Raw genomic sequence first — 63,872 nt, forward strand, 5'->3', positions numbered from 1 at the left:
CTACCCCTCCTCCCCCCCCCCCCCGCGAGCTACCAAGGAGCACCAGGAGGATGCAGCCAACCCCTTGCCGCTCTCCATCGACTAGGAGCTCGATGGCAGCCCGCCTGCGCCGGGAGCCAAGCCGCTACACCGCCGACGTGTCGACATATCGCCAGCCGCCGCAATGCACATCACCGTTTCCGATCTTGGTGAGCTTCCCTTCCCCTCGCGCAACCCTCCTAGGTAGCATACCATCGCCCCTGTGCTTCTCTCCCCGCGTAGCCACGTGCAGCCCCATGTTCTGCTTCGTCGCTATGCGATTACTTGTCGCCGGTGTGCTTATGCTTGTGTGCGGTCCGGCCATCATGCCGTGTAGTCCTGGGAGCCTTAGGCTCCTATTCTTGTAGGGAGATCATGCGTAGGCTAGGGGAGATGCCTCCGACTGCCGTCTGGCGCCGCTCTAGCCCCAGCCCGCCGCTGATAAGCCCCCAGACAAACTCATCGTCGTGTGTAGAAGCCCAACGACCATCCATTGTCATGAAAACCCGGTAGGTGAGTGATTCTTGTGAGCCCTCCGGTGTAGCTCCGCCGTAATGCTCGCCGTCAACCCCCCTTCCCCGCTCCGGTCGGCCCGGCGCGCCAACGCACACGTGCTTGACTAGGCTATTCTTGCGGCTGCGCAGCCCAGCTGAGCCGACTAGCCCAGCCACCCATAGGCTGCGCCCTAGTGGGCTGGCCCAACTTCATAGCTCGCTAAGCTGGCCAGCTCGATCCGAGTGGGCCAACTACTCGAATCGACTAGCCCGATCCGAGTGAGCCCAGTACTGTACGGCCCAAGCTCAAGCCCAGCCTAGTCTAAACCCATTTCTGGCACAATCCTGGTTGTTGTTCATGTGGGCCCAGGTTACTGCTCATGTCGGTCTCACCCATGAATAGTATCATTTCGTATTTTCTTGATTTATGTTAGATTAAATCTTCTGGGAGTCATAACTTCTCTGTTCTGGCTCTGATTCCGGAATTCATCTAAATTCAAGATCTACCTATCTATCACAATGTGATATTCATTATGGCTCATTTGGATTTCTGTTTGCTATTGTTTGATTCTTCTCTAGTATAGCTCGTTAATGATTATAGTCACAATTGCAGAACCGTCGTAATTCTGTGAGTGCTGCACGGGAAGCGTCAGGAGCGAGGAAGATCCTGACTACAACCAAAACTTTGAAGAAAACCTCGGAGAAGGCAAGTCCTATCTCCTTGATCATATTGAACCTATGTTTTCAACTAATCTACATGATCAACTAAAACTGGACTTATATCGCATGTGCTATGTATTGCACTTTTACAAACTGTTGTAGTAGTTAATCCTATTAAACATGTGCCATGCCATAAAGGCTATCATGGAAATACATATCACTATAGAATTAACTTTTGTTATCTATATTAATGATAGATGACACCTTGATATCTAGCATTCTTAGAATTGAATACGTCTTCTCGGAGACGTTGCGTTTAAAACACCTCTCCTCAGTGATAAGAATTACTTTACTATTGTAAATGTAAAACTCATATACCATGGATCCTTGGTTATGAATTCCGTGATAGTTGTGAAATTCTTGATGTCATGTGGGATATGATGGAGGTGTGTAAAAATAGGTGAAAATTGTTTGGTAGGGGCAGGCAAAGTAGTACTCTGGATGAGGATTCTCATAGGGGCTTGAGTCACCTATGTAGTGCTCATGGCCAGAAGATACCTACCTTGGCAGCTTAAGGATCGAATCTTGCACCGTCATGCTTAGCCATCCTCGTGCAACCATGCGTCCTGAATGGGCAAGACTTGACTTTTCTTCACCAGACTGAGTTGGACATCATACTAGGAGGCGGAGAGCACCGAGCAGTCAAGTGACTATGTGGCCCCCTGTTTGAACGTGCAGAGACCAGCAAATGCTTAAAAAGGGAACCTAGCATACAGTACAAGACCACTAGTACTTAAGGGTAAATCTCTTAGAAAAGCCCGACAGGAAAGGTGAATGAAGTGTCTCAGTATGATTTGCTCCTCCACTTGCAACGGATGGAGGCTGAGCATATGGAAGGGGAAAGCTGTATAACCTCTGCAGAGTGTAAACCTATTCAAATGGCCATGTCCACGGTCATGGACATGCGAAGACATGGTCACGCTTGAATAGACTCCGGGTGTGTGTGTGTGTGTGTCTTGATGAGTGAGTGTGTGGACTAGATGTCCGTGTGATGAGGTCCTAGCTCAATCCGTTAGAAGCGTGTGGTATTAGAGGTACACCAGATGTGATAATAGGGATTGCGGAGTGAGGTGTAGCCCCTCCTAGGACCAAAAACCCTAGATATACCTTGTTACCTGGTTTTGAACTACTTAAACTGTTTTAAAGCCAATCATAAATTATATAATTGAATACCTGCATAAACTACTTTATGCTTAAAACTAAACCGTAAAGCATCATCCTTGAATTACCTCTTTATGTATCTATCAACACCTTGAAGTAGTATATGGCTTGTTGAGTATCTTCCGTACTCACTCTTGCTGTCATTCAGATGAGGAAGCCGATGCCGATTTCGCCGGAGGTGGAAGTGGGGATGAAGAGTACCATCTGGTTGAGCTCGGTCTTGGTGACAACGGATTCCCCTAGCACAATGGTCTGCCGAGGATGCTTCCGGCTGGCACAGTGGTGATCCACGCTCGATGGCGGGATAGGCAACGACGGAGGAATTGACACCTTCTGAATGAATACCGTCCCATGCACATCAATGGCCATACCAGACGACGACATGTTAGCCCTGCCTTGAGCACTAGAACTAGCCATGAGGGTCCTTGTGAGGTGACAAGAAGCGCTTGACAGTGGTGGAAGATGGGAGTGCTATGGCTGGCACAGCAGGCAGACTGAAGTAAATGCAGATGGGAGCAGAGGTGCAGAGCAAAGCTGTCGCTTGGCCGAGATCCTCCCCTCATAAAGCTAAGGGAGAGGTTATTTCCTCCTGGGGAAACATGCACATGCCCGGTCCTATCACCTATGAGGCCATGATCATAGGGGAGTGAAACCGCTTCCCACAACCCTCCAACAACGAGATGCTACATGCTCCACTACCGCTTCACAAGGTGTAACCATGTCACTAACTGTAGGTCGCATTTAATGCCCCCTTTCACAGGAGTCATCGGACGGTCAGCTCAAACCAATTGGACTGGACTATCCAGAACAATTCAAGCAATACAAAAGACCATAGGCCATTGGCTACAGAGGCAGGAACCGTCGAAGGCCCTGCTCCCACATGTCCTAGGAGGCCTTGCGGATCTCCGAGCTCCGGAACTCTCCGGATCCCCAGTCCTCTGAAGCCTGGGTAGGCTCTCTAAAGCATGGGGGACGAGTAATCAGGTCTTGGGAAAAGAATAGCTAGAGGGGAGGCCTCCAGCCGTCCTCCACCTACAAGGAAGTGACTAAAATTTAATACCAATGCAAGTGGAGGCCGTTCTGACATCTCATCTCAAGTAGGAGTTGAACTGACACCTTGGACAGTGAAGCGCTGCAATAAGTGACCGGTTGAGTACCATGCCCTTAGGGCCGCTTGCACCACTGTATTACCATAGTAGATAATACCTTCTGATTAAGGGTAAATGTATCCTACCTAAACCCATGTTGTGAGATTCGATCGGCCCTAGGTCTCTGTGGTATAGTGATAGTTTGTATTGCTATCTCTATAAAGGCATGCTTGCATATTTACACCCTAAACAACACTATAAATATAGACCCATCGCCATCAGGTCCGAGGACGAATATTTCTTTACTTTCAACATATTATTGGTTCTCCTCCTCTCCACTTCTTCTCGAAGCTTGAGTCCCCTCTCTAGAAGAAAACCTCACCACACTTTGTTTGTGGAAGACATCTTCTCTTCCCCCGACATAGCCCTAGCCACCGTAGACCGCACATCGTAGTACCACATGCGCCATCCATAGCTGACCTGCTGACCGCCGTCCTCAGGCGCCAGCCCCAGTCGGCTACTGCTCCCAGCCGAGCGTCGTCTTTGGGCACCACCCCAGCCGACCATCGCCCCAGCCAACCACTATCCATAGCCGACCCACCGACCCCAGCCGGTAGCAGCTCCTTGTTGGGTGCCAATACCTACTAGTGCTGTTGTTTAGAAGTCACGTTCGCACCCTAAATTGCTTATGGCTTGGACTTTTGCTTTCCGCTGTGTTATGTTGACCTCTCGACTAGGTTTGTAATATATAGTATGGATTGTAACCTTTTGTACTCTGAACTTTAGTAACTACGTACGAAGTTTATCTATGATACTACAATTGTTGTACTGTGCGTATCAGCTATTTGAACTAGAGACTGATACGGGTGGCACAGGAGATCCCGGGTTGGGGTCTTACAAACTAGATCCATGGAGGTGGGAGGAATCTAGGCCAATGGCACCTTCGGCTGAGCCCGCGCCGTCGTCATTAGTAGTGCCGGAGGCGAGGCTCAAGGCGACAACAGTGGGGCGCAGCTACGGCGGAGGTGAGGGGCATGGCGATGGAGAGGCGAGGGGTGCAACTACGCCCGAGCCTAGGCGTAGCAGACCATTCATGGTGAGGAGCGGGTGCAACAGCGCCTGGGCGTAGTGGCGCCGTGGGTCATCTTTTTTTTTGCGAATATACCATCATTGTCGATTGAGTCCACGAACTGGCAGTGATAGGAACTTTCAGTACCGGTTTCAGAACCGACACTTATAGGTACTGACTATCATTCCAAACTCACATTTATAAATTTCTATAAGGATTGGCATCAGAGCTTGGATAACAACACACTAAAAGTGAAGATGATTCTCTCGTCTAAAATTAGGTACAAAAGTAACCAAATGTTATAATGTCACTCAATAGTTTGTGCACGCAATTTCAGGATGAACAAATGATATATAACTATCCAATATCATCATTTTTAAAGAAAAACTCATCTAGGCCGTATAAAAAAAAACCAAACAAAAAAAAGCACATCTAGGTTCTATAGCCATTGACCCTTTAGGAACCGCATGCAGAAGTATCAACCGAATGTAATACACTCAGTAGCTGCATGTAATTTCCGGGAGGGCCAATAGCTTCTAGCTATCCAGCATCATCATCTGCCAACATTTCAAAATTATCATCTATCTATCCAATAAGGATCTGACAGTTACTGTACATATGGCTTGGAAGCTCAGAAAACAAAATCCCAGAAAGCAAAGAAATGACCACAATAAGTTATTTGGCATGTATTTTGGGTGCTATATGATGGAACCTGTAAGATACGGTACTTGTTGTGAGGTCCATGGTACTTGTTTGTGGGGTCCAGGTTGTTATGTGGTGCCAATTAATTCTGTGTGCGGTTTATTATGCAACAAAATTGTATATAATCATTTAGGTGATATCTAATTAATCGTTTTGTGATGGACATATTTTTTGTCAAAAGTTTGCACTACTAGTTATAGCAGTGACGCCAATTTTTTGTCCAATGAAGTTGCAACTAAGGTTCTTGCCTAGGTCATTCATGACGAAATATAGCTAATCTATGACAGTGCTGGTCTATATTTCGTGACAAAGTTCAGCGTCATAAAACATAACTATAATATGACGACACAAGCGACGGTATGGGCAAAATTCATCACAATGGAGGTTAAATAGAGAAATAGACAGTATACGTCACCATATCTACTAAAAGGATAACATATTAGTATATTTATAAATCTAGCACTTGTATTCGATACTTAAATTCTGATAAAACCTTGGAAAGTTGGATCCGGACCATATTTAGCACCTCAGGTATCGAATATGGACAACAGTACCATATTCAGTTACCAAAAATTACCTATATACCGAATACAGTGTACAATACCGTATTCAATACTCAGCGCCAAATAGAACCTGACCTGCTGCACCGTCACATCCTTTCTCTGTTTCTGGCACGTGGTGTCATGATGTTTTGGCTTTGTCACAGTATGTCAGATTTGTTGTAATAGGCGCCGTTGGATGTTGCATTGAACTTCTGATGGCCAGTTCGAAAAAAAATGGCCCTAGGTAGTAGGCGTCGCTACCTCGCTTGTCACACCCCTTTCATCACTGTCGCCGCCGCCCAATAATAATTGATCCTTGGGTGCTCCAAGATCATGCATTGATACGCTAATCAAACGCTAGGTAGCAACGGTTGACACATTGCCTGTCAGGATATCAGCCTTCCTTCTCCATCGCTAGCTGCTGCCCTATAACTAATCCTGGGTTACTCAAATAAATTCTAGTGCTACAGTACTTTGCAAAGTACTGTATCACTAAAATTCGTCTACAACAGAGTTTGTATCCAGTGATACAGTACTGCTACAGTGTTAAAGGTAGGGGATGCTGTAACAGTAATAGGGGATACTATAATAGTATTTTGAGGATAAAAATTTGAGATAGCTATTGGAATTGGTCTAAGTATTCTAATTAATCCTATATAGCTGCAGAAGCCGCTGCCCCTGATTAGTTACGAAAAATATTCGGTGCAAAGGACCCCACCTTGCATTAGCAATAGTTACCTGGAGAAGCACGTAAACACTCTAAATCTGGAGCATGGACACACATCAATTTGTAATTTGTGGATGTAGCATCTTATGACTGCTTCATCTGTTCTTTTTCAGTAAACTGACTTATTATGAATTAAGATGCTTTATATAATCGATCGGCAAGATTGCCACAGATTTTGAATTGCTTGGTATCGCTTTCATAAACCACAACTGTAAATTACATGCACATATATATGATGTCGGTCTTCTCTCCTACATCAACAGGGACAACATGAGTCTCCCTTGAAAGCGTCGTCGTCACTACCATCAGCTGACAAGGATGGAGCACCTAAGGAGTTCGATACGAACGGTGTTATTTCTTACCAGCTTCCTTCCTAACTATATTTCCAAATATGAAACCTTTGGCTATGCATCTTACTCTATCGATCCGACATTATATAGGTGGCACCCAGTTCGGAAAGAATAGATCGAAGCACACACAATCACACAGTTAACATAACAGAGAAGTTAATATGTCAGCATGGCAATGGCATAACAATATATACGTACAATCACACAGTCCGATACGTTAGCAACCCAGTATGCAATGCCCTGTACCCATTTTTGCAGAAAACAGAACTTTCAACGAGAAGTTATTTCTTATTGGAATAGAGCGCAATCGGACTGACAGATCTTTCTGTATATAATTTTTAGTGATGCTATAGCATTGTCTCAAATTGAATATGAGAATAATTGATTTTTTTTATTATGGTGAATTAAAATTTTAATTTGGCTTCCACGATCATTCACCTCTCTGATTGCATATTTTTCACATAATCAATCCTACAATCCGTAGCGCATTCACAGCATCACCGACCAAGAAATTCCTTTGGTTCCACTATCACTTTATGACTGCTGGAACCTATACATTGTTAGCATGATTAAATAGTGTATATTGAACCACCATCTATCCTAACGGAGATGCCACCAGTTTTTTTTCTTTTTTGTAGAATCGAGCAAGTGGCCAATTATCTTTAGTTTAGTGATCATACAAGTGCTTATCTGAACAAATGGTGTCCATTCAGATTCTTATCTGACCAAGTGATCGTACAAGTGCTCAAATCATCTGTAGATTGAACTCGAAATCGAAACTCCGTGTTTAGGCAATTAGGTTCAGTTGCCCCTTGATCTTTTTGACAAGGCTACCGATGATGCAGCTTGTGAGGTTGTAACAAGACTTTGAACTGCCGGTAGAAAATTGTGAATTTGGAACAATGTTGCCATTTAGTATGTCTCCAACGAACCCAGTGGTGTATCCCTGAATTCTTTTTATCATTAAGCTGCATCTTCTCCTTGTACGTTGTTCTTTTTATCATTATCAACTATCAACTCTTTTTATCATCTTCTCCTTGGAACCCTGTTGCTCACTGATGTTAGCCTCTTTATATATGGGACGCTGCTAGCGCCCGGAGTACTTGCAATTTGCTGCCGTCCGATCCGAACAGAAAAACTCCCACCGCAACATTAGGCTTAGTGTAATACCGAATAATTGAGAGAGAGAAAAAAAAGATTTGAGAAAATAGTTGACTTTTTGATCTGTTGCTCGTATGGACGATCGGAGGTCGTGGTTGCGTTCATCTCGTCAAGACGAACACATTTTGCTATTCATATGTCCATTCCGAGCACTTTTGTGACCCGTTGTAAGTCCAATAAATTTAAACCATTGATTATTTTTAAAAAAATAAAAATAAATAAATATCGGATGGATCGGCCCTCAACCCGATCCATCCAGACACCACACGCGTTCGTCTTTCTCTGTCTCTCCTCGTCGCTGTGCGTGTCGCCCGTGTGCCGCTGACACGTCGCCGAGCCGCCCGGCCGCTGCTGCTCCCCGTCGCGCCGCCGCGCGCCTGTCCGCTGCACCGTGTGCTGCCGTGCGCCTACGAGCCGTCACCGCCGGTGCACCTCCATCCTCCCTCTCTATACTAACCGAAGCAAGCACAGAGAAAGAAAGAAGCAAGCACGCAGGAGAAAGCCAGGAAGAAAGAAAAGGAAGGAAAAAGAAAAAGAAAAGAAAAGAAAAGGAAAGGAAAGGAGAGGAAAGAAAAGGAAAAAGGAAAAAGAGAAAAAGAGAAGGATTGGGAAGATTTCTGATTTCGCTGGATTTGTTGTCAATCCTTCGAAGGTGACTCCTACATAATCCCTAGGCAATTGAGATTCAATTGAATCAGTCGATTTCCATCGGATGCGTGATCGATAATCCGAATTGCTTTCGATAGCCGTCGCCAAAGCGAAGATGTGATATCCAAATTTAGATATCCATTCCTTTTGATCAAATAAGGTTTAACCAGTAAAAGAATTCTAATTCAACTCTGGAGTAGAGATATCACATCAATTTATGTTTAGGAGTTTCCGTTCGGCATGTCCTGAAGTGTTGACGTGTATGCGATGTTTTCAAGCGTAGGAATGACGCTCCACATTATATGTGTTTCAAATGTACTTTAGTACTAAAATGTGTTTGTGCAGGTGGTAGTGCTTCTGGGAGTATCTAATCGAATTCCTTTGTCGCTTCGGTAAAAGGCAAGTAACGTTAGGGTGTAATTCAATGCTATGTGTATATTCATACCTTCCTTCTTTCACAGATAAAATTGAAATATCTGATATTTTCTAATTTATTCATACGATGAATGATGTCGCATTTGACGAATTAAATCAATGTCATTTTATTGATTTTGATTATATCGTTGATGTCATGAACTAGTAATGGTGATACTCATGAAAAAGAATCATCAAAAGAAAAATAAGAATTGACGTCAATTCACATACATACATTTGCATTTATGCATTTCATATGGTGATAAAGGTCGATCACTGCTATCGTGCGTGATTTCGTACCAGTATATGGAGTTGCATGAGAGGTTGGCATCGTCCAGCGCAAAACTCTAAAATGGAGTTGTATCATGACATTCATACATTTATTATAATATTTGAAGAATACATAATCCAAAAGGGGTTAGTGCCATGATATATGGGAGACCGTATTGAAGTCTGTTGTTGTGTTTCCGTTGACAGCTGAATCAAGATTGTTATGACTTAAAACTCATATGTTTTGGCTTTTCGTGGTGAGAAAAATAATTATATCTGAAATACTCTTTAATCTAGTGAGATATGTTTATATTCATAGCCGTTACTTGTTGAGCTTGTCTTACCCCGTTAACTCACTTTTTTTTCAGGTACGCTTAGTTTGTTGACGTGTATTTTTTGGATGAACTTGGTAGTTGCACGTACTACCTTATCACAATACTGATAATCTAAACTTCTGTTTGATAACCATATTTTTGGTAGTATGTCGTTCGTACTGTAATAAGCTTTGTATTTGAAGAAGTAATCCTGTATATGGTGTAGATAGATATATGTTGTGGTTACGTTGTTTATATTATATATTTTCTGTCTGTGAATTGTGTGATCAGTTATACCGTCTCTGTAGAGGAAATATTGTTAAAAATTTTCATATTCGAATAAAATATATTTAGTTGTAAAATAGGGTGTTACATTTTGTTTCAAAGCAACATCCAGGTCGATATCCCCTTCGTCCTTGGGGTCGAAATCCCACACCATCTCGACTGCAAAATCGCACGAATCAGCTGTCTCGTACGCGCTCGCCGCTAGCGCCCGCGCCTGATGGTGGTGGAGCCATATGATCTCTGTAACAGCTACCACATATCAACTCAAGATGTCGGCGTAACAATCTAACAACAAAAACTCAAGTGTGCAGGGTGCAATTTGGACGAGGGTTAAGACGTGAAAACTGCTCTGCCTCTGCTCTTGGGCGTTGCCCCTGGCGTGCAGGATTCCGGCCTAACTGGTCGATGGGATCGACCTCTGTCTCTCTGAAGCTCATTGGTTCTCGTCTTGCTCCTTTGATCCTTTCGCTGTAATGGCCAGGCCAGGACAGAAACGAAAGCCAAAATTTGTCAGGATGGACGGCAGGGATACATTTTAAAAAGGACTGCTGTACTGGGGAGCAGAGCCCAATCATTTCAGCCTTGCGAAAACTGCTCTGATTGATATACAGCAATTCTGAATTGTGCAACTTGGAAAATTTTACGGTGACTAGCTGAAGTCTCGGGGTTTAGTGCAGCTATACATTCTGGCACTCTCTGTCACTGCCTAGCTGAAATCTGCACTCGAACTGCACGGCCTCGATCTCTGAAACTCCAAAGACAGCGTGTGCTGTGTGCATTCCAGTTTGAGGTGCGCAGCACCTGATAGCAGCATAGAGCCAAATGCATGGCGACGCAGGGCATCAATGGAGCTTGCATCAGTATCGGCGCAAAGCTGCAGCTTTGTTAGCACGGGCAGCAAAACTACATTACGGATAAGGGTGTTCCTGGCTCCTGAGAGAATCTGCGATGCATGCATGCCAGCGCCTGCCCTGAATTTGGGCTCGCTCACGAGAGAACGTCCTACTCGTCAAGTGCTCACCCTTTCGCCAAAGGAAATCTTTCAAAATTTTGGCAAAATCTGGTAGAAGTTTTATGGCAAATTTAGGTACCCGTCCTTTGTTCAAAGGTCACGTAGGTATTTTTTTTTCGTATAGCCGTCTAAAGGAAACTATTTTCTTCACACGGGATTTTATGTTCCTTTGGAATTTCTTCAAAGTTCCTGTATTTTGTTATGATGATCCTGATTTCCAAATAGTGAATCTGAAAATTTCTGAGTGCTATTTTTCAAAATTAATAAATTGTGCGTGTTCCATCTTAATTACCATCCTGTGCTCTACTGGGAGCATCAGCCATCAGGAACGGCTTGGTTGGATTCCTGACACGGGATCGTACGCTGTCTGTGAAGCAATCAATTTGATCAGGCTGTTGAAGAGTGGTGAACATTGATAGGCCTAAACATTGAACAAGGAGATACGCTGGTCGAGAGGGATTCCCGCCTTTTCCGCGTCTCACATACATTGTTGCCTCAAAAGCCGCGCCTGTCTTTCAGTTTTGGTTGCAAATGATTAGATTTGGTAAATTATGTTAGTAAATCTGAAATTTGACGATTAATGCGGGTGTGTCTCCATTTCTTATAAGATTGCATTCTATCTTTTATGATTTTTTTTTCACTATATATATGGTAGAATTCTTTATTATAGGATATAGATAAATAAAAAAGATAAAGTATGTTCCCTACATTGTATCTCTTTGTAATTGCTCTCTCGCGGGATCTTTAAACTACACCTGATGGCAAAGATTTCTCAAGACGTTATTAGTACAAAGTTCTACCGGAGATCAAACTAGCGAAACAATCTGTCTATGATCGATCTGCATTGTATCGACATCATCATCAAGCGGGCAGGCCATTACTTAGCCTATATGCCCTATAAGACACGAATCTATTCACAAGAATTGAAATGTGCGATCGGATCAGTATATATTTTTTCATCTACTTTCTTTTACATTAGATCTGTACATCACAATAAACAGTAGCATAAATAGTGTAGCAATGAACAATGGATGAATTGGTGGGACTCGCTACATGTTGGGATATGCAGTCTGACATGTGGCAGCTCTTAATTATAGACCATCCTCCTATAACATCCTCATAGTGCAAGGAGTAATTCTGAAAAATTACTATTTACACAAATTTGGATATATGATTTATGTGACAATGTCGCCGCCACAACAAACCGTTATGGGACCTTGCATACGGTCCGCTTCGCTGACTGCATATTTGATGAAAATAATTTTCCGTCATTAGGGAAGAAAATATACCCTTGGATGAAGAATGTCGGAAAATTATTTGGTAGGCGGAAAGAATTGTGTCACATGATCCTCACACTAGTGAAGTAAATGATGAAGTATAGAAAATTATCGTTTTGCGTAAATTAGTAAATTATCTGTCTGATCATTTTTGTGATTTGAAGAGTATGACTAAGTTGCATGTGCCTACACGTAATGTACCGGAGAGGGTGGAAATACCAAAGGAAGGTATCCCTCATCTTGTTCTAGGTACTTAAAAAATAATAAAAGGATAAGAAATTTGGTTCCTCAAGTTCCAAATAGCCGAAGACGTCTGCAAAACAGGGAATAAGAGGTTACCAAAACCGATCATAAAATGCTCCAAAAGAAAAGGAAGGGGAGCCAGTTAAGACCTGACGATGATATAGAACTTAAGGAAGTAGGTATACTAAATTTGAATCGTCCCACATAGGAAGAAACCGGTGGAAATACGTATGCTAAAATCAACGCTGGTAAACCAAAAGACTTTACTCATATAGTAAGAAATAATAAAAAAGCACTTGAAAGTGCAATTAAAAGAAATAATAAAATGCAAAGAAGAATCACCTAAAACTACAACCTATAATGAAATAGCAATGAATTATGTGAATTTAGGGGAATCCTAAAATAGAGCATCCACAATAACTGATATATTTCGTAAATAAAATTATCACAGTTATAGATCATGACCTTTAGCCTGCATCGCTTACTAAATGTAGAATAAGGTCAGATTGGGAAGACTGACATAAGTAAATAATAGTTAAATTGTTATCCCTAAACAAAAGAGAGATTTTTGGATCAGTATGTTGCACACCTCCCCATATCAAACTAATAGGATACAAGTGGGTTTTTGTTCGTAAGAATGAAATTAGAGGTACAAAGCATAATTAGTTGTGCAAGGTTTCACTCCACAACCAGCATTGATTATGAAGAAACATATTCTCCAGTGATGTATGATATTACCTTTAGATATTTAATATCAATGTCAGTCAATATGGAGTTAAAAATGAAATTAATGGCTGTTATGACCGTATATCTTATAGGAGCCTTGATTCAAACATTTATATAAAGGTAAGTGAAGGAATATAATTGTCGAATCAGGATAGAAAAAATAGACATCTTTATAGCATATAATTGAAAAAAATCGCTATATGTTTTGAAACAGTTAGGTCTAAAATGGATTTTTGCATATAAAGATGATCTGAATATCATCGGTATAGAAAAATAAATTGAAGAAGTAAGCTCGTACTTGAAGTCTAAATTTGAAATGAAAGATTCGAGTAAAACCAAGTTTTGCTTAAGCCTGCAGCTAGAGCATGTGATAGATAGAATTTTTTACATCAGTCAAACTACACTCAGAAGGTGTTAGAGTGATTTAATTTTGAAAAATCATTTCCCGCTAGAAACCCAATGGTCGGAAGGTCATTGCAAGCCGATCAAGATCCCTATAGACCTAGAGAAGATGTGAGGAAGTATTGGGACTGGAATTCCCATACTTAAGTGCATAGGTGTGCTAATGTATCTGGCTAATTGCACTAGGCTGAACATAGTGTTTGCAGTAAAGCTACTTGCGCGATACAGTGCGGATCCCACTAAAAAGTATTGGAAGGACGTGAAGTATATTATGCGTTACTTGCAAGGTAGCAAAGATCTAGACCTATTCTATAGAAAGAATCAGGACTTAAGTCTGGTTAGATACCCAAATGCTAGGTATCTGTCAGATCCGTATATAACGAAATCACAGACTAACTATGTTTTCCTATGTGGTAGAATTGCAATGTCTTGAAAAACATCAAAGCAAAGTCTTGTATCTACTAACTAAAAAATAATAGCTTTATATGAAGTCATATTGGAATGCACATAGCTTAGAATAGTGATCAATCATATCTAATAGTCATGCGGTTTGAACACTACTAATACCCCCACCATTATTTATGAATATATTATTCCATGTGTTGCATAAATAAAATCAGGATGTGTGAAAAGCGATTTAACAAACCATATCAACCATAAGTTCTTCCATGCTTATGAATTACATAAAATGAATGAAATAAAGGTACATATCAAGTCATATAAAAATCTTGTAGATCTATTCACTAAATCTCTCTCTGCATCTAGTTTTGAAATATGTGTTCATAGTATTGTGATGATGATGCTTAGAGAGTTGCACATTTCAATAGGAGAATTTTCACATAATACTGATATAAGAAATTATATCTTGATCAAAAAGATTAAGTATCCAAAGTTAATCATTAAGATTATATGAAGCCCTTTATCTGGATTGTACTTTTCCCCCCCTTAGATGAGTTTTTTTAAAGCTTCCTATAATTAGGTTTTTTAATGAGTCAATTCATGTGACCATATCGTGAGCTATGTACTCTTTCTTCTAATTTTACCTACTATGCTTTTTGGGAGTTTTGATGAGACAAGTACATTTCACTAGAAGTGTCAAGGGGGAGTGTTAGAAAACCTAGAGTTTTATAACCGAATATGAGCCCGTCTCGATCTCTTGAAAGATTCGATTATATCTATAAGAGGTTTTTAACACTATATATACAAGATATAACCTCTCATTGTAGAACACAGATGAATAAAGAAGAGAAATTTTTTCTCCTACATTGTACCTCTTTTGTGATTGTTCACTCACGGGATCTCTAGACTGTACCCAGTAGCAGAAGTTCCTCAAAAAATTATACCTATACTGCTCCAGTTTTCCTAGCAACAATGGCCAAAAGTTTGAGAGGTTCTCATACTCAGACGCCGCCGGCAGGTTAGGGTTCAAAAGGAGGTTTTGTGGGTTATAACAGTGTCACCGGACCTTAGGAGAATATCGAGACGGTAGGCTAGCTTAGCATATGGCGGGTGATACAAGGCTATCTTCAGTAGATAGTTCAAAATTCTATAATACTATTATTAGTATTTTCTAATATTATTATAATATTTTTTTATTTTTTTATCTTTAACCGTTATCATATTTACTAACTTTTATTATTTTTCATGCTCACAATATTTTTTTTATAATGTTGTCGTAACCCTATCCCATCTGCAAATATGACGTTCCTCTACCCCTATCGATTCGATCCCGTATTATTATAGCATCTGAAATGGCATCGGCTAGAGCTCGAATACGGGATGAGATCTATAGACAAAATCACTGTAGCACCTGAAAATGACTCCGCTGAAGTTGGCCCGACGAGGCAAGGCGCCACTAGCCCTGATAGAGGACTGGCGATGGTGATGCTGGTGGCGCAGGAGACAAACAGACTATCCGGTAATTTCAAGTAGCAAGCTAGCAACCGGAGGCCGTGGATCCAGTGACGGGGCACTGCTAAAGATGGAGACGGTGGGAACCGTGACTAGTGTAAAAGACGAGAGAGAAAGAGGTGTGTTGTGCGAAGAAGCTGCCGTTAGATGCTCATTAGCAGATGAGAGACATAGGAGGCTAGGAATTCACTCTAATGCTCCAAGCAGGAATTCACTTGCAATTTGAACTCGAAAGCCTGCGATTTACCTGTGTTCTTCCACTAGTTCTGCATCAGTTTTGAATGCTCGTACTACTGTTCCATCAACCTAGAAACGTAAATGATAGGCACACAAGTGCTGCTGCCAGTGTGACTGTTCATTGTTCTCTGACTGTGGGTCAGCCTCCACACATCCATGAGAGATGCGAAAGAGAGGATTGGGATAGGAACGCTGTTGTAACAAACTAGTAACGACTACATTCGTACACCCTGTTGACTGTTCGTACACGTAGTTTATTCCCTGGATTACGTTAAGACCGAGATATGCCTCCACCCAACCCGCTGACAGGATACAAAACGTACATAAGATTCTCAAATTCTAAATCAAAATGTGCCCATTTTTCCTTTTTTTTTCTAAAGGCACTCTTGACAGTATTTGTTTTTTTTACAAACTCTAAAGTAGAATACCTAAATACTATATTTCAAAATAAAAAAAGAAAAGAAAATTAGTACTTTAATTTATATGCACCAAAGAAAAGATATTCAAGTATCTATAAAGAACAAAATAAATAGAATTCGAAATAAAAAATATTAGCTGTTAGATTTTATATGGATTACGATAAAAAGTAACAGAAACTAGCAAAATATGAAGATATTTTTCACCGGAGTATAAAATATAATTTGTAAATAGCTAATTCATTCATAATAATTAATTCTAAAGTATATGTGTAAATAGAAAAATTAAAAATAATAAATAACATTTATATAATAAGGATATAATGAAATGTCATGGAAGTGAACATTAAATAGTTCACTGAAGTCGGTGTATCACAGAAAAGACATTGACTCAAATATGGGGTGACGATGGGATGTGAGGGCAATATCGTGTTGCTCACCAAAGTCGTTCAACAATAGCAAATGATGAAGAAGAGTTGAAGTAGCCAATGGCCACATCGACGACTGCAAACGTCTGCAAATATCTAAAATTTCGAATAGTGTGTCGATACAACATGAAAGGTCTTGGTGTAGAACATTAAAGAATGCAATGAGGTCGATCTATCCTAGACGAAGGCATCAACTTTCGGGGAAGCAAAGAGTTGAGGCAACGACAAGAAGACATGGACACCATCGTGTTGGTCAACAATAGTGAAGATGTAAGACCACGGATTTGTGAGGATTCCAAGGAGTTGAGTTGACCAACATCCAACAAGTAGGAGTATTATGCGGCATCATAGGACAAAGGAACACCAATTACTCGTGACACCTCTACGATAGCAAATTTTATCTTGGAGCATGTATTAATATACTTGATGCACTTTGAATCATATATTTAACGTCAATCTTTCAGTTTATATCATGTTTAAGGATTTAATTTTTGATTGTGCTCATGTGACAAACAGTTCTATCCATTTCAGCTCTAAAGATTCAATTAGGATTTCAACTCTAAAGATTCAATTAGGAAGGTGAACTACTTATTCATGCTCAGCTTTCTTCGTCTTTGTTCATTCTTCCTTGTTTGCTTCCCCTCCGGCCTCAGAGTTAATAGATTTGCCTCTCCTATCGGCCTCTAGAGTCCAAGTACCGTCGCTCGAAGACTTCGACATGTGCTTGTATTCCTCGCTGATGACACCACCTTAAGTCGTCGTCTACATGGAGGCCCCTCTCTTACTATATCACTGCTCCTCAAGTTGCCACATGCACCATCACGTCATCCCACCCATATCTACTTGCTACCACCTATATCCACGATGCTATATCCCTAATTAACATAACAAATATGTACAAGAGGAGCGGAATACATATATGATAGCTTTACAGTTGAATACATGGAGCTGAGGATTTGAAGTGAATGAAGCCGCTCTTCACGTGAGCATGATAAAGTCTTATTTCTTAAATATGGTGTAAATTAAAATATTAACATGGAATATATAGTTAAAAGGACACTTGTTGTTAAAAGTAGTTTAAAATATATCAATTAAAGTATACTATGGAGGAGAAAGACGTGAGGTGACTTGGCATGGTCAAGGCGATGGGGAGAAGCAATAGATAAGAGATGTATGTTCCTTCAAGGTTATCGTGCTTTGGATTCCCTCAAGATATCTATGCTAGGTACAAGATCCTTCATAGTTTTATATGTTTATCTCATGGATATCTAATGACTAAGAGATGAATTTATAATAAATAAAAATCAAACATGAACAAATATTTAATATCAAATATATAAATATAGGTAACAATCTAGCCGTGCAATCTGTAGAGGCAACTTGCTACATAGTTTTAATTAATTGTACAACCTAGATTTCTTTTATTATCGAGCATAAATCATACATTTCTGGATAAACTAATTACTCATATAAGTAAAACTCTGAACAATCGACTAATGACTAATACAAGTACGAAATATGTCTTGTTGGTTACGGTGTCACTATATTACATAGACTTAAAGTTTTTTTAAGATCTCATGAGTCATTCATGCCTGTAAATAACTGTAATACCACATAAAGCAACGAGCAGCGTAACTATGGCACGTCACATGCGCATCTGCAGCACTGAACCATGGCACACAACTGACGCAAGTCCACAACGGCCTCTCTCCTCTATCAGCGCAGAAAGCAGAACAACAACCAAAGCAGAAAAGCTTTGCACAGCAGGAAAAGTTCCCTGGGAAGAGAGAGAGAGGACTTCTTTTATCCTGAAGCAATTTCTTCGCATTGCAATCTCCCTCTGCCATCGCCTTTATGGTGCAAAAGGTTTCCCCTTGGGAAGAGCAGAGCACATTTTCTTTCGTGGGGGTGGCAACGGAAAGGCGAACCTCCAATCCCATGACCAGAGAAAAGCTAGTGGCAGCGAGAAAAGAGAGGGCGAAAGCAATGGAGACAGAGTGGCCGCTGCTCTTTTCTGCCTTAAGCCGTAGATTCCTTCGAGCTACTGCTCGCTATTAGCAGCAGCGAAAGAGAGCAATGAGCAAGAACCAGGAAGTAGCCCACGGCATTTCCCTTTCCTTTGCTTGCTTGCGACTTTTCTTGTAGCGATTGTTCCTTTCTTCTTCTTTGTTTCCTTCGCACGCAAAGAATCGCTCGTCCTCTTGCTCTCCGGCTTGTTCCAGTGCACTCTAGTTCTTGGGTTGCTTGTTCTTGGCTCTACTTTGCTTTTCGTGCGCTCCCTTGTTCTGCTTTTGAGTGGAGTCGCGGTGGAGTTGAGTGAGACGGTGAGGTGAGTAGTTTGGTTTCTTGGGAGAAGAAAGGAGAAGAGAAGGGGAGCAGGAGGAGGATGGCCGGGGGAGGGGCGGCGCCGCCGCCGAAGCAGGAGGAGCTGCAGCCGCACCCGGTGAAGGACCAGCTGCCCAGCGTGTCCTACTGCATCACAAGCCCACCGCCCTGGCGTACGTCTCCCCCTCCCTCTCTCACCTGGGACCTTTTGATTTCAATGTTGCAATTGTACTTTGGCATTTATGTTCTTGTCCTATGGATTTTCCTCTTCAATGTTGATGTTTTCCACTGAGGTTGGGTAGAGTAGGGTGCGGTACTGGAATCGGTTCTATTCCTAACCACCTCTTAAACTGTTCAGCTGAGGCCATCATACTTGGATTCCAACATTACATTGTGATGCTGGGCACATCTGTCATCATACCGAGTGCTCTTGTCCCGCAGATGGGAGGAGGAAATGTGAGTCCCCTGATGACCTGAAAGCACCACTCCATGTTCTGAATCTTATCTGCCTTCATTTGCTGACATGTGCATTTGGAAATGTAGTGAGAGCTCTAAAGACTTGAGAGCTATTTTTGTGGTTTGTGATGGCCTATGCATAACAAAATGCTGAACTGTGGTGGTATTTCCTTTCTGCCAGGAGGAGAAGGCTCGGGTGATCCAGACGCTGCTGTTCGTCGCTGGCATCAACACCTTGTGCCAGTCATTCTTCGGGACTCGTCTCCCGGCGGTGATGGGTGGATCCTACACTGTCGTTGCGCCGACCATTTCGATCATCTTGGCTGGCCGTTACAGCAACGAAACAGATCCTCATGAGGTAGTTCCCCAGTAGCTTGGGCTACATATCGCCATTGTCACAGGCTCTGTTTGATTTCCTTGTAAACTTCACAAGATTTTGCTCACTGCTGTGCAGAAATTCTTGCGGACCATGAGAGGAACACAAGGCGCTCTCATCATCGCGTCAACAATTCAGATCATACTTGGTTTTAGTGGCCTCTGGCGCAATGTTGTTAGGTAGGGATCGTGGTTCTTATTTTTAACTTATGCTTGTTCGTTGTACTACTGTAGAATTTCAGTTTGCAGGTTTAGCTGCAGTTGCAAATTGTATTATTTCAGTTTGTGGCTTGACAAGCCCTCATCCGTTTTACAGATTGCTAAGCCCATTGTCTGCTGTTCCTCTGATCTCGCTAGCTGGGTTTGGGTTATATGAGCTTGGTTTTCCAGGGGTAAGCATTAGCTTGATTCTTTTATCTTCGCTGTTCCCTATATCATTGGAATACTGACTGCCGGATTCATTTGGCTTTAGGTTGCTAAGTGTGTAGAAATTGGGCTCCCAGAAATCATTCTAATGCTCATGTTTTCTCAGGTATAGTCTCCATCGGTATGTCTTTCCATACACTTCATAGCCATTATAGCTGAAGTCATGTACTAATGTATTTGTCCTATGGACAGTATTTACCTCATGCTATTCATGTGGCAAAGCCTGTGTTCGACCGGTTTTCTGTAATTTTCACAATTGCTATTGTATGGCTGTATGCATACATTCTCACCGCTAGTGGTGCATACAAGAATGCCCGAACGAAGACACAAGTGCATTGTCGTGTTGACCGCTCTGGAATTATTGGTGGCGCTTCTTGGTAAGGAATTCGTGATGATCGCATCACATTTTGTTTTGGTAAAAATCATTAAACAATTGCTGAAGAAATATTGTAGGATAAGTGTCCCATATCCTTTCCAATGGGGAGCTCCAACATTTGATGCTGGTGAATCTTTTGCGATGATGATGGCCTCATTTGTTGCTCTTGTAGAGGTTTGTCTGCACAGTTCTACCCAAAAGTGAAAAAATAAGTATGCGATAATTAACATTCTAATAGCATTGTGCTACCCTTTCAGTCAACCGGGACCTTCATTGCAGTGTCAAGATATGCAAGTGCGACTATGATACCTCCCTCAGTTCTTGGTCGTGGCATTGGTTGGCAGGTAACTGGGTTGATTATCGTGTACCAGAAACTTCATTTTCTTCTCGCTAGTTTGTTATGGTTAAAATTGGGTATCATCATCTGCAGGGCATTGGTACTTTACTGGGTGCATTTTTTGGGACAGCTAATGGAACTGGAGTGTCAGTGTAAGTGTGAATTTACAATCTAGTGAAACCAGCAGCCCGGTCACATTTTTGTTAGCTTTTGAAGCATTGGATGCGAATGCTTGGGTTACTGCTTTTTCTTTCTGTTTGTCTCTAATTATTCATATTTTGATATTTGCAGTGAAAATGCTGGTTTACTTGCTTTGACACATGTTGGCAGCCGGAGAGTAGTCCAGATATCTGCAGGCTTTATGATTTTCTTCTCAATACTTGGTAATGTACAACATTGTTCCTAATTTTTTGTATCTGGGTTCTCCAAAGATTATATTTTTCTGTTTAAACAATAGCAAACACAAATAGCGCATGCTGACAGAGGCAATCCTCACAGGACCATTCTGTTGTAGCTGAGTTTAAATATTGTGATTGTGATTTTCTATTTGACATACATCATAGACTTTCTTTAGTGTTGTACATGGTTAAGGTGCCGTGGAGCATTTGCCTTTTTTTTCTTTATCACATTTGTATTTTGTTAAGCTGACCATATTCCTTTCTCTAAACCAGGGAAATTCGGAGCACTCTTTGCGTCAATTCCACTGCCAATATTTGCTGCCCTATATTGCATTTTCTTTGCATACATTGGTACGTCCAGATATCACTCATCCTTTAACAGAGTTCTCTGTCTGCTTCTTTCCAAGAAAATGTAATACACTACAACTTGTGGTCTCAACGGTTCTTCCGATGCAGGCGCTTGTGGTCTCAGCTTCCTTCAGTTCTGCAACCTGAACAGCTTCAGGACCAAGTTCATCGTGGGGTTCTCCTTGTTCATGGGCTTGTCAGTTCCCCAGTACTTCAACGAGTACACATCCGTCGCAGGTTATGGCCCGGTGCACACTGGCGCCCGTTGGGTATGTGAAACAGATCCCGCAGCTCTCTCTGTCATTCTTCTCTGAATCGGCACCTGAACCTTGCGCGGGCCATGTTCCGGTGCTCACCGTTTGTTTTTTCGTTCGTCAGTTCAACGACATGATCAACGTGCCGTTCTCGTCGAAGCCGTTCGTGGCGGCGCTGGTGGCGTTCTTCCTGGACAACACGATCCACAGGCGCGACGGCGCGGTGAGGAGGGACAGGGGATACCACTGGTGGGACAAGTTCCGGAGCTTCAAGACAGACAGCAGGAGCGAGGAGTTCTACTCCCTGCCGTTCAACCTCAACAAGTTCTTCCCTTCCGTGTGATCTGCAACTCCAGCCTCTTTCTTGGCCATGTCTCGGACCGAAGACGAAGAAGAAGCGGTCAGTCCAGTCCTGACGATGTCTGTGGTTGGGTCGGTAATTTTTGTACATTCTGTGTGGAACTGGACCTGTCCCGTTCCAGGGGAGATTTGACATGTCTGGTTGCATCTTGATTCCAATGTTCAACACGATAGATCGCTGTCGTCGACCTGGTAGTTCCTAGTTTTGGCAGGCGTTCCTTGTAATGTGGTTGCGTGTCGTTCAAAGAATGTTACCGTGTTGATGGTGTTCTGCAGTAACCAGTACTCAGCTTGCAGAAGCACATTGTTTTACGTGCCTTTGGACTTGTGGTGATTGCTCCTTGGAGCATTGCTCTGTTTCTTCATCCATTGCACAACAGCAAAAGAAGTCCATATTTCGCTGTCATTTCTTTCCTTTGGATTGAACGGATCATTTACAATTAAAGGCTGCTGTCATGACTCCTGATAAGAGTGAGCATCTTTTGTTCCGGTCTCCGATGCAGACCAGATTTTATTATTTTTATATTTCTTAAAAAAATTATAAAAATAGGTGTTCATATTTCTTATATTTCTCCTGTCGCCTGTTGATCGCTTGTCGAAAGGGGGTAACAAGAACTTGTCGTTCTTCAAATGGACGATAGATTTTTAAATAAAAAATGTTATATTTACTGTTTTTAAAATTCAAAATATTATTGAAATACTTATAAATGTTTTTGGTGGTATACAATATACTAATCTAGCTAAAAGAAAATTAGACAAAAAGTTTGACAAACTCTGTACAATAAAATTTATCCTTTTGTTTTTCACTGTACAAATAATTGTTTGAGTTAAAAAATTTAGAGAGCTATATTATAATATAATTTACATCATATATTTTTTTCAGAATTTTTCATGATTATTTCTATAGAGTTTTGAATTTTAAAAGCATTAAAATACAGTATTTTTATTATTTTTAACCTATCGTTTATTAAAAGGGCGACCAGTTGTAAAAAGCTCTTCACCAGGCCGCTGCTACTGGGCTGACGACCCGCCACCCCCTCGGCCCGCGCTTCGGCCCAATAAAATCTGGCCGATGTTTCCGTACTGGCGCGGGCGCAGGCCGGCACAAGCAAATCTGGCCGTTCGACAGGGCAGGCGTTTTCCAGCCCAACCAAACCGGGGATCGAGACGCGGCGAATTCCGTGGACCGTACCACGAACGCTGAGCATCCTTGTATCTTTACAGATGACTACTGATCACACAAGAATTTTTTTTTTATCTTTTTGCCAAGATCACACAAATTTTTTTTGGGTATGGGTACTATGTACAACGTCACGTGCATGCATTCGACAAGAAAATTTGAGCGATCGATAGATCAAACTTTCTATCTATCTTGTACGTGAGCTGAGCTTTACGGATTGTAATGTATTTTTATCTAATTTCTCTTATAAATTAGATTATTTTTTTAATATAATAATGTATAGCTTTCTTACGTGTTAAAAAAAACTTTGGCATCGGAAAGAGCAGGCCTTGCTTCTGCTCAGTTGTTAGGGAGCAATTGTCGCATTCGGAGGGCTTGCTCATACGAGGACACGAGTTGTTGTTACGGTACACAAGCTTTGACACGTAGAGGTAGGTAGGTATTTCAGCCATCCAAGTGATGATCAAACAATCAGGTTATTAACAATGTATGTCCCTGGGAGCAGATTTGATATTGCGTTTTAGCCTTTTAGGGACCTTCTCGGCAGCTCTGGAACACGTGGAGATTTGCGAGGCAGGGGAACAGTAGCCAGTGTTTCCTGACAGGAGTCCCTCTCTTTTCTATTACAACTAACTGATTCCTTTGAAGCACCACTCATCCATTCATTCCAGGCAGCACATGAGTAAGCAATGACACACACACAACAGCACATGAGTAAGCAATGACACACACAACACCTGCATTTACGAAGGGATTTTCGTTTTCTTCAGCGCTCCAACGATTTCTCTTCACAGTTCCCGTCACGAAGAGATTTCTAAGGTTATTTCTTTTAGGACGGAATTCCCAAATTCATTCTCTTCAAGACAGGATTCTCTTTTTTCCTTTCACGAATCCCTTCGAAAGAAATCTGTTGGAGATGAGAGAAAATAAAGAGAATGAGAACAGAGAAATGAATCAAAAAAGAAACGAAATAAAGAGAATATAATTAGGGATGGTCTAACAAAAGAGAAGACGGTAAGCTGGCCTCCAGCACAACAGTGGTCTATCCTATCCAGATTCCAGTCCGCAAGTGCAGAAAAAGGTCACCTACATGGTGGCAACTTTTTGCTAAAAAAAGGCACACACGCTTCAGCTTACAATAATTTAGCCATCGTAGTTAATTGGCTGATGAGATCCTTGCTTGCTCACAACACTTCTCCTCATGCTCTCCAGATCCCAACCTTTCCTTCAGGCTCAAATTACTGCCATGCTGTTCTGTCTCTCATGTGCCCCCTACCAATTCCCTCTTGGGAGGGCAGTCCATGAGGCGATTGGCACTTGGGTAGGATCCGTGTCCTCGTATGGGACAAATCGAGGCCAACCAAAGATGAGAAGGTTCCTGTATAACTGGTGCTCTGTTAGGTTTGCAGCAGCCATGCACACTAGCATTATCAGAGTTTGTTCAGAAACATTCAGAAAAGTGTTTGATAGCTAGATTAACATACCGGATGCATGGACTATTCTGTGCATGGCGGCCGGTTGTGGCGTGGCCGGCTAACATGTCCGATGACTCATGGAAAAAAAATTTGTGGTGGTGGTGGGGGGGGGGGGACCGGTAAGACCGAAAATTTCGGTCTAAAATTCTTCAAAAGTTTGGACATAAAATAACTAAAATCAATTAATTTAATCAAAATTTATTCAAATTTGAATAATTTCAGCCGGTTTTGACCCGTAACACCAATACCGGAGGTGACTGATAGGATAAAAAATCGGCGAAATTCGATCAAAATTTTTTTCCATGGTGCCTTTGACTAAATGACCGTGGACTCATGGTTGATGGTTGGGTTGGAAGTCAGTGTAAACCATCCGTGCATGGCCGGCAGCGAGGCTGCAATTCTTGTTGAGGATTTTTCTTCTGTTGTGTGAAAGGTGATCTTGCCCAGCTGAATTTCGCCGATTTTCGGTGGTGGATGTAGAGGAGCCAAGTAGGAGAGATTCATTGACCTCTCTCAATCTTCTTCTCTCTGCCACTCCTCTTCTCTCTCATTTTTTCTTTCTCTTTCTCATCCATAGTAAAAAAATTGTTGAGGGGCTTCGTTGACTAGGAAGCGGTAGGGGATCCGCTCCTGCTTGCCTCCTAAGTGTGTGTGAGCGTGATGTTGTCTGCTCATGCTTGCGTGATGGGACATAGACTTGTGCTCCAGGATTGTCACATTGCTGAATGTGTTTTGCCATTTACGTTTTGGATAAATTATCAAAATTGGTTGTACACTTTTCTGAAATTTCATAGAAAAATATCAGCCACTCCAGAGTTTCATAGCAAAAATCTCACAGGCAGCTTGTGTTTTCATCTCCAAAGTTTGTGAAGGAGTAATTTAGTAAGGGCTCAATGATTGTATGGCTATCCCATGATCGACTGCAACTGGAGTCCTGTCACTTTCACTAAATTTGCGGTAAGTTTCAATTATTCGCCCTCTCTTTTTAAAAACGGGTTTCATCTCCTATCGTGTTAAGGCCTGATTGTTCTGTGGCCATGTCGCTTTAGGGCTCGTTATCGTCTTGAGCCAATGCATGGATGGCTTCCCATTAATCTCTGCAATATCTATCTATCGAATAATCAAAGGGAATCTTACAATTGAACCCGTCAACTGCAACAACTAACACATATTCCGGAGATTTGTGTCAAGTACGTAGTCACGAGGAGACATTGATAGAATGATAGGCCAAAGGAATTCTTGTTCCATTCCATTTTGCATCCCTTTCAAGTATATAGTAGATATGCACAAGCAAGGGAAGGGAAAGAAAAGAAGTAGAAAAGAACCCGGCATCACACTACTAACCACAAGGCACACCTACTAGTTTGATTGCTAACATCTTATCTTCTTTTTTCTATGTGACAAATATCCTTCATCCAAAGATATACTCCTGTTTCTCTACGCTTTTGCATTCCTCTCTCTTGCATATGAATTATAGTAGGTGAAATCTCTGAATCTCTCTTGGTCATAATATCTCCGAATCATCATCATTCTTGTCAATTTCTTCTCGCAAATGCAATAAATTATCACTATACCAGTCACATTATATTTACTTACGGCACATCACGAACAAATGAAAAAGAAGAAGTCATCCTGGAAAACGACCTACATTTAAAGAGTTGAAAGGGACTTAAACGACTAATTTTTTGAAACAAGGTACTAATAGTTTAAGTTGAATTTTGATTTAACAATAAGGATCTCCATGTAAAAGTACAATAATACTCTAGCAGCACTTTTCACTCTCTACTTTACTTAAAAATCGCAGCGGTAATTAAACTAGATTAAAAAAAAATGATAGAGTTTTGCGCATGACACACCGTTGTATTTTTTAAATGAACAGGCAAGAGAACTATTTATTATATTAAAAAGAAGTTAAGTTTAGATGTACAATATCTCTACTACTTAAAAAATATATAATAATTTTCGCACGAGGCAGAACGTCTTGCCTCCAATCCTGCAGACTATTTCTAAACTTCGCAAAAATTATCTAACTCATACCACTCAATCTCTACTACTCCGCTCGCACGTGTTCCGCTCCTGGAAATCTTACTCCCACGTTTCGCCTCTGGTTCACACGCCCAACGCACTGTGCATCATGCACGTCAGTCGTCTCTCACAGTGATTGATCTTGGTTACGGCAGGATTGATGGGCGCCGGCATTGCCCAAAACGAGCAAGGGCCGCACATGGAAACCCTCGACAAAAACGGCCCGATTTGATCTGATTTGGCTGCGTGGAGGAAACACATGCGGCACGCAGCCGACGAATTTTGACTCCTACACTGTGGCCTGCTTCCGCTTGGGAGCACGCCAAGGGACATGACTGGACAGTGATACACTAATCTATTTGGTTCTGTTCGATGCACGCGATGCAAACCGTAACACTTTTTAAAGTTTTTCTTCTTCTTTTTTCTGCGATAGATTCCTTTCAAGTGTTTCGAGAGAGAAGATTTGTTTGATTTGATTAGAGGTACTGACGTCCGTTTTTTTTTTCTCCTTTGGAAATCCTTCAGTCCTCTGCAAATAACTTCGGTTCTCCATCTGGGAAATTCTTGCGATGGAATAATCCAATAATTTTGTTCCACATGCACTTTGGAAGGTATATATGGTGCCATCCAATGCCATTGCTTCACAACTATGCTGTCTTGGAAGTTAATTTAAACAATTGATAAAAGGCACAGCACATATACAATTGGAGCAAAATTCACATACTAATTTTCATGGCATCCTCTCAGTTTTCGAGGAAGCCATCGCCACTGAGGCTTGTGAAGGCAAGTTCACGCACTTATAGGAGAAGATAAAGATACAAAGAACTCAAATAGCATCTGCTTATTACGTTCTCGATTCCTTTCGGTCTTATTATTATGGTCGCCAATTGTTTTGTGTACACTTTCTTTGTTGTTTGATTCTTGTTGTGTTTTACGTTGCCAATCTGCAATTTAAGTTCTAGACTCGCCACTGTAAGTGATCAAACATGTGACGTATTAAATAGTGTTATGGTTTGTTAGGGTTTTAACGGAAGTACCATAAAAATTGATAAGCTAAGCATGAGATATTTTTTTAACGAGCACTACTACGAAATGTATCATAAATAATAGCTCATCAGTGTTGATTTGACAAATACCGTTACTGATACATTATCAGTGCTAGTTCATACCAAACTAGTATTATTAGTGCATCACTGTCAGTTTTTAATAATCATCACTGTCGGTTTATAACAAAAATCGGCAGTGATAGTCTTAATAATTATCAATGTTAGTTTATAACACAAACCGACAATAATAATATCATTGCCAGTTTTTATTACGAACCGGAAGTGAATCGGAGGGTTAAACCCAAAATTTGCCTTCAAATTGTTTTTTCTGTACACAGCTCACATCCGGTCTGCTTTACAGCGAAATTATCTAAGTCCCACCATAGTCGAGCAGCCTTGATCGGATCCCCTCCCCTCATTTCACTCCTCTCTCTCTCTCTCTCAACCACCTCACCCTGCCACCCCTCCTCTCTAGGCATTGCCGTCGCCCCTCCTCTCCAGGAGCGGTGGATCCATGTGTTAGTGTGACGGCGAAGGGCAAAGGGCAAAGGCCGATGGCGGCGCGCTTACATGGGGAAGCCGCTGGCTTTGATGGGCAAGGAAGGAAAGGGGCCGAATGAGCATGTCTGAGCTACCTCGTGGACAGCGAGCTCGTCGGTTGTGCCCCGCCCCTCTTCCTCTGCAGATACGGTGTGGTGGTAGATCCACGGGTGGGGTGGCTTCATCGTGCTCATGGGATCCATGGAGGGCTCATCCTCAACCATGGCGAGTTCCATGTCGCGGTCGTCCTCCATGACGAGGAGTGGAGGGGAGCGGGAAGCTGTGGAGGGTGCTCGGTGGTGACTTGGTCAGAGCGGCGACATCGTGTTGTTTTTGCCTTTTGTTTTTTTTTTGTTCAAGATTATTTTGTATCAGCGACAAGTCAAGATTATTCTATTATTTGAGTTTGATGTTGATTCTGATATTGATTATGAGATGTTCCATTGATTCTGAGTGTTGATTATGAGATTCCGACATCGACTGCTGGAAGATGAGGTGGAGGCATCTGCGATGGTGGCAAGGGCGTTGGCTCTTGCTTGACCGGCTCGATATCGAGTTAGCTCGTTTTATTTTTTCTCTCCTCAGAACACCTATCACTGTCGGTTCTAGACTCGGTAGTCATAGGTACCAATTTCCACTGGCGAGGAAGGACTGTTGGTTTCAAAACCGGCACTGACGAGGTTTTGAAACTAGCAGTGATCACACTTTTTATGGTAGTAGAGGTTCGGCAAACTTTCCTATATCCTTAGTGTATAACTACGAGCGCTCCTTCCTAACTATTTTTATTGATCTGCGGTTACAATGGTGATGCCTTATATTTAAAGACCTAGAATTAGGAGTCCGATTACAATTTTATTCCTACTCTCACATAATTACAATTTAAGTTTATCTGTAACCGACAATATACACATATTCGACACATATACTAACATGATTATTAGCCCCATTTGGTGGCTACGAATTTGGGAAAAAAAAGGCTAGTGCAGGACAAAAAGAACATTTGTTGGCCAATCAGCCTTAATTGAGAACGCCAATGGAATTAGGGTGTTTTTGTACCAAACGAAGCAAGCCAGCAAAGCAAGAGCACTTCGAGTACATTAACATTAGAGCACCTCTTTTTCTAGAGCAATTATGGCTAATCATCATCTGGGTGCCGTTCAAAATACTTACAGATTTCTACCTAAGTTTGGTCAAACCGAAAAAGGAGCCTAGATTATGGATGATGGTGATGACCATGATCACGATCATTATGTGCACTAAGCAACAATTTGTCTTTCCAGCAGTGGTGGACCCAGGGGAAGTAGGGGATTTTCTTCTTCTTTTTCCTCCTCCTGTCTTTCATCTATCTTCCTCTCATTCTTCTCTTGCAAAAAAATTAAGAGAGAGCTCCCATGCATGCCGTGGAGGTAGAGGGCTTGAGCCCACGTAGCCCCATGTAGATCTGCCCCTGCTTTCACGTCGTCATGCGTTGGGGACTTTTTATCATATAATATCACTAATGGCATGCTTGCTTATATTGGCTCCATGGTGGTGACATTATGAACCGCCAGCCTCTCTGGACTTGTCGCCAATGGATTGGACGGCTCGGATCGTCCCATCAATTCCATCCGTCCGTCCACTCACAAGTGAAAGGGCTCTCTCATGTGGGCCCTGTTGTTGACCGCGGTCGTGGCACCATGGTAGTAAGAAGGTTCAGGTTTGTCCGAAATTGTACATCATGACTGCACAGACACTGATCTAGGATAAATTTAATTTACTGATTTGCTCCTCCTGGACTCGTGTTCCTGGGGCAATGCTATTCCACGCGTGCTGGAAAGCGTTCCAGTAACTTTTCTGACATTCTCTCCGACTTTTCATTTCTAGAAAATTTTCCCTCTCATAACTTTTTTATTTTGGAATTTTTTTTAAGACAACTTGTTAGAATAAGTTATTTGGATAAGGTTTTCGAACAAGCTAACGAGAAATTTTTTGAGAAAAAGGTAATGAGAAAAGTTTGCTAAAAAAATTCAAGAAAAAAATTTCAATTTTTTTTCAAAAATGGAAAAGAGGGCCGTCAGTGGGGAGCGTGAGACGCGCGTCGCGCTGAATCAGTCTTTTCACCTGTTCGTGTGCGCCTGTACGGTTGGTACAAGGTATATATATATATATGTTAGAGAGGTGTTTGTTAGGGAGACAATTATCCCCAACGCCTCAATACTTTTTATGGATCGATTCATTATCTATATATTGATCAATGAAGAACCTTTTTAAAAAAAACTATGAGAAGAAAAGATTAATTGTAATATGTTATTGGAAAACCCTTTAAAACCTCAATTGGAAAAATCTTAGGAGAAAATGATATGACATATATATTTATATTGATATTGGCTTATTAAAAATTTTATATGAGAAAATTAGAGAATAAAACTGAAAGTTGTTTGAGCTCAACACACAAATTGTGTTCATGTACTAAGAATTTATACACATTACAAGAGCAGTAGTGCTGCCCAACGGATTGCGCTATGCCTCAGGAGCTCGTGCGTAGAGTAGACCAAGTTGACCGTACGATGAGCGCTGAAGATAGGCAGTGCGAGGAGTCCACGCGTTCTGTTATCGGATGAGGTCATCAGCTAGTGCAGATCGGGTCTGACGGAGAGAGCATGTACCTGTATCCGTTAACAACCCCCCCCCCCCCCAAGTTGAAGCAATGCCATTGCTAACGCAAGACTAGATCGAAATTCTTCGAAGGAGGAGCTCGATAGGCCTTTAGTCATGACATCCGCAAATTGTCGTGATCATGGTTCGAAAATTCGACGGTTACCCAAAAAAATCGTGATAACCGGTCTCTCGGTTTCAGAAATTGAACGGTAACTGAATTTGAATTCAAAAAATTCAAAAAATCAAAAAAAATCAAAAAACAAAATCTTAAAAATAATTATACACAATTCTAAGAACTCATGTGAATTTTTTTTTCAAAAATAATGTCGTTTGCATCATATTCTATAGGGAGGAAGTTTGAAAAAAAATGAAAAAGTTGAAGCGTGCGGCTCAGTTATTAACTCATGTTAAAAAAAAGTTTAACATGAAAACATATATTTTTCTTGTGTAGAATGTATCTTAAGAGGATCTTTAAAATTAATTTTACTTTATTTAGAGTTTTATTAATTTCTCTGTAATTTTTACAAAGTTCACAAGAATAAAGTGAATATGTTAAGAAACATCACTATAATTAACTTTTTCATATCTACTATTATTTTTTCTACATAAATCATAGTATAAATAAACTAATAAAAGTGGTTTTACTAATTTTTGAGGTGTGATGGGTCAGTTATAAATTAATCTAGTCGCAACACATTTACATAATCCTGTATGTTACAATAACTAATTAATGAGTTCATGTATTTTTAAAAGATATAGGATCATGTAAGAAGACTAACAAAATTAGTTACATGATTTTTCGATTAGCAAAGAGTAAACTATGTATTTAATTTGGTTTAACAAATACATTTTCTCACAGAAAATTTTGAACTTTTTTTAGTATAAATACTTTTATCATGTAGATCATGTTACAAGGAAACCAACAAAATTTGTTTCACTTGATTTGAAGCTCAGATGAATTAGCTATTAATTTTACAAGATTGAGATAATTTTTGGGTTTTTTGTTGAACTTCATTTAAAATCGAGGAAACCGAACGGTTACTGACAAAACCGAGTGGTTACCGACAATGTGAAAAATTCAAGAAAATCACTTGATAAATTGCAAAAACCGCTCGGTAACCGGTACAATTCGACCGGTTACCGAGCGGGTAAAATCGCGATTTTTACCCTAAATTTCAAATTTATTCAAATGAATTTTGTCTAATTTTTTTTTTTGAAAACTCGAAGGGTAATCGCGGTAATCACAAATTTTTGGTTACCGTCGGAGCTCGGTAACCGAGCTCCAGTCGGTAACGAAAACCCTGGTCGCGATGCATTAACTTGTAGTACCCAAATGTCGCATAAGGCCACCTTTTCCCAAATCAAATGAATATCCAACTCGATATGTTTTGTGCACCGATGATAAATCGGATTCGATGACATGTACACAGAAGAGATGTTGTTGCAGTAGACGATCATAGTCTTGCACAGCGAGCAGTGAAGTTCCTGCAGGGGTTGCCAAAGCTAGGTACATTCAGCTACAACTTTCTCCTCGGCTTCGACCCAGCCACCACCGGTTTCCCCTCCCGCCTGGGCCATGCCCTGCCTCGGCCCACTCCCGTGCGCCAGCCGAAGACGCCCCCGCCAGCGCCGCTTTCACCTGTGCCACCGCCATGTGGGACCCGTCGGTGAGGTCCATCGTCTCCAAATCAAACTCTGCCGCGCCGCCGAGTCCGAACAGGAGATCGACGCCGCCTTGGAGTCCTGCAGCGCCCCGCGACCCTCCGAGCCGCCTATATATGTGCCCGTCCCCTCCCCGAACACATCTCATCCCAAATCCGCCGAGTCCAGAGCCGAGTTTGCAAGTTTCAAGCCCGCCGCTGCCATTAGCGCTGCCACTCGGCTGCCCTCGCCGCTACGCCGCTCCCGTGCCGTTTAGTCCCAGTCTAGCCACCCCCGAGCTACACCGCTGCCCGCAGGAGCTCTAGCCGTCGTTATCTTCACTGTTTGGTCGCCGGAGCGCCATCCCCGACGAAGATCCGAGCCTTCCGCCGCCCCTTGTCGCCGCCAAAATCCTCCAGTGTCGATCTGCTCTCGGTAAGCCCTCAAACGGGATGCTCTCTCCCTCCTGATGCTATTCCACCGCTCGTCGTCGAAGTTTGAGGCGGGCGACAACCTTTTTCCCCCTACTCCCGCGTGTCGCCGCCTTGCCGAGCTCGGCTCCGCCGAGAACCCCTCCGCCAACAGCCCCCTTTGAGCTCAGCCGTTGGATCTATCCTCATCGGCCCAGATTAGATCTATTCGTACCCCTTCGTTGGCCAGTAGCAGTTCACCACATGTCACCTTTAAACCAGTCAGCATCCCATGCCTCGTCACCCTTTCACGTGTGCGACACCTCAAATGCTCAGCCCATGTGTCTTGCCTAGTCACATCCAGTCAGCTGCCACGCAAAAAAAGGTGTTTTCCAGTATAAAAATAAATCTGATAATTCCTGGAAATTGGTAATTTTGCTATTTAGCCCCTGAACTTTTCTGAAATAACAAAAAGAGCCCTATCTTTTTACAGTTAGGTCCCTAAACTTTTTCATAATTACATTTTGGTCCCTCTATTTTTACAAAAAGGTCCCTGGACTTTCTGATAATTCAATTTAAGTCCTTTTCTTTTTCCAGATTTAGCCCTAGACTTGTTTTAGCCCTAACTTTTCCATCGTAACTCCGATTTAAGCGATTCTTGCGCCGATGGATTCGTTTTTCAGTGCTCTTTCTTTTTAGCCAGTTTTTTTAATCTCGTTGTTCTTTTGTTTTGTGCTCTGTTATTAGTGTATCTTATTTGTTTGTTTGCCGGTAATTGTGCGATTAGCCGATAACGTTCTGGATCAATTTGAAGAACAGCAAGACCAGGAGCAAGAATACACTGAGCAGCAGCAAGGAGAAGGCAAGTGTCCTTGATCATATTGAACCTACATTTTTAAATGTTTTGTTTTACAAAACTGCATGCAATGTTTGTCAATATGATGGGTAGTCACCTATGTTAGGGTTTTTCTCTAGATATTCTTTTATCATCCCTTGGAACCTAGATGGTTTATGGTTAGGAGTCTTTTATAGGTAGATTGCTTAGCCTTGCTTTTGGGATATTGGGAAGTGTCATAATTTTGACTAATGAACATATAAAGTAATGATGGTTAATATGATAATGTTTTAGCAACATGAAACCTTAGGTCTTGAGCATAGGGATGTTGGTGATAGTTGTCATGGTTATGACGTTGGTTTAGTGTTTGCTCAAGTAACCTAAGTAAGGACCAGTTCGTGGAGCGACAACCCAAGAAGTAACGTACCAACCACGAGTCTGATATGGGTAAGGTGTGACATACTGATTAGAGTCTGTCCAATGTGCGTTGGGTCAGCACAAAAGGGGGCTTCTGGGTAGGAGCTTTGCTTGCGTAAAACTTGGCGGTGAAACCTAGTGGGCAGACATGCACTGGATTAGTCTCTAGTTAGTGGAAAGTGTCATATAGTGATTCTTGGCGGCACACCACTGGCGTGTGTTAAGTGTCTTGCAAACACGGCAACATGAAATTCACTGACTCATGGGTAAAGTTGGACAACCTCTGCAGAGTGTAAAACTGTTATAATAGCCGTGGTCACGGATATGAGAGATTTGGATCCTCACATGATTAGATTGTGGTTTGGTTTTGGTTCTAGTACAGGGAGTACTAGATGTTGTGGTTTTGGTCTTAGTACAGGGAGTACTAGACGGTTGTGGTATGTAGGGTGGGGAACCTTGTATGCTAAATGATGGATAGTTGGGTTACATTCATTTAATACGTGTCTAATGCTTTTGAGTCCAAATGTGTTTTCATTACTCGCATTTACGCAAATATTACCTTGTGTCAGCCTATCCTTGATATAAGCCTGCATGTCATTATTTTCCCACACTTGCTGAGTACATGTCTTCCAATTGGTGCCTGTGGAGTTTTGGTCGCCAATGCTTTCGTCCCGCTGCCGTCGTTTAGATGATGTCTTTTTGGTTAAATTTTGAGGTTGCTTAGGTGAAGTCTTTTATTGTAAGAAGTGAACATTTGATTAAATAAAGTATTTCTTTTGTTAAACTTCCTGGGCACACATAAGCCGTACTTGATTTTGGCCGTTAAAACCGAGTGTGATAGGATGGATACCGGTGGCCAAGGACAACGGGAAGTACAGTTGAGTCCAGATCAGTAGAGGGTGGCGTAAGAGAAGTAACAGACTGTCCGTGCCAAACTGCTAAAAGGGGAAGATAGATTCCATGAAACGAACATGCCGTGAGGTAACCACCTTCCTGGTGAGTAAGTTATAGCAGCAATATCCGCGTTGGTCCAAAGGGTATCCAAGGAAGACACATGCAGATGAACGACCATCGAGCTTGTGAGTAGATTGGGCTGTCAGATTTGGATAACACAAGGATACAAACACTCGTAGGTGATCATAGGTAGGAGGCTAGCCCAGAAGAAGGTCAAATGGCGTTTTAGTGCCAGTGGTAGTGCAAGGCTAACGATTTATGAGGTAGCATGCTGTGATATCCGGGATGGTCCAAAGGGTATCCAAGGAAGACACAGGCACCCTCAACCCAAAAGTGGAGGGTGCAGACACAATCATTGAGAGTATGAAGAATTCTCTCAGCCTTGCCATTTTGTTGTGATGTGTACAGGTACCAGAGGCGTAAGGCAGCGCCATTGGAAGATAGCAATGTGCGAACTACCTGATTATCGAACTTGCGGCCATTGTCAGTTTGTAATCCAATGATGGGAAGGTTGAATTGGGCGTGCGTGTAGGCAAAGAAGGAAACAAAATTGGACAAGATTTCTGACTTTTGCCGCAAAGGGAAAATCCATACAAATTGAGTGAAGTCAACAAGAATCACTAAGTAATACTAGAATCCATAAATACTAGGCACGGGCGAAGTCCATACATCTGCATGAGCAAGTTGAAAGGGAAAATAATTGACAGTAGTGGATGCTGAAAATGGCATACGCACATTCTTGCTGATCTGACAAGCATGGCAAAAATGTGGTGCTGCTTTATTACAATTGAAAGAAAACAAATCCCTGATTTGAGTAAGTGTGTTGTGCCCTAGATGGCTAGGACGGAGATGCCAGAGGTTGATGGAGGATGTGGTGGTGTGGAGACCATGAGGGACAGACGATGTAACTGGGTAAAGGTTGCCGCCACTGTCACATCATAGAATTATTGTCTGATTGTGAATGTCATTTATGGAAAAACCATAAGCATCAAATTTCACAGAAGCGAGATTATCCCGGGTAAGAGCACAAACGGAGAGTAAATTCTTGATCAAAGACGGAGATACCAAGAAATAGCGAAGATTAAAGGACTAGAAGACTTGGAAAGAGAGGAGGAGCCAATATGTGTGACAGGAAGTTTGTTCCATTTCTGATAATAATTTGGGATGAAGAAGACGAAGGAAAGAGGGAGTGAAGAATACCTAGGTTTTCCACGAGGTGAGATGATGCGTCAGTGTTCAGGTGCCAATCGGACGATCCCCCAGGTGCAATGGTTGGAACTCCAACTGAGTTCAGAGCATGAAGAAGCGCCGTGTTGTCCCAAGTTGACGACGTTGAGGATGGCATTGGGTTGGACAGTGACGTAGCCATCAATGCTTGATGTGCTGGCGGTAATCCAAGGTGCTGGCCCAACACCCCAGTAGTTGGGGGCGTTAGGCCATGGTACAGGATTGAACAAAGGCCGGACCACGGGCTGAAGGCCAATGTCCATGGCGTAGGTGGTGCAATGGGTGGTTGGCCAGAACCACTGGAACTAGGAGCAGCCTGAGACAAAGAATTAGTGGATTTTGGGAACTGCTTTTTTCTTCGGCATGGACTTGGGCGTGGGGGATCCAAATGACTCACTATCCGATGGAGATGAGGAACCCCATCTGCCAAGCATGCCCTGGGTGGCAAGTTTCTTTCCGGATTGTTCAACATGAAGTTCTTCGAGCAGAAGCGAAGAACGGATAGCAAGTAGGGAGGGCAATGGATATTTTGCTGGTGATGACCGTAATCACATGGTGGAACTTTGGATTAAGACTATGCAGTAGATTAAGCACCTTTTTCTCCTCTCGAATGGGTTGCCCGACGTCACGCAGCGTATCCACCAGCGTCTTCAGCTAGGCACATTACTGAAGTCATCTTGCCTTGATACAGACTACGAAATTCATCCTCAATGTACACGACATGAGTGAATCTATTGTCACAAAATAGGCCTTCAATGGCGTGCTAGACATCGAACACCATTCTCGCGGGCTTCATGACGAGATCGAGAACTCTGCAGTTCTCTAAGTCTTTGTATGCTAATTCCACGCATACATTTCTGAAATATTAAAGTAGGCAATGACTTAGTGAATAAATATACTAGATTTGCACATGACTTCATTTGCAAGATATAATGTGGCAATATGCTCTGTGATATTACACTTTATATAACATGTATGCATTTGAGCAATACAAGCAGCATTATCTTGTTAGATAATTATGGGATATTCTAATGAATATATACCACATGATCCTCGAATATGATTAATCATTCTGTGAAGCAATACACTCATGTGATACTGCTAATAATGTAATAATTTCAGAATGATCAGTGAAAGTAGCAACTAGAGTTGCTTTTGATGACTTCCATCATAAGGTTGTACTACCATGTAGGAAAATAGAACTGATTAGACAATAAACCAGCATCGGTATATCCTACCATGACCATGTCTTGATATTCTGATAAAATAAATCAAGATCCTTTAAACATTGGAGATATCCGAGGATATTCTATAAGCCAATCATATGTCCTTTTGTTGGAGCTATGCTGTGTCTAGCTAATAAGTCACCTGCAAATGCAAAATTGGATATGGTGCAATTTGCAAGATATTCAGTGCTCCAATCATTCCAGGATATGGAACTTCAGGTTCCGATATCACCTCATCATTACCTTTAGGCCTGAATTGATGTTTATCCATCCCAAGGGATCGAACGACCATATATGCTTTAGATGGGATTCCTGATGAAACATGCTCAAGTTATATACTAAAGCAAAACTTGGTTTTTACCAAGCATTTCATCTCAAACTCCATCTTAAGATGATTGTTTGCCTTTTCTATATTATGTGTAGTGAGATGATACAAAATCTAGTGAGGGATTTCTTAATGAACACATATGGACGATCATTATTTGAGTAGCCCTTCAATAGAAGGAACTCACTCAATCAGTTATACCATATCTTGTCTGACTGATTTAAATTATAGAGTGACTTTTTAGTTCTACATAGTACATGTTGTGATTTTGGTTTTGGATTCGGAATTTTAAGCCATTTAGGGACTTTTTCATATAGATATCTGAATCTAGTGATCCATGTGAGTATGCGGTCACTACATAAACTGTATGGATAAATCTATTTATACTGCTAGAATATTAGATATTGAAAATTAATTCCACACATAACTAGAGAGTATGTTATCATCGAAAATCGACGTCGGGTGATCGGGTTTATACATGAACCCTTATGCTATAGGCCTCACTTTGTATCTCGTCACCTCATTATGGAGTCTAGAGATGTCACTTTCTTTGAGAGCATATTTTCTATGAGTGATATACATAACACTTCTAGTCAAACCTCTAATATAATTCCTGAACCTATCACAACACTCGAGTACTCTAAACAACCACTCAAGCTAGTTCCTGAGGAGGATGACAGTGAAGCTCCCAGAATGAGGAAGAGACAAAGGACAATAACATTCTTTGGTGATAATTTATTGTGTACTTTGTGGATGACACTCCCAAGTTGATTTTAGTAGCTTATGCATCTCCAGATGCAGACAACTGGAAGGTGGCTATTCGTAGCAAGATGTATTCCATTCTTGCCAACGGGACTTGGAAAGTCATAGATCGACCTTATGGTTGTTAACATGTAGGTTGTAAGTGAATGTTTAAAAAGAAGCTTAGGCTTGATGGTACTATCGAAAACTATAAGACTCAGCTTGTGGCGAAGGGTTATACCAAAAAATAAGGTGAATATTTCGTCGATACTTACTCACATATCACTAGACTGGCCATGATAAGAGTACTACTCTCTTTGGCTACCTCACATGGTCTTCTCGTTCATGAGATGAACGTGAAGACAACTTTCTTTAATGGAGAGTTGAATGAGGAAATCTATATGGATCAACCTAATGGGTTTGTAATAGAAGGTCAGGAGGATGAGGTATGTAACTTGTTGAAATCTTTGTATGGCCTTAAACAAGCCCCTAAGCAATGGCATGAGAAGTTTCATTGAACGTTAACATCTGTATTATCACTATGGTGGGGTTGAGGGAGTTATTATGTGCCTGTATGTTGATGACATCTTGATTTTTGGAATAAATCTTGATGTGATTATTAAGGTTAAATCATATCTGCATAGAACTTTCGATATGAAAAATCTAGGAGAGGCTGATGTGATCTTAAACATTAAGTTTATTAGAGGTGATAATAGAATTACACTTTCGCAAATCCATTATGTGAAAAAGATCGCTCCAACATCTTATGGCCCTAAATTAATACTTCAAAAGAATAAAAGAATTGTTAGGGATCAATTGAGATACTCCCAGATAACCGGATCACTCATGTACCTAGCTATTGCTACAAGGCCTAACATCTTATTTGTTGTGAGCAAATTGAACCAGTTTCCTTCTATCTCGAGTGATGATCATTGACATGCGCTTGATCGAGTCCTGCTACTTGCTAGGTACTATAAATTTTGGACTTCACTATACTAGGTACCCATCAATATTGGAGGGTTATAGTGATTCAAATTAGATACCAATCAATGCAGTGACCTCATCGGAAGGTCCGGTGCTCTGAAGATGTGTACACCGGAGCATATTTTTCAAAGAGGGTTGCATTGGCTCAGCTAGCTGAGGATAATTCACCGGATGGTCCGGTGATGAAGTGATGTGCACCAGGAATACACCGGAGTAATTTACACAGAGAAGAAGTTGGCTCGGATGGTTAAGATATATTCACCGGAATGTCCAATGATGATGTTGCAGTATACACCAAAGTATACGGTGTTCACAAAGGCTTGAGTGGGGTTCCAACGGCTAGTTTGTGAGAGTGTACTCACCGGATGATTTGGTGTTAGTACCACTGTTCTCACCGGATCATCCGGTGTTAACAGCTTTTTAGAGCCGTTTGGTTAACAGCTAGTGCACGAGTTTGAGGCTATAAATACCCCTCCACTCAGTCATTTGAGTGTGCTGGAGTCCAGAGAAGTTCATATACACCTAAGAAGACATCCAAGCCACCAAAGTGCTTAAAGTGATCATCCAAGGTGATTAAGCACATGATTAGTGAGTGATTAGTGCTTATAGGCCTAGAGAGTGAGGTGCTAGGTGATTGTTGCCTAGAGAGTGGATCAAAGAGTGATCCAACAATTTACCTCTTGGTACGCGGGCACTTTGGAGTCTTGGTGACTCGCCGGCAAGCTTGTTGACCCTCTGACTTGGTGAGGAGCAGCGGTAAGGCGATTATGCGGGGACGCGGAGACCCTTGCCTTTGTGGCTCAAGCTCCGAAGTGATCACGATGGCAAAGAACTATAAGAGAGGCTAGTGGTGAGACATTGCCTTGGTGACTCAAAGGTTATGACCGAGTGCCGACCGGGAGCATATCCTTTCTAGAGCTCTAACGTGGAGTACGGGGTGACATTCATGCCATCGATACTATGAGAAAAAATCCTTATGCCAAGTTTGCTCTATCTACCTTATTTACATTTCTGCATTTACTTACTTGCAATTTACCTTCTTAGATAGGTTACAAGAGCTTTGATCGGTAGAGTAGACACAGTAGATAAACCTGGAGCATATTTATATAGAAATTGATATATGTTTATCATGTATTATTTTTTTGAGCCAAAATAGTTTTAAGTGTCCTAATTCACCCCCTCCCTCTTAGGACGTCACCGATCCCTACAACACCACACAACCCACTCGAGTAAAGATGCAAGACTCTCAAAATCTATATGGCAGGTTGGCTATTGGCTTAATGTGTTCTGTTGGCTTTAATTAGTGAAGATGCTAACCTATAGAGCAACCTACAGGGCATTCTTGAAAGAACACACCGTCGTAGTCTATGAGACTTAGGTGATCTCTAATAAACTCATGAAGAGACCATGGAGTATGACTTATATGCTCCACCCACGGGGTAGCCTACTGGCAGCCAAATATCAGTTATGACTTCAAGTGAAACTTGTTTGCACAAGACTTGCAATTCAAGACTTAGTCCATTGTTCAAGTTGTAAATAAGTGTAGCTTGATGTTTTAGGTGGATGTTCAACTTAACAATCTCCACTGAAACACTGGTATATCAAACAATATTGAGAAAAAAGCAAATCTTCATGGGACTTTGAGATTTGATGGGAGATTGTTAGAATATATGGGCTTAGCCCATTATATTTGTATAATTCCAAATAAATCTCAAAGCCCCAATCATGTGAGGGAGTTATGTATTCTTTAGTCCCACCTTGCCAATGAAAGTGAATGCAGATCAATTTAAAAGAGTTTCTCTCATCCACTCACTTAGCATGTGTGGATGAGAGGACTAGAAGAACACACGTGCACGCTCGCTCGCCTCGCTGGGCCATGACCGAGGTCGAGGTGGAGGGCGGAGGGCGCGGGCGCCACGACACATGTGTGAATGGTCCGCCAAAATCGAGTCCAGTTGCTTGCGCAGGTCCGGTCTCCTTTTGCGGTTTCTTTCTTTTTGCTACATGGGCAAACGGATAAATATATGAAAATCGTGTTGGTTAAGGTCTCCAATCGTGGCAGCGTAACCTTATCTGATCATGGTGCATCTCAATCGTATACTCTCCCTCTCTCTATATATCTGTCATCTGCCACACAAAGGAGAGACGCGAGACACCACACACAATTAGGGTTTTGCCAATTTCTCTCTATTGCGTCATTGCACGTAGTCTACTGCATCCTGTTGCGCCGGTGTACACTGATGAATGGGAGAGCAGGTATTTGGAACCCGTCGCCCTTGGGATCCTGCATCGGGAGAGGGTGAATAAGGTTTTTGGGAAGCGCTTGTCGTGACTGCTCACAATCACCTTCCTCTACATTATCAAGATCTACTTCGACTACTTCATGTTTTTCATCGCCTACTGGATCGACATCACGGTGACCTCTACATCGACTACACCATCTTCATTATCATCTATTGTATTGGGTATCGACACCACGGGGGCGTCTGCATCTCACATCACCATCGGGTACGTGTGTAAATCCTACTCGAGTACCTAGTCGAGTACATCTACTGGTAGAGTACCTAGTCGAATATCTTATCGAGGACATGCTCTAGTCGAGGCGTGTTGAGACTTATTGAATCCTACTCAAGGCTAGTCGAATTTAGTCGGGGCTAGTCGGAACACCTTCATTATTGATTATTTGCATATGTTCTTGTTCTTTTTATATCAGAAATTAAATTAAATTAAATCTAAAAGTGTTATTACTTCCAACAGTTTTCACCCCGCAAAAGCCTTAAAAAAACACACCTAAGGTAGCTTAAGATTTTTAAAAAGCATGTTTGAAAAGCCTCCTATTTATTAGGGCTTATGACTTTTTTTGGATTTAAGCTAAAACCTAAGCCTAAACAAACAAGATCTTAATATACCTAAGAAACACCTACTTATTTAAACCAAGGCCTTTTATTTTTACAAAGATAAACTAAGACCATTTAGAGGTCAATCCATTGTAATGGAGGTGGTGGCCCTAAAAACATCAGTTCAACTCAAGCCTCGCCCAACATGTTTAGTTATATATTTTTCAATGTACAAGTATACGGTTGGTTGCTCGATGCCCCTAAACTTTTTTCCTAAGTTAGGCCTACTTATAAATCTTTTCCTAAAATAAGGTTGGCCTTTTCAAGCATGACCTACATGAGACATATTCCACAGGTCATCCCCAAAGCATGACCCATAAACTCCCCAAAACTTGAGTCATCACCTTTAACTTGGTAGAGGCTTCTCGCCAATAGATGACAAATTACTATATAGAGCCTAGGAAATCAAAGTCTTGTTTGCAGTCGATGTCGGCTATCAAACTGCATTTCATCACAAGCGGTCATATTTATGATAATTATTGTTGGCATCAACTTCAGCGATACTAACATCATAATAGTACCATCAATGATACATGGGTTTTGCAATTCGTTGGCTCTCTACACGCATCTATCTTTCTCCACCTGTCAAGCAAACTGTAAAACAACATATCTTGATGGCATTGTGTCAGCTCATTTTGTTTCTTATTATTGCTAGTGGCTACGTTGACATCTTAGTGACACAACAAATATCTAGTCACACATGCATTATATGATTCGACTATTCTCTACACGTGTCTAATCACTCTCCACCTATCGCGTAAACTATAGAATTGTAACGCCTCTGGGCTTCCTTACAATAATCACGTCCCTTGCTTGACCTAATGAAAGCCATAGATACATTCTTTTCTAAAAAAACAATAAACAGACATATTATATAAACTGTTGCAAGAAAAAAACCATGTAAATGTGGCTGAAACCACTTCCCCAGTTGGCGACATGTGGTGCGTCCATGTCATGCCCGGATAAACGGACAAAACGGGAAGTCTATCTACTAGGCTGCCACTGTTACACCCCGTTTTGCACACCCGATGTAGTAGGAGCTGTAGCATCTCCTTATCAAGTCTTAACACGTTGACCCCTTCCTTTAATCACCTCACCACGAGCCAGCAGCTACGTCCAAAACTTGATTAATTAATCCTTAACAAGCTCGCTAATCTGTCTCTCTCTCGCTGATCCCCGTCTCCATCTCCGCACATATAACCCCGCACCCCGTCCTCCCCAGAGCTCAAATCTCCGGCGCAAGCGACGCCTGTGGCTTCACGAGGCACAAGAACTAGCGCGGCGCGGCCATTGTCTTGGGAGCGAGCGAGGCACCCGACTGTTGAGGCAGAGCAGGGGTGGGCGGGCGGACGGCCGGGCCGGCGATGGGCAACTGCCAGGCGGCGGAGGCGTTGGCCGTGGTGATTCAGCACCCGGGCGGCAAGGTCGAGCGCCTGTACGGGCCGGCCACCGCCGCCGACGTCATGCGCAGCAACCCCGGGCACTACGTCGCGCTCGTCGTCCTCCGCGTCTCCGGCCCCTCCGCTGACGCCAAGGCCGACGCCGCGGTGGCCGGCGGCGGCGCCAAGATCACGAAGGTCAAGCTCCTCAAGCCCAAGGACACCCTGCTCCTCGGCCAGGTCTACCGGCTCATCACCGCGCAAGGTGCGTGTCCATCCATTCCCATCAAGGAGAGATCTTGGATTGGATTGCTCTGTTTCTTGATGTCCTCTCGTGGAGACTAATCCTTGTCCCCCCCCCCCCCCTGCTTGTGCGCGCAGAGGCGGCGAAGGCGGTGCAGGCGAGGCGGCAGGATAAGATGCGGCGGTGCGAGGAGGTGATCGACGACCGGCGTCGGCGGCAGTCGCAGCCGGGACACGCCTCCGCTGGCAGCGAGGAGCAGGGGCAGTCCACCGGCCACGTGAGTGCTCGCCCATCCCCTGTCCTCTCTGATTCCAAATCTTGTGATTTCACGGCAGCAATCGCTGATTTGCCGATACCCGTCCCGGTCATTTGTTCAGGAACGGAAGCGGCCGGAGAAAGAGCGGCACCGCAGCGGCGGCGGCAGAGGGCGGCAATGGCGGCCATCGCTGCAGAGCATCACCGAGTCGGCGGAGCTGAGGACGCGACCGGCTTGCGACGCTGTCCTGCGACTTCAGCTAGGAGTATAGAAGAAGGCTTGGAGCTAGGAATGTAGATGTACATTGGGTGAGGTGAGAGACTCAGAGAGGAGCGGTGAGACAGTAGCAAGAATCGCTCCGTGTAGTTGGCATAGTGATGAAACAGTGAAGCAGCTGTGCAAGAACAACATTTAACTGTTGCTTGATTGGTGCTGAACTGCTGATCCAAAGTTCCAACATAAGTCAAATCCACCGTCTCTTGTGCTGTTTGAACCCGTTTGGTCAAGAAAGAGACCATTTTTTTTTCATTCTCCAGAAAGGCCAAAAAAAAATCACCGCGCCACGGTCCCCACGCTCAGGGCCGGCTCTACAGTTTCGAGGGTCCTTGAACGAACTCGGCACTATAGACCCTTAAGGCTAAATATTCTTTTCACTTGTATAGTTTATAAACCATTTATCCTTCAAAGTGACATAAATGAACATTGCTAACATGATAAACTAAGTAGTAACTAAGTAAGAATTAACTCTCAACATGTTCTTAATTCTCGATGAATAATGTCAATAGTACAATAGAAAACTAAAAAAACAGCAAAATAAAACTAGTATAATTACCTCAAATAAGAACGAAAACCAAACTCAAATAACTCCATTGACAATGTTTCACAAAAGAGGAGACGATAAATACCCAATGTCTCTCATAAAAAACAATTCCTTCGGGCATTTCTTGATGCAAAATCATTAAGGACAATATCGAGATCAATGTTTGTCCAAGATATTCTTCTCAATGCAGCACATAGTCAAACCATTCAATCTTTCGTGTGACATAGTTGATCTCAAATAGTTTTTTAGTAATTTTAATTTTGAGAAACTTCTTTCAGCTGAAGCTACAGTCACAGATACAGTTAAGAGGATCCGATAGGCAACAGAGACATTTGGATAGCAATATACAGCTGTAACGAACTGAAGAATCTCAGGTGCTGACAGCAAACCATCTGGCAAAGTTACTTGCAGCACTTTTAATTCAGAGAAAAAATCATTTAACTCAACATCAGATGAGTTATCATGAGAAAAAGCTTCTACAAAAGTAGTGTAACATTTCCGTAGATCAGTATAATCCAAGGACTTCAGATTTTTTGAGTTGAATAAGAAACCAAACACATTTTCAAATGCCTTCAACTGCTCAAATCGAATAGTCAATGAAGCAATTGCAACATCAATCATGACTAGAAAGTAATTAACTCTGAATGATTCTATAGCTGACTGTGTTTCTTCATTTTGGTCATTTTCTTCATCAAAATTCTTCTTTCTTTTACCTTGACGTTTTTTAGGAAATTTTGGCTCTATATCCAATTCAGATGCAATGGCTTCTGCAATGTCAATACTAGAAGTGAAGCCTTCATTTCTGTACCTCTTAAAAAATGAGATGACCCTTTCGATTTGTTTGAGAGTAGCATCCATACACACAATCTTAGACTGTAACTTCTTGCTCACCATATTTATAGAAAATAAAATGTCATGCCAAATAACCATACCAACTAAAAATTCAAAATTCTCAAGTGCAGTTATCAAAGATTGAGCATCACTCACTACTTTTGGGTCATCAGTAGAAGATGTCTCCAATTCCAACAAAGCTGACCTTATTTGGGGAGTTTGGTACCTGATAGCTTGGACACTGTTTATTCGACTCTCCCAACAAGTATTAGATAAATATTTGACAGTTAATTTTGGAACGTTGTCAAGCAAAATCTTCCACCTTTTAGTAGAACATGAAAACAATGCATATATCAGTTGTATAACAACGAAGAATGAAATAGCTTTGCTGCAAGATTTCGCCATATCACAAAGAGTGAGATTTAGACTATGACATGCACATGGCATATATAATGCTCTTGGATTAATTTCAAGCAAACGCTTCTGAACACCTTGGTGTTTTCCCTTCATATTAGAACCATTGTCATAACCTTTACCTCTCACATCATCGACATTCAAATCAAGAGAGTCCAATGCATTCATCAATTCGTTAAAAAGCCCCAATCCTGATGTGTCATCCACCTTTAAGAACTCTAGAAAGAACTCCTCCACTCTCGGAATGTTACTTGACATATTGACACACCGCACGATTAGAGTCATTTGTTCTTCATGGCTCACATCTAGGGTACAATCTAAGATAATAGAGAAATACTTAGCATCCTTGATGATCCTTAAAATAAAACTTTTCATGGCATGAGCAAGAAGAGAAATTAACTCATTCTGAATATTGTGGCCAAGATAATGATGATGAATTTCATTATTTTGAATGCGTCTAATGTGTTCTTGCATCACAGAATCAAATTTAGCAATCATTTCAATTGTGCCCAGAAAATTAACATTGTTATCCTGATAAAGTTTCTCATTTGATCCTCGAAAGGCCAAATTATGTTTAGCAAGAAACTTCACAGCAAAAACTATTCTTACCAAAACCTGTCTCTAACGCTCTTTTTCCTTTGCAATTTTCCATTGCAAATCATCATTAATTGTCTGATTTTTACTTAACCTCAACCTAAGTTCATTCCAAGTATTCATGTTTGTTATATGCTCAACACTGTTCTCATGTTGTTTGAGTCTCCCATTGAGATGCTTCCAGTCCCTCAATCCATCATATGCCAACAAAGTTTTGGTCTGAGTTGATGTGAACAATCGGCAACAAAAACAGTAAACTTTGTCCACATACTTAGAGTAAACCAACCACTTTCTATCAACAACCTCGCCATTACTTAAGTTTCTAGAGTAGTAAGCATATGAAAAATGTCTACCACTGCTATCCGAAGGGAACTGCAAATTTAATTCTCTCACATGCCCTTTTTCAATTAAGATATCTCTTCCCCTATTGTCAAGATTGTCCCATGTTCTAGGATCATAGATAGCTAACAGAGAATCTTTTTGTTCATCAGCATTTGAATTTTCAGTATCAGATGAAAGCGGTAAATTTTGTTCCCCTGTAGCATCCTCATTGACATCAACTTCTGCATTTAAATTATGATTAGGTTCCTGCCCTTGATCTTCTGTACTACAATCATCTACCTCTTCAGGATTATTACCGGGAACAACATTACTTGAAACTGAAAAGAACTTATGTATACCACCCTTTTGCGATTCAATAAACTGATCTTCTCGTTTTCTTTTTTTCCTTTTCTCAGCACCCGACAAATGCTTCTTAGGCAACATTCTAACACCTAAAATTAGAAAGAAAAGAAAGCAACAAGAACCCTAACGACTTAACCAATGGGCAATGGATCATCTATTAGTTAATGAACAACTTAATTTGCGGACTAAATAGATAACAATCAATAGTATTTTCTGAGTTTATACTATAGTTATACTAACCGAGTAACCGTACAAATTAAGTCCAGGCAAACGAAATAAGCAAATAGGAAAAAGATGATCTCACCAGTCACGTGGAAGACGATCGCCGACAAGGCGACAAGCATGAGAGCGAGGCAAGGCGAATCCGCGAATAGCCGAATAGGCGATCGGCGACACAGCCGCACGGCACGAATGCACGGCGTGACTGCTGTCCGATCCGGCTGGCGACTGGCGGCTGTCCCCTTCTACGTTGGCGCTGCGATGTGCCGAGTGCCGTGTGCAGTTCGCGGGCTTGTGATTTGCACCGAGGGCCGACCGGCCGAGGCAAGTAGGGAACTGGCAAACCAAATCACGGCTTCACAAGTCATCAGCCCATCACGGTATCACTGCATGTCACAGTAGCTTGTATTGGCCTACTGGCCTGGCCGCATAGGAGACTAGGACAAACGGAAAGACGGAAAGTGCAGCAGGTGCAGACTTGGACCCCCCTATGGCTTGGGCCCTAGGTAGTCGCACCCCTCGCCCTAGCCCAGAGCCGGCCCTGCCCATGCTGTGATCTTGTCGCCGTCGATCCGCAAGAGGCATGCATGTACCCACCCCTCGCCGGTGCAGTTTGGTTGGCCTTCCGGTCGCCACGAGCCTCCTCGCACCGAACAAATCCTTGGTTCTGCGGCCGGTCCCCTTAGCTCTCGCTTGTCAGAGCTCCGGTTTTAATAATTTCTAAGCTAATTATCTTTAGTTTTAAAATTCTTAGAGAGTCTTTGATTTAGATATCTTATTTTTATTTTAAATTAAAAATAAATATTTTAATAATTTATTTTATCTTATAAATTCTAAATTAAATATAGATTTTAGAGTTGAAAACGTATAGAGAGATATTTCAGAAGTGAAAAGATATCGGATCCAGCCGCACCGGGCCTTGCTGACAGTATTGTCAGGGAGGCAGGTGATGAATCCATCACGCGATCTTAATAAAACAACCGGCACTGCAGATTAATCTGTCGTGTGATCGTGTCACATGGAGATATCAATGTCAGCTCGGCTGTGTGCCGAATTGCCCATTGCGTGCTGCTGCTGCTGCGCATACATCATCGTTCAGATTAAGATGGACGCCATGGTAGTACCAGTAATGATTATTGGTACGCATGGCTTCAGCAGTTCGTCGTGCATGAAGACGAGCGATGATGGGAGCGCTAAAAGGCAGCGGGCATGACGCGTTTGCGTGATGCAAAAGGGTGGGGAGACGCATCATGAAATTCACGATCCAGGAAAGCCTGAACTTTTCTGGCCAGCAAAGATCCGCCTGGTACAGGGGTCAGGAAAGGAGAAAATATGTCCGCTACAGTGATCAGCGAAAGAAGAGAGAACGAGGGCAACTCGTAGGAACAGGCAATATTACGGCCAATCTCGGGCCAGTTTGATTGTCATTAACTTTGTCACAATTAAAATTAAGCAAAGTGTAGTTATTATAAAAATATGGTGAAAAAATAATTATCACATTTTTGGTAAAGTTTAGTAAGAAATAAGTTTATGATACGTGGAACAAAAGAATAAAAAAAATTGATTAGTCATTTTTTTAACGGTGCTTCCCGATGCGGTCTTCGTTAAAGACACATAGGGTGCGGGACGAGAGGCTTGAACCGCGTCAGCTTGGGCCTAACCTCGGGCATTGTTACTGAGCTCCGTACTTGTTCGAATTAAAACCAAACACACATCTAAGAATAACGTGACGTGGCGATAAACAACTAAACAAGTCCCTCATCTTCCACTTTTAAGGTCCCATTTGAGACGTGAGAGCTTGTTATGAATGTTGTATACAATTCTTATGACAGTCTTACGTTCTAAACGACCGCGCCTACGAAATTGAGAACTTTCAATTCTGCCTCCAATGCAACTTAGGGCCTGTTTGTTTCAGCTAGGGATTCTGAAAAGCAGCTTATAAAAGCTGGATTGTTAAAAGCTGGATTGTGAAAAGCTGGATTGTGAAAAGCTTTTAGATTGTAGATTCTAAAAAAATTTAATGGACAGTTTAGTAAAATGGACTTTCACAATCTATCAAAAGCTGAGGAAAATCAGCTTCTCAGATTCTCACAATCCAACCAGCAGATTTTAAAAAGCTATAACCAAAAGCTGCCTGTTTGTTTCAGCTTCGGATTATAAAAGCTGAAAGCCAGAATCCGAAGCTGAAACAAACAGGGCCTTATAGTGCTATAATAATGAAGATAGTGCAGCCTCGTCCTGTCCAATCAAGAATGGCCAAATGGCAGTACCAACCAACACTTTTGACTCGGTGCATGCTGCTGCCCCTTCTGCATACAAGTTTGTTCAAGCTGTCACGACATTCTTGAAAAAATGCAATATAGAACGGCATCTTGGTCAGCGAATACATTGCACGTAGCATCACGTACTCCAAGACGAGAACTCACAGTTAGGCCGGCACAATTCAACATCACACTCGAAAATGAGCACTGTATACTCGACCTAGGGCGGCACATGACGTGCGTACAGTGGCGCATCCAGAATTTCTAGGTTGAACATTGGAACATTGGAGACGGCGTAAAGTGTTCAATGGACAGAAAAAAAAAAGATTTCTAATAACAAAATACATAATACAATATAATGTAATACTTCCTCTGATTACAAATGTAGGTTGTTTTAGCCTCCTCAACTGTTCTCTAAATATAAGTTATTCTAAAACTTTTATGTATTTTTTTCTTTTGTTTCCTTCTTACTCTTGTTTAATAAATGTCATCACTCTCACAAATGAATAAATTATCTTTTCCAATACAGAATAAATAAGGGGCACAAGGTCATTCGATTTATTTTCTTAATCCTTATGCATATATCTAAAATGACCTATATTTATAATCAGATGAAGTAGTTCATACTAATCATATCTCAAATAGTTAAGAGAAAGTACAGAAAACAAGATCTATCATTCATTCATCACCAAGTCAACATTCACAATTTATTGAACTGAAGTACTGAATCAACCATACGTCCTTACTAGAGTCTAGACGGTAGAGTGAAAAAAATTTAGGCAAATCTGTTTCTAGGACACTAAAAGAACGGCTTTGTCCGTGGGATACCTTATGTTCTATTGGTTTCAGGACACTGCGAAATTATGGTTTTGTGTATAGGATATTGGAGGAGGAGCAAAATACTATTATACGTTCAGCTTCATTCTGCAAAATTTATGTGAAAAATTAAAAAACAAAAATCGCACGGACGGGGAAGAGAACATTGCATCATTCTGAAAAAATTCCGGATAAATTATAATTATGCATAGAGAAAATAATTCCAAGAGGTGTGAAGCTAATGACATAATGATATTGTATCCCTCCTCTAGTGTCATAGAGACAAAACCATGATTTTGTAATGTCTTGAGGCAATTATCGAATATAGGAGTGTCGCACAGACAAGGCCATATTCCTTTTAACGTTACGGAGACAACATTTTCAAAGATTTAGACCATCTTCAGCAGCTACCTCAAATTTTCATCCTTAAAAATACTATTACAGTATCCTCTATCACTATTACAGCGTTCCTTATTTTTTTCATCTCCAGCAGCTACCCTATTTCCTATCTTCTACTCCTCTTTTTCTCTCTCTGGATCCGTCTGTCAGCCTCTGTGAACAGTGCTGGCGCAGTACTGCTACAGTACTTGCTACAGTAGCCGACGCGTTTTCCTGCATCCGGGCCCACTGGCAGTCCCTGGAGCATTGTTGCTACAGTGATACGCGCTGCTACAGTAGTCCGCAAAAATACAGACGCTGCTCTCTCTCCGCGCACTGTAGCGCACTGTTTGGCACTGTAGCACTGGATACTACCTTTGCTGGAGTTGGTCTTAGCTGCTGGCTGCTACGCGCTTACCTTCTTTGTGCTTATGTGCTCTGTTGTCGGCTCTCTTTCTTGCAGGCTTAGAGTGCTAGCGCCGTCTCTGACCCCCGTACGCATGGCAGTGCGTCGCGGTTAGCTGCCGCGTGGCCGTGGACCCACGCCGAGCGCAGTTGCGGTTCGTCAGCGGCTCGGCGGTGCGCCGCTGTCGGTTGCCTGTTGACCGCCGAGAAAGAGGGCAAGAGACTGATCGATGGAGCGAGGCGTGGATTGGAATCTGGATAATGGGGAACTGGGGGTGAGGGATTTGGAGAAGAGAAATTGGGGTTTGGTGCTGGCATGGGCGCTGCTCCCTATATATTTTTTTAAAAACAAACTACGGAACTACTTATTATATACTCCTTTCATTTCACAATATTTATCTATAGTCTCAGAAGTATTATATCAAATTATTTATTCATTACGATAACTATGGATGTTTTATGATCTATTTTTCTGATATGTCCTTAAATGTATGCATACATTTATTTCAACACTGGTGAGTTACTTGCTCTCATCTTTATATTGATTAGAGGTGTATGGTCATTTCACTGTATTTTTCACTCGATTTCAGTATATCTTAGTTTGTACGTAATGATAGATGTAGATAAACATTGTGAAACGGAGAGAGTATTAATAAAAAGAAAAGTCTGGCTAACAACGCTTGATTAATTAGAGAGAGCTAAGGAGAAAATCATAATATAGCAGTTAACTACCTAGCAAAATTAAGTTTAAAGCACCATTTTGTCCCACAATTACTCTGAATTTTAGAAGGTGCAAAGTTCTGTCAGACCACATCAGTGGCCCTGAGCTCACTTTTTAATTGGAATGGTCACGAACTTATGCTATGTATATAATTTTTTAGTTTGACAGCAAAGATACTCTCTGAGACTTTGACATGTCATATATTTGGTGCATAGGAGAAAGTCAATAAATTCTTTTCTTGCCTCCCGGCAAGTTCTATCTAATGTTTAGGCTAGAGGAGCATACCCTATAGGCAATCAGGCATCAAAATGGAAAGCCTTTTCAATGATATCCTTTTTTCCCCTTTACAGTGGTTGTCTGAAAGTCAAGTTCCCGAACATTGCATTGACAAACTCTTAAACTTAAACTTAAACTTAAACTAAAGAGTAGTTGTATCTTCTTGAGATAGGTGAAATATACCCACACTTATAAAAAAAAATATCGTTTTGAATATTGACACGTTCTTCAAACTATAAATTAGTCCAACAAATCTATCTAATACAATTCTGATATGAGATAGCACTTTCAAGACAAATATACTTATCTCATTCTTTTATGCCCGATAAACATGTGTTTAATGAAGACCAATTGGGGACCTATGGATCTCCTTGAAAACTATTTGTGCAGAGATGATGCTATGTGGGGATGAAAGATGTTATCTCCTAAGTCATGTGATGAAATAGGGTGAAGATGTGACCATTAACCGAGACCAGTGGTGGACGCAGCGTGAAGAAGTAGGGGGCTGACCTTCTTCCGCCTCCTTCTCCACCTTCTCTCCCTTATCTTCTTCTCATTCTCCTCCACCTCCTCCCAGCCCCCTCGGTAGCAGAAAAATCAAAGCATAGCATTGCTTTGTGCTGTACTTTTCTTTGGATGTTGATTCTGCTTTCAGTGTCATGGGGAAAGTTGCATTGTGTAGCACCCTCAGGCTAGATCGAGTCATCCTATGATCCTCGTTCAACCTTTCTGACTTTAGGCATTGATCAATGGCGTCATCGCGTTCTGTTTTGTTGGTTGCTAGCCTTGCCTGATATTTCCCACTGTTAACGGGTCTGCAGTCTGTCCCGTTTCTCTGGCTAGACATGTCCAGGTTTCTGTTCTATTGAGTTGTTCACAGCTATTCTTTGTTTCCTATCTTCAAACTAAGGGCATTCCTGACTTAAAAACTGTTTTAGGAGAGCACGCAATTGGAGTCTCCCGTCAGCAAGTTTCAGCTTGCAAATGTGTCCCAGAAAAGAAAAATCAGCTTGTGCAGCATGTGTCCCAGAATCAGGGTTATCGAGCAGTTACAGCTGCACACATAGCAATCCCAACTGTCGGAACGAACACTCTTTTGCTGTTTTGCTGCAATGAATAATGGATTCTCAGTCAACAGCTAAACCTTCCATCCTCTGGATTAAGTCTTATTACATGATTGCTTACAGAAACAAAAGAAGCGAAGAAAATTGTACAACAGGCACAGCACCATGTCTTCCAAAATCGCAAAATGTGGCATAGCAGACATGAAGCTTGACATTGCAGAAAATTGCCACCTCACTGTTTTCGTCCGGGCAATCCAAGGGTTGCTTAGACTGGTTAGGCAATACAAGGGTTGCAGCCATCGCAGATCATGACAGCCCTCACTCCAGTCCACTTAGAAGTGGCTCGCTTAGACTCCTTTACGATATAAGCACCAAAAGGATTTGGTAGCTTATGTAGGTTTTGTCAGATCACACGACTGGTTAGGCAGTGCACTGTACTAGTCAGGTCACACGACCTATAGCATCAGTCCTGCTGGATTATATTCTTACTTTCCATTCAGTGGACAGGACTACGATCTCGTTTTCCAGTCAATCTTCGGCCCTTTGGAGATGGTGCTTTACCATAGCCACCCGATCTCATCTCTATCCAGCAAAATCAGAAACGAAAATAAGTAAAAGAAATCATGTAGACAGAGCAGATGCAGATTAGCAAAGCTTTTTATTTACCTCTTTCTCTTTTAAGTTCCTGGTCTAACTCTTCTTTCCACTTCCTTTCTATTTCCGAAGAGCTAAAGCTGTCAAAAATAGTATTTCAACTGTCAGACCATCATGCTGGCTAATATCGAAACACCCCTCATTAAATTTTACGAGAGAAGCATTTTAGCAATAAAAGGTGAATTGCTGAGTTCTATCAATATTTTGCTTCAGATGTATAAGATGATAGTGGAGTAGTGGTTACTGTTTCTTACACAAAGCAATTATGATGTCTTAATCACAGAAGTAAACACCCCTAATTAAATTGAACGGCAGGAGCATATTTGCAAGCGAATATAATCTTCCACACTTAAAGCAATGTGCCACACACGAACCTTGGTTTGTCTTGAATATCATCGTGGACCTTATCCTCAAATTTATTGAGTTGAGGAGAAGCTATTTCTCTCAAGACTTGACTGCTCTCCACACTGCTTCTTGAGTAACGCCTACCGCAACAATTGGGACTGGCCTTATTCAGATTATCACAAATTGGCTCCACTGCCGCACCTCGCACCATCTTAATTGCTCGAGGCGGCAATTTGGGACTAGTTATGTTGCTTGCTCGGCAAATATCCCTAACTCCTTGAGAAACTCTAGCGTTCACTGTGTTGTAGAACTCATATAAAGGCGTCTGTAGTTTCTTTAGATCTGTCGCCTGTCAAGAAATGAAACAAATGTTAATGAAGTACTAGCAATAAAAAGGCTGAATTTGCATTGCCTCAAACATAACAAACACCTTTTCATCCAGAAATTCCTTTATTTTTGATTCTGTAAATTCATCATCCTCTTCACAGCTTCCCTCACAAGGGAAAGTAAAATCATTTTCAGACATCTGACTCTCTGCAAGTTTGGCTAATCCACCAAACTCCCTTGATTGACTAAATCGTTGGTCCGGGCTTATGTCAAGTTTGCTTTCCCATTCATCAGATGGTTCAGACATAGGATTGAAGCTCTGGAATTGACAGAAACATAACATAACTATAAGGACAACAATTAGATGATTCAAAACACGAATTCCTGGGGCTTGTGCTAACTAAATTAGTGGTCACAGTAGCCAAAAGTAAAGGCTCACGTGAAATATTTAGAATAACAAGAGTAGCACAACTTCTCTTACTGATCCAACCATGGGGGCGTCATCTTTGTCAGCAAACTGACACATGCCATCATTGCAATGCAGATCCCATAATGATCTGGTGTCTGATGACTTGTAAGAATTCAAAGTGCGTGGCTTGCCAGGGCGATTCAAGTCCCTATTGAGAAGTTGAACTTGCTCAGTATAAAACTGAAAGCGGACAGTCTACTGAGTTCAAGAATCAATATTACACCAGAAGTTACTTACGATTCACCAGCTGGCATTCCATATGCAGCAAGCTCGTTGTTGGAGGTTTCCTGGGAGTTTTTACTTGTTTAGATTGACATTTTAGGTCAAACAAGTCAGGGAAGAGAGAATCAAATAAGTGCCGGTAATCCAACCTTGGGTGCAGCATGATTAAGCTGACAAAGATCCTCCAATCCTCCTGTAATAAATGGGTGCTGCAAGAATATTTTTAAGGTGTTACTCTTCACAAACTATAATACCTGTCGTTACAGCTACATAGATGCTGCTGGCATTAATTCAGATCCAATGTACAAATACCTGCAATAAGGTTGATGCAGCAGATCTCATTTCTGGTTCCCTGAAATAAGAAACAAAATTGTCAAGGCACTTGAGAGTGGAGAGTCATTTACTAGCAACTATTTCCAAATGCAGGAAAAGTATGCTGATTTGTCTGTCATAAATTTAACGATAATTTCCTAAAGAGTAAAGATGCCACCTATCAACAGAAGAGATCGAGTCTTGTGAAATGCAGGCCAACTAAATGAGGTAGGGACACTTTAGGAAGATGCAGCTATGTCTCTCCTCAAAATCCTATTACATCAATGAAAAAGAACACCTTTTCACATCTAGGACATCGAAATGTGGAAGAAGAAAGTACTGAGGGTGCAATCAGTTAATAGCAACACACAGATATTTAAACAATATTAACATGTACATCGAACACATGCTTGTGCATAACCTGGCCAACTAGAGAGAGGACTATCACAGGAGTAAACTAGTGTGCTACTAAGCAGTACCATGTTCCATTCTCAGATAATTGCTGCCTTTAACTTTTGTAAACTCCCATCTACAACGTGAACTACTTTTTAATGTGATGTGAAAACTGCACAAAAATAATCATGCCAACAAATCTACTGATGTCCTTTCCAGATGACTATCCTTGATATTAGAAGTGTATAAGTTTTGTGAAACATTGTGCAAATGGAAGTCTGTATTCTGAATCTTTTGTTTATAAAGTTGGTTTTGTGATGGTTTTAACAAAGGTGTAATTTTTGTGGAAGTTACTCTTTTTAATATGTCGCTGATCAAATTTGGAAATGTTGTATGCACAGACTTTAAGACCACAGTTATGAGAATAATGGAGGTACTTTTATATCCATGTATAATTGCAAACACGACTCATAAGAGTACTCATGTTCACCTAAAAGATAACGTGAAGAAATTATAGAATTAACAGAAAAAACAAATGGTTTCTTATGTTTCTTCACAGGATTGTATAAATTGGCAGTCATTAGATTAAACATGTCAGGGCTAATTGAACATTTGAACTGCATCAGCATCTATCAAACCAGAGGTATAAAGCATCAGAGATGTACTTTTGTAAGCATTTCAACAGGAAATCCTTTGCTTCTGGAGAGAGATGTTCTGGTATAGGTGGGTGTGACTTTGTTGTCCCAACATAATACAGAAGAGAAACCTGAAAAGATTTAGTGGCTGTTAAGAATAAGCGTTGTCTATAAATTCCACAGAATAAACAGATGCTGCAATTTACCTCCTGATATTCGTGGCTCCACGGGGGTTTGCCTGTTGCCATTTCAATTACAGTGCACCCAACACTCCAGATATCAGCAGAACTGTAACAATGGATAATAAGTATCAACTCAAAAGATAACAAACGTTGGGGATGCACGCATGCTGCATGAAGCAGCCCGAGATGTTGTTCTCAATTTGCCATAACTATCACCATGCTTGGAATATCTACTGCACCTTGAGCTGGGTGTACCCATGTAATTATGCAAATACTTCTAAGAAGCGAATTAACATGGAAAAGTTCAGACAACATAAATGTGCATGGAAATGTTTCAATTACATATAGGAAACTACAAGTGTAGTTCAATTACAAAGAAAAAACCTTAGTAATAGTAGTCTGTTAGTAAGAAACAGTGCTTCTGATTGCTGCGTTGCTGTTTGTCAAATACCTTTTAATAATTTATTACGAAATTAGCTATTTGATGAACACAAGGCAATTGTCGAGCCTCTAGTTCAGGGAGATTATATATCCTTCTTATTGCTTAAAGCAGTACCCACATATTAGGTGCACATTTGCCTTGTTAACTATATGATGAGTTAATGATGAAGACAAAAGAGATTCACCACTTACCAATTGTGACCGCTCCCAACAATGACTTCTGGTGCCATCCAATACGGGGTACCTTTCATCGTCTTCGCAGCAGTTGCCGTTGCCTAAAAGAAGACAAGAATGGAAACACAGTGGTATGAGAAGGATATAAAGTTATAAACTCGTGAAAGTGAAATGACAAGCAGTAAAAGGTCATTAGTCATCTCGTGTTGCAATGATGAACAGAATTGCAAGAGGCAGGAAAGCATTTCTGTTTTCCCCCTTTAGCTGCCTCGCATGGTGGCATGGTGCTGTGGTGAGTTCTGCTATAATTTCTTTTCTTCATTTTAGTGGAGCATAAAGCATGGATAAAAAGGGCATGGAAGTCTGAAACTTAGGAAATTTTAAAGTAGAATGTTAAGTTTAGACCCAACACATGGTAGAGGGGCTACAATTGGATATATCATTTATACTGATCAACTTGACACAAACTAAGCTTAATGATGAATCACGAGCCAGTATAAAACAAGGCAAAGGAAGACTACAGATATTGAACACAACTAATATGCACTCACCAACTTTTCTACTTGCTTAGATGCCCCAAAATCTGCTAATTTGATGCATCCTTTGTTGTCAACGAGTATATTTGCTCCCTAAAATATAACAGAATCAAAAGAACCCCTTATTATAACCACATCAACAGAAGCATTTAACGGCATAAAGTTATATTACTGCAGAAATTTTCATGCCTTAATATCCCTGTGTATGATTCCATTGCGATGCAAATACTCCAGGCCATGCAAAAGCTGTTTAGTATACTTCCTGATAACCTAATAAACAAATGAATTGAATCAAAACTACTCTTCAGTGATGAACTAATCAAAGTAACAGAATAAGCAGAATAATTAAAATACTTACAGCCTCGGGGAATGATCCAAGCCTCCCAAGTAGTGACTGGATCGAACCTCCAGGAACAAATTCCAACAGAATATTTAGTGTGTTTTCCTCACATGCCGTCCCAATATATCTCTGATCAAACAACACCAGATAGATCAATCACCACTGCCAAAAAGGAAGGCTAACCATGTTAAACTTATAGTGCTCTTACAACAATATTAGGGTGTGAGAGGTTCTTAAGCATCTTCACTTCGTCCTCGAGCTCCCTTACATGTGCCTGGTCAAAAGTTTCCGATATAAGCATTTTAGTGTCGAATAAAAGCATTGAAGTTGAAGAATTGGCCAAAAGATGATGATATAAACAAGCTACGAGAGGAAAGGTGCTCACTTGGGCCTTCTCCCTCGTGGCATTGCTGCTTCCGATCAAAACCTGCAATCAAAAACCAACATCGAATCGATCAAATCGCGCCAAACCGCCCCTCGCTCGAAACCCTAAATTGTAGGATCGTGGCGGAAGCGGCCTGACCTGCTTGACGGCGATGAGCTCGCCGGAGTCCAGGTTCATGCCGAGGTAGACCTGCCCGAACGCGCCGCTACCGATGAGATCTCCCTTTCGCCACCGGATCGGCGGGATCTCCTCTCCTCCTTCTTCCCCTACCGCGCTGCCCCCACCTCTTCCGTCGGAGGCCGCGGCCACGGGCAGCGGAGACGGCGGTGGCAAGAGGCGGCGCGTGGACGAGGGGCTCTTGGACGGCATCCCGAGCAGCCCCATGCCCCGCGACTTGCGGAGGCGGTTGCTGATCCGCTCCCTGAACCCACCAGCGGCGGCGGCGGCGGCGGAGAAGGAGGACGACGCGGGCTCGTCGAGGGCGGCGCCCGCGCGGGAGGATATGGAGCGGCGCACGGAGTCGAACAGCTCGTGGAATCCGCCGCCGCCGGCGTCTTCGCGCCGCATGGTGTGGCCGTCGGTGCGGGAGGGATTGGGGATGGGATCGAGTGGGGATTCGATGGTCTCTCTGCTCTTCGCCGTGCGGCTCGGCGATTTTGAAAATCCTGGGGGTAGTGGGGTTGGACGGAAATGCCCCTCCCGACTCGACCGTTGGACGGGACGGCCGGGGGTTTGGGTTTGCCGGCGCAGTGGGTGATTTGGTTTGTGATTAAGCTTAACCGAGCCGGGCGCGCAAGGTCGCGAGTCTGAGTGTCTTCCAGGTGGGCCAAGTTCTAGACACGTTTGGAATACGGAAGTTTTAGAATTTCTGTGGGATTAGAACTGACTGTCATAAAATTTTATGAAATTTCACGTCCTAATAAAGTGTCTGCTTGTAATGTTAGCTTCTACGACACCGGAGAATTTGATCTAGTGGATTAAGACTTCAGTTAACATTAACCTTGCAAATATTTGTTCATCACTTTTCCTATGTTTCAATCGCCTGAATTCTCCTACTTTCACCTTCTGCGTTCTCTTCTTCGGCCATTATAATTTTGAGTTAGGAGGGCGCAGTTTTTTAGCACAGGATGTGTTTCAACGGCTTAGAAGAATGTCCGAAGATAACAGTAGACAGTGATAACAAATACGGAGTGGGGCAGTAGGGACACCATTGATCTTAGGTGTCCTAGAAACACCGGATGAAAAAGTTGGAGCAGGAGCAATGGCAATGTCGGTTAGCAGGTGTGGATCCGGCGGCGAGACTACTATCGGAGACGCCAGGAGGGCGTGACGATGGAGCACGGCAAGGTCAGGTGAAGCAGAAAAGGAGGAAGAAGATAACTCGAGACATGAGATTAAGCGGTGGACGCTGGAGGGACACTGGATGGCCGTAGAGCGAAAGTTTTGCAATTTTCAAGCGTATTGAAACTAGTATATCCCTTTGTTTATCCGCTATATTTAGGACCATATTAGGCCATTCCTAATCATTTTTTCTTTATTTCGTTCTCTTTCTGATTCTCTTCCCCATTCATATTCTCTTTATTTTTCATCATCTCTAATAAGCTCATTCGAAGGAATTCGTAAATAAAAGAGAGAGATTTCCGTCTTGAATGGAATGACTTTAGGAATCCTTTCATGAAAGGAATCGTAAAGTAATATCGTTAGAGCGTTGAATGAAACGAAAATCTTTTCGCGAAGAGATTCTAAATCGCGAAGAAAATCCGTTATGCATGGTCTTATCAAATGGTCTCTAACAGAAAGGAACCAAGCAAAGCTGCAACAGCAGTCTCTTGCATCCCAAACTAAGTAATGCCGTCACAATGGGTCCGGTGGTCCAGCCATCCCAGGGTTTCTCAATATGAAAAGTTCATGGTGTTGGAGTGTGTTGGACAGAAAGCAAGCTAGGCAAGCATTTCCTTTCAATGATGAACCCTCATTCGGATATCTAACTCACCTACTTATTCTGGACCTCTTACCAATCTAAAAAAGCTTTGACATTATTGAGTTGACAGATTAATCTTAAATAAAGGTTTATGCTTTGACATCGCATTGCTATGGTGTGTCTGATTGCAAATAAAGTCGTATTTAGATCCCTACCGGTTGTTAAGGGTGTGTTTAGTTCCTCAGATGAGGTTTCGTCGAGCTGCATCATATAAATATATTGAGCGGAGTCATATTTGTTGAAAAGAATAGTGTTTTATTGATTGTATATGTTTAGATAGATTGGGCAGAGTTTATGTTTGATTGATTGAATTTGAAACCGCATAAGCGGATACTAGAGTCGAGATTATGATTGGTTACTCATATGAAAATAATTTGTGGCACTGACAAGTTAGCCCACCTATATAAGTGGATACAGAGCTTGTATCTGCCGAGCCAAGATGATATCTTATATTTGCACCTATTAAACCAGACTGTAATAATAGATGCAGGTAATCAAATAGATTTCTTTTTGAAATTCTCCATATTTGTTAGGTCAAATTAGGGGATATCAGGGAACCACACCCACCCTAACGGTATGAAAACTTGATCGCTAAATTCACCAAGAAAATGATGCATAATATATGTAAACTTTGCAATTAGTACAATAATATAATGCAATTAACAAAACATTGCATTAACTTGCAAGCAATAACCTATATACAGTTTGGCTGGCATGACAAGAACAACGTAGCAGTACAGTACAGAGTACAAACATACACACATGCACTACTCTGGTTTCATCACCAATTCACTGCACCATCCATCAAAAATGACGGACCAATCAAGAAAGAAGAAAGCACACCACGATTTCAACCCGAAGAAAGCACGTCACACCATCATGTAGCATATAAACGTCAATTAATCAATGCATACGGATCGGCATTGATGAGAGCTTGGCGGTGTCGCGGCAGGCGGAGCGCCCCAGCTCGCCACGCGCCGGCGGTGAGGCGGCGCCGATGCGCCATAGTAGCCCTCGCTGTCCCTGCAGTCCGACAGGTCGCTGTCGCCCAGGCCCAGCATTGTGCGCAGCGCCGTCTGCGCCATCCCCTTGTGAACGCCGGGGTTCGCTTGCTCGGCGATGAGGATGAGCGGGCGGTCGGCGCCGGCCGCTCTGGCGAGCCCCCGGAACCGCGGGCTGCCCCTGCTCATACCGTACAATGCCGCGACGCACCATTCCTGCAGCTCCGAGTTGCGCGCGTCGTCGGACAGGATGGCGGTCACCGTCGCCACGGCGCCCGCGTCCATCAGCGCGGTGCGGCCCTCCGCGCAGGCGGCCACGTTGCAGACCACCATGAGCGCCAGCCTGCGGATGGGCGAGGGCTCGGCGTGCTCGCGCGCGATGGAGAGCAGGTTCCTGGCCGCGCCCGGGGCGCGCGCGAGCTTGGACTGGTTCACAGCGAAGAGGGAGAGGTGGTACAGCGCCATCCCGGCGTCGTGGCGCGCACGCGGGGCGTGGTTGCTGGCGGCGATGACGGCGAGGAGCGGCGGCACTGCCCCGAGCATGCCGATGGCGGCGCGGTTGCCCTCGTGGAGGGCGAGGCCGAAGAGCGCGCCGGCCGCGTGCTCGCACGCCTCCGGCGGCGCGGCGGTCGAGGCGATGACCTCGACGAGCGCCGGCACCGCGCCCGCGCGCACGATAGGCACCCTGTTCTCCGGCTCGAGGGAGAGGTTCGCCAGCACCGCGGCGGCGTCGGCGCGCGCAGAGGCGGTGTGGCGCGAGGACAGCAGCACGCGCCTGAGCGCCGCGAGCAGCCGCGGCCCGCAGAGCGCGCGCCGGCTCGCCGTGCCCTCCCGCGTCGCTCGCCGCAGCGCGGCCATCGCCGCCTCCACCTCCCTCTCATCCCCCGCCTCCACCGCCTTCGCCACCGCCTCCTCCTCCGCCTCACCAACCCTTAGCGACACCGCTTCTTTCTCTTTCACCGCCTCCTTCTCCACCTCCACCTCCACCGCGGCTATCTCCGTCGTCGTCGACGACGACGTCGACGCAGCGGACGCCCCCGACGACGAGCACGACAGATTCGACGACGACCTCGCCGGTGCTGGCGATGGCACCGGTGGCACCGCGCGGAGCACTCCCTCCCTTGCCTTCTCCGCAGAAGGCGCCACGGGCGCAGCGCGACCAGAGCGCGCGCACCACGTCCGGACGGCCGCCCGGAGCGCGTCGTTGGGTATGGCCACGTCAACCACTGCACCACCGGGCGCCTCCCCTACCAGCACTCCATTCGGGCCGAGCGAGACGCCGA

The 63,872-nt window shown here is 42.4% G+C and overlaps 4 protein-coding genes across 5 annotated transcripts in view; 2 read left to right on the forward strand and 2 right to left on the reverse strand.

Annotated features, from left to right (window-relative positions):
- The first annotated feature begins 18,326 nt into the window (after positions 1-18,326).
- On the forward strand, positions 18,327-22,421 carry LOC133896140 (nucleobase-ascorbate transporter 6-like). The gene is made up of 14 exons (XM_062336662.1): positions 18,327-19,113; positions 19,299-19,396; positions 19,578-19,754; positions 19,851-19,951; positions 20,088-20,163; positions 20,244-20,303; positions 20,390-20,574; positions 20,651-20,747; positions 20,831-20,917; positions 21,004-21,062; positions 21,202-21,293; positions 21,582-21,659; positions 21,765-21,925; positions 22,035-22,421. The coding sequence occupies exons 1-14, from the start codon at positions 19,002-19,004 to the stop codon at positions 22,251-22,253; spliced, it is 1,602 nt and encodes a 533-aa protein (XP_062192646.1). The 5' UTR covers positions 18,327-19,001; the 3' UTR covers positions 22,254-22,421.
- Positions 22,422-44,046: 21,625 nt separating this feature from the next.
- On the forward strand, positions 44,047-45,129 carry LOC133895805 (uncharacterized). The gene is made up of 3 exons (XM_062336322.1): positions 44,047-44,474; positions 44,591-44,730; positions 44,831-45,129. Exons 1-3 carry the CDS (start codon positions 44,195-44,197, stop codon positions 44,978-44,980), a joined length of 570 nt encoding a protein of 189 aa, XP_062192306.1. The 5' UTR covers positions 44,047-44,194; the 3' UTR covers positions 44,981-45,129.
- Positions 45,130-54,043: 8,914 nt separating this feature from the next.
- On the reverse strand, positions 54,044-60,323 carry LOC133894839 (mitogen-activated protein kinase kinase kinase NPK1-like). 2 transcript variants are annotated; one of them, XM_062335014.1, is made up of 17 exons: positions 59,746-60,323; positions 59,608-59,649; positions 59,431-59,496; positions 59,241-59,351; positions 59,072-59,152; positions 58,898-58,975; positions 58,365-58,447; positions 57,756-57,837; positions 57,580-57,680; positions 56,522-56,561; positions 56,359-56,418; positions 56,225-56,274; positions 56,000-56,135; positions 55,622-55,837; positions 55,221-55,540; positions 54,859-54,926; positions 54,044-54,774 (listed from the first exon to the last, which is right to left on the reverse strand). In XM_062335014.1, exons 1-17 carry the CDS (start codon positions 60,172-60,174, stop codon positions 54,689-54,691), a joined length of 2,049 nt encoding a protein of 682 aa, XP_062190998.1. In that variant the 5' UTR covers positions 60,175-60,323; the 3' UTR covers positions 54,044-54,688. The 2 variants fall into 2 exon arrangements, with proteins under 2 accessions (XP_062190998.1, XP_062190996.1); XM_062335012.1 differs by having other exon boundaries at positions 55,991-56,135.
- A 1,886-nt stretch (positions 60,324-62,209) lies between these two features.
- The window catches only part of LOC133895732 (U-box domain-containing protein 39-like), a 1,976-nt gene continuing 313 nt past the window's right edge, over positions 62,210-63,872 (reverse strand). Inside the window, exon 1 of the mRNA XM_062336228.1 lies at positions 62,210-63,872. This exon is cut by the window's right edge and continues 313 nt beyond it. Within this exon, the coding sequence (XP_062192212.1) occupies positions 62,488-63,872 (1,385 nt within the window). The 3' untranslated portion in view covers positions 62,210-62,487.

The sequence above is a fragment of the Phragmites australis genome, chromosome 16 (genome assembly GCF_958298935.1).
Source record: "Phragmites australis chromosome 16, lpPhrAust1.1, whole genome shotgun sequence".
Classification (NCBI taxonomy): domain Eukaryota; kingdom Viridiplantae; phylum Streptophyta; class Magnoliopsida; order Poales; family Poaceae; genus Phragmites; species Phragmites australis.

What these genes read in the sequence shown, in the direction of transcription:
- LOC133894839 (XM_062335012.1), bottom strand. Translation starts at nt 60,174, where the DNA reads ATGCGGCGCGAAGACGCCGGCGGCGGCGGATTCCACGAGCTGTTCGAC. An exon ending in CTGCATCAACCTTATTGCAG is followed by an intron (nt 56,419 to 56,521) that starts GTATTTGTACAT and finishes ATATTCTTGCAG; the next exon opens with CACCCATTTATTACAGGAGG. An exon ending in GGAACTTAAAAGAGAAAGAG is followed by an intron (nt 54,775 to 54,858) that starts GTAAATAAAAAG and finishes TTTGCTGGATAG; the next exon opens with AGATGAGATCGGGTGGCTAT.
- LOC133896140 (XM_062336662.1), top strand. Translation starts at nt 19,002, where the DNA reads ATGGCCGGGGGAGGGGCGGCGCCGCCGCCGAAGCAGGAGGAGCTGCAG. An exon ending in AATGGAACTGGAGTGTCAGT is followed by an intron (nt 21,063 to 21,201) that starts GTAAGTGTGAAT and finishes TGATATTTGCAG; the next exon opens with TGAAAATGCTGGTTTACTTG. An exon ending in CATTTTCTTTGCATACATTG is followed by an intron (nt 21,660 to 21,764) that starts GTACGTCCAGAT and finishes CTTCCGATGCAG; the next exon opens with GCGCTTGTGGTCTCAGCTTC.
- LOC133895805 (XM_062336322.1), top strand. Translation starts at nt 44,195, where the DNA reads ATGGGCAACTGCCAGGCGGCGGAGGCGTTGGCCGTGGTGATTCAGCAC. An exon ending in CCGGCTCATCACCGCGCAAG is followed by an intron (nt 44,475 to 44,590) that starts GTGCGTGTCCAT and finishes TTGTGCGCGCAG; the next exon opens with AGGCGGCGAAGGCGGTGCAG. An exon ending in AGGGGCAGTCCACCGGCCAC is followed by an intron (nt 44,731 to 44,830) that starts GTGAGTGCTCGC and finishes TCATTTGTTCAG; the next exon opens with GAACGGAAGCGGCCGGAGAA.